This window comes from Triticum aestivum, chromosome 2B (genome assembly GCF_018294505.1).
Source record: "Triticum aestivum cultivar Chinese Spring chromosome 2B, IWGSC CS RefSeq v2.1, whole genome shotgun sequence".
Lineage (NCBI taxonomy): Eukaryota > Viridiplantae > Streptophyta > Magnoliopsida > Poales > Poaceae > Triticum > Triticum aestivum.
Window position 1 is genome coordinate 734,069,881 of NC_057798.1, and position 72,089 is coordinate 734,141,969.

The 72,089-nt window shown below is 42.9% G+C and overlaps 1 long non-coding RNA gene across 5 annotated transcripts; it reads right to left on the minus strand.

Moving 5' to 3' along the window:
• Positions 1-26,457: 26,457 nt before the first annotated feature.
• Positions 26,458-33,336, minus strand: LOC123047026 (uncharacterized). Of its 5 annotated transcripts, none has more exons than XR_006422724.1 (9): positions 33,038-33,335; positions 32,450-32,574; positions 32,190-32,324; positions 31,909-32,033; positions 30,090-30,494; positions 29,739-30,002; positions 29,576-29,657; positions 29,381-29,492; positions 26,458-29,283 (listed from the first exon to the last, which is right to left on the minus strand). It is a non-coding gene; the product is annotated as an uncharacterized lncRNA (long non-coding RNA). The 5 variants fall into 5 exon arrangements; XR_006422726.1 differs by having other exon boundaries at positions 26,458-28,659; positions 29,009-29,283; positions 29,739-30,494; XR_006422723.1 differs by having other exon boundaries at positions 29,739-29,866; positions 33,038-33,331.
• Positions 33,337-72,089: the final 38,753 nt, after the last annotated feature.

Sequence of the window (72,089 nt, forward strand, 5' to 3'; positions counted from 1 at the left end):
ACCCCAATCGGAGTTAAGGATATCCAGATATAAAGGAAACGGTGAACGGGCAGAAACAGGGAACGCAGAAACAGAGAACGCAGTAACAGAGAGATAGATCCAATCTCAGAGGGGCTCTCTCCCCTCCCAAGCCATGGGAGCCAAGGACCAGAGGGGAAACCCTTCTCCCATCTAGGGAGGAGGTCAAGGAAGAAGAAGAAGAAGAAGGGGCCCTCTCTCCCCCTTGCTTCCGGTGGCGCCGGAGCGCTGCCGGAGGCCATCATCATCACCTCGATTTTTACGAACACCGCCGTCATCTTCACCAACATCCCCATCACCTTCCCCCTCTATATCCAGTGGTCCACTCTCCCGCAACCTGCTGTACCCTCTACTTGAACATGGTGCTTTATGCTTCATATTATTATCCAATGATGTGTTGCCATCATATGATGTCTGAGTAGATTTTCGTTGTCCTATTGGTGGTTGATGAATTGCTATGATTGATTTAATTTGCTTGTGCTTATGTTGCTGTCCTATTGTGCCCTCCGTGTCGCGCAAGCGTGAGGGATTCCCGCTATAGGGTGTTGCAATAAGTTCATGATTCTTTTATGGTGGGTTGCTTGAGTGACAGCAGCATAAACCCGAGTATGGGGATTGTTGCGTATGGGATAAAAGGGGACTTGATACTTTAATGCTATGGTTGGGTTTTACCTTAATGAATCTTTAGTAGTTGCGGATGCTTGCTAGAGTTCCAATCATAAGTGCATATGATCCAAGAAGAGAAAGTATGTTAGCTTATGCCTCTCCCACATAAAACTTGCTATCGGTCTAGTAACGTAGTCAATTGCTTAGGGACACTTTCATAACTCCTACCACCACTTTTCCACACTCGCTTTATTTACTTTTTTGCATCTTTATCTAAACAGCCCCTAGCTTTTATTTACGTGCTCTTTATTTTCTTGCAAAGCTATCCAACAACACCTACAAAGTACTTCTAGTTTCATACTTGTTCTAGGTAAATCGAACACTAAGCATGCGTAGAGTTGTATCGGTGGTCGATAGAACTTGAGGGAATATTTATTCTAACTTTAGCTCCTTGTTGGATTCGACACTCTTACTTATCAAAAACTGTTGCGATCCCCTAGACTTGTGGGTTATCAGCCCCCGAGCCTTAATGTGGGCACGGGTGGCCGAATTAAGGATCGACATCCAGTGTAAAATCACAAAGTATGTGTAATGATTCTATGTATCCAAGTACTCTACATCATTAATGCTCGGATCCGCATTGTACAAAACTTTGTTGACCGACCATCGGCTTAAACCTCCTTGTCTAGCAGCCGAGGAGTGTTTGTCCTACTTTATAAAGCCTTTATGAGGGCAAAGATTTACAACAAACAAGGCAATCCGGCCATACGGTTTTATAAACAAAGGTACGCAGAGAGATATGTTATATTACTTTTTAACATAAGAAACATCTTCCAAAGAAAATAGTCCCACTATCGGTTCCTTTCTTTGGGTTGTCATGCTAAGCATGATCATGAAACCTCAGCTCCGATCAATGTGGAAGCAAAATATTTCTATGGTATTAATGAACCAAAAATTTTACTTCCGTCGTTGCCGACCAATGTGATCCTTTAAGATTGCTACCTTTCGGCTTCACCCAGTCTGAGGTACTAACTCGGATAACCCGGTAGTAACAATCACAGAGGTGCTCCCTTTGCCGCCTAGTTGAACAATCGGGAACGTAGGGGTAAGCACAGGAGCCAGGCAACCCAGCTTGGCCAAAATCTTAAGTCAAATTGATGCATATTTATGGCTTTATATAACGATAATTACAGAAGGCAACACTTGTGTAATGAATACAAATGCTGATGATATATACTTATTTTGACTCCATTGCGACCATTTATCAGTTGAAAGTGGCCCATCGTCGGCTTCTACCCCTTTGTAGATACTACGCAGGGTGTTTCCGTAATAACAAGACAACGCTTAGCCGACGTCTCGGTGCCCGGAGGCGGTTGTGTTAGCGGAAATGAGGCAATTAGATATCTTGGCTTTATAACTTTCACTTAGTCATAGGAGCTTTGAACTGGGGAAGCTAGCTACGAGCTCCCGGTTAGTGTTCGGCGACAGCTGAGGTCAAGCCATAAACACTTCAGCCAATGTTATGAATGACCCATCATTTAACGCGGTCATCGGATCGCTGACCGGGTTGTGCTTATTGTGACAGTCCGTTTTTGGCTTTGTCCACTGAGGTGCTTAACCATACGAGCTGGAAGCACAATCGCAGTGGTTCTCCCGTTGCACACATGGCCGAACAAAGCGGAACATAGGAGTCAAGCACAGGAGCCGGGCAACCCAGCTATTGACCGAAGACACAATTCGAAACCGATGCATATATAGCAACATCCGAGAATGTTTTTGCCGAATCTCTAAAGATGTTCGGCGTTGTACTGCGAGACTTATGCTAAAAACACAACAAATAGTTTAAAAGTGCCAAAAGCTTGGAAAACCAAAAACATCAGTAAAAACATGACGTCCGAACAAGATCAAGTGTTCGGTGCCAATCTGAGAATTGGAAAAAAATTGTGCTTCTGTCGTGCTTTAACATGACACATCCGATCTCAAGACTTCTAGTCAAAAAAGGAGCGGTAGAGAAAGACTTTGCAGCGACCAAGAATAAAACACATTTACTATAAAACAACTCATATAAATTTAAGAGCCCCCAAGTGACTTGGGTAAAAGAATTTTATGTATAATGATTGTATGTACTGAAGTACTTATATCATATATGTGTTCACCCGAACCTTATACGCGTCTTAACCGACCGTCGGCTTCTCCCTCTTTGGTTAAGGACCGAAAAGTGTTATGTACTCCACCTGTCGAGAATATCGACGGTGTTTCCGATAACCAGGCAATCAGGCCATAAGGCTGTAACAGACAAAGCGCGCTCAGGGAACTTATGCTATATTACTGACAAAGTGTAAGAAGCATCTTCGAAGAAAATAGTACCCCCACCGATACCTTTCTTCGGTTGCTCATTATTACTATGAGACTTGTGCAATAGATTTTTTGTACTCATGAGTTCCATTGTGTGCCGACCATTATTGAAAATAGTAAGAGCGCTAGCTTTCGGCTTCACCCAGTCTGAGGTCCGGCTCGGATGACCCGATCATGAAAATCGTAGAGGTGCTCCCTTTACACCCTAGCCGAACAATCGGGAACGTAGGGGTAACCACGGGAGCGAGGCAACCCAGCTTGCAGAACACTTAGGTCAATATGGTGCATATTGTGCCGTAATACACGAACAAGGAACGAAGCCGTACAAGTGTAATCATATGCAAGAGGAAAAGCTCCATGAAGGGAGCCCCCAAATAAAAAGGGTATTTGAGTATGTGTGTCACAAACAAAGTTATGACAAGGAATTTTTTCACAAACAACTTTTTTCAAAAAAGTATAATGCTTGGTTGAACCGAACGCAGGTTAAAAATTTAAAGCTTTGAGCATGAAAGTGACTTAGCTGGTTAATGCGTTTGGCATTGATGACGTGGTCCGAGCTTGATGCGGTACAAGGTTCCATCCCCCAAGCCGGTCCTGAGGTGGCGGAGTGAAGAGCTCGGTGCTATGAAGTGGTGACATAGCACGGCCAATGTAGGCCGGCAGAGTGACGCCGAAGAGACCACGTGACGCAGTCAAAGTCCACTACCCGCACATGAAAAATAGTGCAGGCCAAGAATAAAAATATAAATATATAAAAATCCTTGCATAATTATTTTACGCAAAATAAAATGGATGTGGCCTGGCGCCGAAGCCAATGGAGATGCAGGGCGTCAGCGTGACACAGTGAAGGCGTGAAGAAGCCTGGATTTGTAGGGTGATCCGGGTTCCGGATGCGGCGTTCGCCGAACTATGTTGGGAGACCGACCGAACCACCACGCGACCGTCTTTAATGTGCCCGCCATTTAATAGACCTGTGTACAGATGATAGAACAAACCAGAGTAATAATTCCTTAAGAAAAATAAACCCAACAAGCAAAATTTGTTAGGATTAATAGCACCTGGTTTATTTGTTGTAGAAGTCCGAAGAAAAGCGACTCCCAAAATTGGGAATCGATCCGCACACCCATTACCTGATGGGAGATAAAGCGACGGCATGGCGACGCTGGCAAAGGTTGGCTTGCCGAGGCAAAGCCCTAGGTCCAGCTAACGTGACGAAGCTGGTCGGCTGGTGATGCCGAAGTCACCAGGGTATGTTGATGAACAAATAACCAAGTCCCCGGTCTAGCCGAGGTGACGGAGTAGGTCGGTAAGGAGTCGTTGTAGCTGCCATGTCAGCCGAAGTGTTTGAGTAGTTCGGCGTGATGGACATCGGCTCGAAGAAGCAACAATGCAGTTTGTAACTTGTGAAGCGGCAAATGCTGGTTTGATGAAGTGACCATGCGGCGATGCCGGTGTGCCCGCTCCGTGTAATCCGTGGGGCGGCGATGTCGGTGATGATTTATCCTTGGAGATTACGAATTCTTGTTTGGCTCGCTGAGGTGAGGATCCGAAGAAGTTGAGCTCGGCTCAAAAAGCGACGACATGTCTAGCGCAGGTCGGCAGCCGTGGAGCTATATTGCCGGACTGGTTTGACACCGGCGTGATGGCGAACATTACCTCAGAGGAGGCTTAAAATTTTATGGGCATGTGTTAAGAACAACGCACGATACCTTAGAATAAAATTCCTTTAAAATGGTTGTCCAATATCACGTTCATAAAGAAACATGAATTTTGGTCGGATCCGTATTCGCGCAGAAAAATCTGAAAAGTGATGCACTAATCGGAAGGTTCCCGGAGTTTGGGTGGTCGGATCGAGCTAAAATTTTGAGGCGTGGTAGATATGGGAATTCCGCAGCAAATGAACGGTTGGATCTTCCAAAGGACCTCCGATCTTGGCTCTAGAGACCACGCCCTAAACTCGTCCAGATTCCCGTCCGAATTTGACAGGGCTCCGGTATATCGTAGATTGCCAGAGATTCCTCCATCGGAACTCAACGAAACTTTCCAGGGTTGTTGTACACTCAATTCCACACAATTCCACCAATCGTTAAAACAACACTCGAGGAGGCGGTGGCGGTGGATACAAGTTTGATGTCTAGAAAAACAGCACGGTCGCCCAAGGGCAATGTTGACGTTGAGCCCCCGAGTGCCATGGATGATTCCTCCATGATCTTGATAAAGATCGCAGTTGATGTTGATGAAGGCCCTCGTCCGAACATGACGACCGGAGGCAGGGCATAGTCCTCGGCCAAGCCAAGGTGACCAGTCGAGCCAGTGACGAAGATGTCGATGTCGCAGTTAATCTGCCGACGAGCCAGTGATCCTTTTGCCGATCACACAGCGGAACTCTCAATGAAAGCACCAATGTTGGTGTTAAAACTGGCTGATCTCGGGTAGGGGGTCCCGAACTGTGTGTCTAAGGCTAATGGTAACAGGAGGTGGGGGACATAATGTTTACCCAGGTTCGGGCCCTCTCGATGGAGGTAATACCCTACTTCCTGCTCGATTGATCTTGATGATATGAGTATTACAAGAGTTGATCTACCACGAGATTGTAGAGGCTAAACCCTAGAAGCTAGCCTATGATTATGATTGTTGTATATGATCAATTGACTAGCCTGGCCTCGGTTTATATAATGCACCAGAGGCCTAGGATAACAAGAGTCCTAGCCGAATACGCCAGTGGGGAGGAGTCATTGTCTTGATCAACAAGTCTTGTGGAATCTTCCTTGTATGCGGTAACTGTTCGAACTGGCCCATGAGTATACGACCATGGGGGTCCTCGGCCCAATCTAACTGATCGAGAGATGACGTGGTGAGTACCCCATAGTCCAGGACACCGTCACCGAGTGCCCATACTTATTCCCGCATGGTGGTTATTGCACAAAAGGCCAGAGCCCTACTTAGATCACATATCCAAACCATTAGTGTATTGGGAGCTTGCGGAAATGATCAGTGATCCACATCCGATTGGATACACTACAGAGAAATCATCAGGAGTGAGATGTGAGGTATCACCCTCGTCACTAGATAGTAGCTCCGCAGAGTCGTACAACTAAGGGGGTGCCGGTGATGTGTCGGCCTCTGCACATCGATCTCATTGATTGAGACATCGGGAAGCAAAACATGGCAACACGGAACAGGGTGCGGGGCCACTGATGGATCACTAACCAACCTATACTAAGCATACATGATAACATGTAAAGTAACAATAGTAGGTTACAAAAGTAGGCTATGCATCAGAATAGGAGCTATCGAACAACAGTAGCAAAATCTAATGCAAGCATGATAGAGGAAGAATGGGTGATATAGGAATGATCAAGGGGTGTTTTGCTTGCCTAGAAGCTCTGTGGCAAGTGGTTGGACATCTATAGCATAGTCGTACTCAGTGGCGTCAGCTTCGGTCTTGGGGTCTACTAGAGAAGGAGAGGGGTAAGAAACAGTAAATATAAAGGAATCATATGCAGCACCAAGCATGCCATGGTGATATGCTATGTTAGGGGTGACCTAATGCAGTGCTAGGTGTTATAGACAGTGAGGGAAAATACCCGGGAATATTTTCCCGGCTCCAGGCATTTATCGGTCAGACGATCCGGAGGGGAAGGTTCCATGTTTGCAGTGTTAGAGACATGTGATAGGTATGTGGGTGGCACACTCGGATTCGTCTTATTTTTAAGATCAACTTGTCGGGGAACGTAGCAGAAATTCAAAAAATTTCCTACGTAACACCAAGATCTATCTATGGAGAGACCAGCAACGAGTAGAAAGGAGAGTGCATCTACATACCCTTGTAGATCGCTAAGCGGAAGCGTTCAAGTGAACAGGGTTGATGGAGTCGTACTTGTCGTGATTCAGATCACCGATGATCTAGTGCCGAACGGACGGCACCTCCGCGTTCAACACACGTACAGCTCGACGATGTCTCCCATGCCTTGATCCAGCAAGGAGAGAGGGAGAGGTTGAGGAAGACTCCATCCAGCAGCAGCACAACGGCGTGGTGATGATGGAGGAGCGTGGCAATCCTGCAGGGCTTCGCCAAGCACCTACGGGAGAGGAGGAGGTGTCACGGGAGGGAGGGAGGCGCCAAGGGCTCAGGTATGGATGCCCTCCCTCCCCTCCACTATATATAGGGGCAGGGGAGAGGGGGGAGGCGCAGCCTTGCCCCTTCCTCCAAGGAAGGGGTGCGGCTAAGAGAGGGGGGAGGAGTCCATCCTCCCCAAGGCACCTCGGAGGTGCCTTCCCCCTTTAGGACTCTCCCCTTTTTCCTATATCTTGGCACATGGGCCTCTAGGGGCTGGTGCCCTTGGCCCATGTAGGCCAAGGCGCACCCCCTACAGCCCATGTGGCCCCCCGGGGCAGGTGGCCCCACCCGGTGGGCCCCCGGGACCCTTCCGGTGGTCCCGGTACAATACCGATGACCCCGAAACTTGTCCCGATGGCCGAAACAGGACTTCCTATATATAAATCTTTACCTCTGGACCATTCCGGAACTCCTCGTGACGTCCGGGATCTCATCCGGGACTCCGAACAACATTCGGTAACCACATACAAACTTCCTTTATAACCCTAGCGTCATCGAACCTTAAGTGTGTAGACCCTACGGGTTCGGGAGACATGTAGTCATGACCGAGATGTTCTCCGGTCAATAACCAACAGCGGGATCTGGATACCCATGTTGGCTCTCACATGTTCCACGATGATCTCATCGGATGAACCACGATGTCAAGGACTCAATCAATCCCGTATACAATTCCCTTTGTCTAGCGGTATGGTACTTGCCCGAGATTCGATCGTCGGTATACCGATACCTTGTTCAATCTCGTTACCGGCAAGTCTCTTTACTCGTTCCGTAACACATCATCCCGTGATCAACCCCTTGGTCACATTGTGCACATTATGATGATGTCCTACCGAGTGGGCCCAGAGATACCTCTCCGTTTACACGGAGTGACAAAATCCCAATCTCGATTCGTGCCAACCCAACAGACACTTTCAGAGATACCCGTAGTGTACCTTTATAGCCACCCAGTTACGTTGTGACGTTTGGCACACCCAAAGCACTCCTATGGTATCCGGGAGTTGCACAATCTCATGGTCTAAGGAAATGATACTTGACATTAGAAAAGCTTTAGCATACGAACTACATGATCTTGTGCTAGGCTTAGGATTGGGTCTTGTCCATCACATCATTCTCCTAATGATGTGATCCCATTATCAATGACATCCAATGTCCATGGTCAGGAAACCGTAACCATCTATTGATCAACGAGCTAGTCAACTAGAGGCTTACTAGGGACATGGTGTTGTCTATGTATCCACACATGTATCTGAGTTTCCTATCAATACAATTATAGCATGGATAATAAACGATTATCATGAACAAGGAAATATAATAATAATCAATTTATTATTGCCTCTAGGGCATATTTCCAACAGTCTCCCACTTGCACTAGAGTCAATAATCTAGTTCACATCGATATGTGATTAACACTCAAGGTCACATCCCCATGTGACTAACACCCAAAGAGTTTACTAGAGTCAATAATCTAGTTCACATTTACCATGTGATTAACACTCGATGAGTTCTGGGTTTGATCATGTTATGCTTGTGAGAGAGGTTATAGTCAACGGGCCTGAACCTTTCAGATCCGTGTGTGCTTTACAAATCTCTATGTCATCTCCTAGATGCAGCTACCACGTTCTATTTGGAGCTATTCCAAATAACTGTTCTACTTGGAGCTATTCTAAATTGTTGCTCCATTATACGTATCCGGTATCTCTACTCAGAGCTATCCGGATAGGTGTTAAGCTTGCATCGACGTAACCCTTTACGACGAACTCTTTTACCACCTCCATAATTGAGAAAATTCCTTAGTCCACTAGTTACTAAGGATAACTTTGACCGTTGTCCTGTGATCCATTCTTGGATCACTCTTGTACCCCTTGACTGACTCATGGCAAGGCACACTTCAGGCGCGGTACACAGCATAGCATACTGAAGTGCCTACGTCTTAAGCATAGGGGACGACCTTCGTCCTTTCTCTCTATTCTGCCGTGGTCGAGCTTTAAGTCTTAACTTCGTACCTTACAACTCAGGCAAGAACTCCTTCTTTGACTGGTCCATCTTGAACACCTTCAAGATCACGTCAAGGCATGTGCTCATTTGAAAGTACTATTAAGCGTTTTGATCTATCCTTATAGATCTTGATGCTCAATGTTCAAGTAGCTTAATCCAGGTTTTTCATTGAAAAACACTTTTCAAATAATCCTATATGCTTTCCAGAAATTCTACATCATTCCTGATCAACAATATGTCAATAACATATTCTCATCAGAAATTCTATAGTGCTCCCACTCACTTCTTTGGAAATACAAGTTTCTCATAAACTTTGTATACACCCAAAATCTTTGATCATCATCAAAGCATACATTCCAACTCCGAGATGCTCACTCCAGTCCTCAGAAGGATTGCTGGAGCTTTGCATACTTATTAGCATATTTCAGGATAGACAAAACCTTCCGGTTGTATCACATACAACCTTCTCCTCAAGAATCGTCGAGGAAACAATGTTTTGACATCCTATCTGCAAGATTTCATAAATAATGCAGTAATTGCTAATATAATTCCAACAGACTCTTAGCATCACTACGAGTGAGAAAGTCTCATCGTAGTCAACTCCTTGAACTTGTCGAAAAACATCTTAACGACAAGTCGAGCTTTCTCAATGGTGACACTTACCATCATTGTCTGTCTTCCTTTCAAAATCCATATGTACCTAACAGCCTTACGACCATCAAGTAGTTCTTCCAAAGTCTACACTTTGTTTTCATACATGGATCCTCTCTCGGGTTTTATGGCCTTGAGCCATTTATCGGAATCCGGGCCCACCATCACTTCTCCATAGCTCGTAGGTTCATTGTTGTCTAGCAACATGACTTCCAAGACAGGATTACGTACCACTCTGAAGTAGTACGCATCCTTGTCATCCCACGAGGTTTGGTAGTGACTCGATCCGAAGTTTCATGATCACTATCATAAGCTTCCACTTCAGTTGGTGTACGTGCCACAGGAACAACTTCCTGTGCCCTGCTACACACTTGTTGAAGTGACGGTTCAATAACCTCATCAAGTCTCCACCATCCTCCCACTCAATTCTTTCGAGAGAAACTTTTTTCTCGAGAAAGGACCCGATTCTAGAAACAATCCCTTATTGCTTTCGGATCTGAGACAGGAGGTATACCCAACTGCTTTGGGTGTCCTATGAAGATGCATTTATCTGCTTTGGGTTCGAGCTTATCAGCCTGAAACCTTTCCACATAAGCATCGCAGCCCCAAACTTCTAAGAAATGACAGCTTAGGTTTCTCTAAACCATAATTCATACGGTGTCATCTCAACGGAATTACGTGGTGCCCTATTTAAAGTGAATGTGGTTGTCTCTAATGCCTAACCCATAAACTATAGTGGTACTTCGATAAGAGACATCATGGTATGCACCATATCCAATAGGGTGCAACTATGACGTTTGGACATACCATCACACTATGGTGTTCCAGGCTGTATCAGTTGTGAAACAATTTCCACAATGTCTTAATTCTGTGCCAAACTCGTAATTCAGACATTCATCTCTATGATCATATCATAGATATTTTATCCTCTTGTCACGACGATCTTTCAACTTCACCCTGAAATTACTTGAACCTTTCAATAATTCAGACTCGTGATTCATCAAGTAAATATACTCAACATCTACTCGAATCATCTGTGAAGTAAGAACATAACGATATTCACTGCATGCCTCAGCACTCATTGGACTGCACACATCAAAATGTGTTACTTCCAACAAGTTGCTATCTTGTTCCATCTTACTGAAAACGAGGCTTTTCAGTCATCTTGCCCATGTGGTATGATTTGCATGTCCCAAGTGATTCAAAAACAAGTGAGTCAAAACGGTCCATTTGCGTGGAGTTTCTTCATGCGTACACACCAATAGACATGGTTCGCATGTCTCAAACTTTTCAAAAAACGAGTGAGTCCAAAGATCCATCAACATGGAGCTTCTTCATGCGTTTTATACCATTATGACTTACATGGCAGTGCCACAAGTAAGTGGTACTATCATTACTATCTTATATCTTTTGGCATGAACATGTGTATCACTACGATCGAGATTCAATAAACCATTCATTTTAGGTGTAAGACCAATGAAGGTATTATTCAAATAAACAGAGTAACCATTATTCTCCTTAAATGAATAACCGTATTGCGATAGACATAACCCAATCATGTCTATGCTCAACGCAAACACCAATCTCGATGGTAGAGGGAGCGTGCGATGCTTGATCATATCAACATTGGAAACACTTCCAACACATATCGTCAGCTCACCTTTAGCTAGTCTCCGTTTATGCCGTAGCTTTTATTTCGAGTTACTAACACTTAGCAACCGAACCGGTATCTAATACCCTGGTGCTACTAGGAGTACTATCAAAGTACACATTAACACAATGTATATCCAATATACTTCTATCGACCTTGCCAGCCTTCTTATCTACCAAGTGTCTAGGGTAATTCTGCTCTAGTGGTTGTTCCCCTTATTACAGAAGCACTTAGTCTCGGGTTTGGGTTTTACCTTGGGTTTCTTCACTAGAGCAGCAGCTGATTTGCCGTTTCATGAAGTATCCCTTCTTGCCCTTGCCCTTCTTGAAACTAGTGGTTTCACCAACCATCAACAATTGATGCTCCTTCTTGATTTCTACTTTCGCGGTGTCAAACATCGCGAATACCTCAAGGATCATCATATCTATCCCTGATATGTTATAGTTCATCACGAAGCTCTAACAGCTTGGTGGCAATGACTTTGGAGAACCATCACTGTCTTATCTGGAAGATCAACTCCCACTCGATTCAAATGATTGTTGTACTCAGACAATCTGAGCACAAGCTCAACAATTGAGCTTTTTTCCTTAGTTTGCAGGTTAAGAAAGTCATCGGAGGTCTTATACCTCTTGACATGGGCACGAGCCTGAAATCCCAATTTCAGCCCTCAAAACATCTCATATGTTTCGCGACGTTTCAAAAATGTCTTTGGTGCCTCAACTCTAAACCGTTTAACTGAACTATCACGTAGTTATCAAAACGTGTATGTTAGATGTTCGCAACAACCACAGACAACGTTCGAGGTTCAGCACACTGAGCGGTGCATTAAGGACATAAGCTTTCTATGAAGCAATGAGGACAATCCTCAGTTTACGGACCTAGTCCGCATAATTGCTACTATCAACTTTCAACTAATTTTTCTCTAGGAACATATCTAAACAGTAGAACTATAGCGTGAGCTACGACATAATTTGCAAAAACCTTTTGACTATGTTCAGGATAATTAAGTTCATCTTATGAACTCCCACTCAGATAGACATCCCTCTAGTCATCTAAGTGATTACATGATCCGAGTCAAACTAGGCCGTGTCCGATCATCACGTGAGACGGACTAGTCATCATCGGTGAACATCTTCATGTTGATCGTATCTTCTATACGACTCATGTTCGACCTTTCGGTCTCCGTGTTCCGAGGCCATGTCTGTACATGCTAGGCTCGTCAAGTTAACCCTAAGTGTTTCGCGTGTGTAAATCTGTCTTACACCCGTTGTATTTGAACGTCTGAATAAAACACCCGATCATCACGTGATGTTTTGAAACAGCGAACTGTCGCAACGGTGCACAGTTAGGGGAGAACACTTCTTGAAATTGTTGTAAGGGATCATCTTATTTACTACCGTCGTTCTAAGCAAATAAGATGTATAAACATGATAAACATCACATGCAATCAAATAGTGACATGATATGGCCATCATCACTTTGCTCCTTTTGATCTCCATCTTCGGGGCTCCATGATCATCATCGTCACCGGCATGACACCATGATCTCCATCATCATGATCTCCATCATCGTGTCTTCATGAAGTTGCCTCGCCAACTATTACTTCTACTACTATGGCTAACGGTTAGCAATAAAGTAAAGTAATTACATGACGTTTAAGTTGACACGCAGGTCACAAATAAATTAAGACAACTCCTATGGCTCCTGCCCGTTGTCATACTCATCGACATGCAAGTCGTGATTCCTATTACAAGAACATGATCAATCTCATACATCACATATATCATTCATCACATCCTTTGGCCATATCACATCACATAGCATACCCTGCAAAAACAAGTTAGACGTCCTCTAATTGTTGTTTGCATGTTTTACGTGGCTGCTATGGGTTTCTAGCAAGAACGTTTCTTACCTACGCATGAACCACAACGTGATATGCCAATTGCTATTTACCCTTCATAAGGACCCTTTTCATCGAATCCGATCCGACTAAAGTGGGAGAGACAGACACCCGCTAGCCACCTTATGCAACTAGTGCATGTCAGTCGGTGGAACCAGTCTCACGTAAGAGTACGTGTAAGGTCGGTCCGGGCCGCTTCATCCCACGGTGCCGCCGAATCAAGATAGGACTAGTAACGGCAAGCATATTGAACAATATCGACGCCCACAACTACTTTGTGTTCTACTCGTGCAAAGAATCTACGCAATAGACCTAGCTCATGATGCCACTGTTGGGGAACGTAGCAGAAATTCAAAAAATTTCCTACGTAACACCAAGATCTATCTATGGAGAGACCAGCAACGAGTAGAAAGGAGAGTGCATCTACATACCCTTGTAGATCGCTAAGCGGAAGCCTTCAAGTGAACGGGGTTGATGGAGTCGTACTCGTCGTGATTCAGATCACCGATGATCTAGTGCCGAACGGACGGCACCTCCGCGTTCAACACACGTACAGCTCGACGATGTCTCCCACGCCTTGATCCAGCAAGGAGAGAGGGAGAGGTTGAGGAAGACTCCATCCAGCAGCAGCACAACGGCGTGGTGATGATGGAGGAGCGTGGCAATCCTGCAGGGCTTCGCCAAGCACCTACGGGAGAGGAGGAGGTGTCACGGGAGGGAGGGAGGCGCCAAGGGCTCAGGTATGGATGCCCTCCCTCCCCTCCACTATATATAGGGGCAGGGGAGAGGGGGAGGCGCAGCCTTGCCCCTTCCTCCAAGGAAGGGGTGCGGCTAAGAGAGGGGGGAGGAGTCCATCCTCCCCAAGGCACCTCGGAGGTGCCTTCCCCCTTTAGGACTCTCCCCTTTTTCCTATATCTTGGCGCATGGGCCTCTAGGGGCTGGTGCCCTTGGCCCATGTAGGCCAAGGCGCACCCCCTACAGCCCATGTGGCCCCCCGGGGCAGGTGGCCCCACCCGGTGGGCCCCCGGGACCCTTCCGGTGGTCCCGGTACAATACCGATGACCCCGAAACTTGTCCCGATGGCCGAAACAGGACTTCCTATATATAAATCTTTACCTCCGGACCATTTCGGAACTCCTCGTGACGTCCGGGATCTCATCCGGGACTCCGAACAACATTCGGTAACCACATACAAACTTCCTTTATAACCCTAGCGTCATCGAACCTTAAGTGTGTAGACCCTACGGGTTCGGGAGACATGTAGTCATGACCGAGATGTTCTCCGGTCAATAACCAACAGCGGGATCTGGATACCCATGTTGGCTCTCACATGTTCCACGATGATCTCATCGGATGAACCACGATGTCAAGGACTCAATCAATCCCGTATACAATTCCCTTTGTCTAGCGGTATGGTACTTGCCCGAGATTCGATCGTCGGTATACCGATACCTTGTTCAATCTCGTTACCGGCAAGTCTCTTTACTCGTTCCGTAACACATCATCCCGTGATAAACCCCTTGGTCACATTGTGCACATTATGATGATGTCCTACCGAGTGGGCCCAGAGATACCTCTCCGTTTACACGGAGTGACAAAATCCCAATCTCGATTCGTGCCAACCCAACAGACACTTTCAGAGATACCCGTAGTGTACCTTTATAGCCACCCAGTTACGTTGTGATGTTTGGCACACCCAAAGCACTCCTACGGTATCCGGGAGTTGCACAATCTCATGGTCTAAGGAAATGATACTTGACATTAGAAAATCTTTAGCATACGAACTACATGATCTTGTGCTAGGCTTAGGATTGGGTCTTGTCCATCACATCATTCTCCTAATGATGTGATCCCGTTATCAACGACATCCAATGTCCATGGTCAGGAAACCGTAACCATCTATTGATTAACGAGCTAGTCAACTAGAGGCTTACTAGGGACATGGTGTTGTCTATGTATCCACACATGTATCTGAGTTTCCTATCAATACAATTACAGCATGGATAATAAACGATTATCATGAACAAGGAAATATAATAATAATCAATTTATTATTGCCTCTAGGGCATATTTCCAACACAACTTTCATATATATAATTTTTTTTATCTGACTAGTGGATTATTTTAAATGATTTTCCAAAGTTTTAACAATTTTCTGAAAGTATTATTAATTCGAATTAAAATGGTAATTACATTTTGTAGACAACAACACCTAGCTACTATGTATGACTGGTGGGGCTAGAGGGCTGGGTTGACCGAGTCAAAGGTTTATTTGTCAACATATAAATAGTGTATATGGGTCCCGCGTGTCGTTGCCTCAGGATTAATCTAGAAGTTAATTAGGTTAAATAATAAGGAGGGGGTATGTAGGAACGAAGCATGTCTACTAGAGGGGGGGTGAATGGGAGTTTTAAAATTTCTTTGGAAATCTCAAAACTCTCGGAACCCAGCAACGGAGCGAATGGAAAACAAACTACAATGAGCTATAACTAAGTACCGAATGGAAACTAAAACATGCATCGAGACAAATCACATGAAGGAAAACATATCGAATGTAAACATGGGTAGCGGAGGTAACCAGTGTTGCTCAATGGTGACAGGGTATATGTTCGACCAATTCGTCCTTCTGCACAAGGACTACGTCTGGTTGAGGGGTTGTGACTTAACACGGAAGATAAACTCTCTTCACCCTATTCTCCTCGACAATTGGTTCATCAACCAATGCCGATCACTCGTGGTAGATACTGGAGGCGGTGTCCGAACCTTTACAGACTTCTTCTTTGAGAACCACAATCACTCTTGGTCTTTGAAGAAATTAACACCTAACCGTCTAAAGAGTTTGCAGCTCTCAACAGTAATAGGTGGAGCATACTAGACTTAGATTCAAGTGATACTGAACCACTATCTAATTCTTTGGATCTAGCAGTTTTCTCTTGGTGGATTTTAAACTCAGATCACTAACAGAGGGTGTTTCTCAACAATCTTCTCAGAATCAAACGGAGCAGCCACCGGACAAAGCCGGTGCGGGGTGGTTATTTATAGCCGCAACCTTCCCTGGTGGGAAATGACCATTTTGGACACACGGTCCTGCCAATGGCCAACCAACACATTCACAACGGTTGGATTTTCGAGCAACGGTAACAAGTAATGCTAATTGGGTAAGAATACAGTACGTGTCTTGCAATCCTTTTTGTCACTGGGTAAGAATACCGGAAGATTGAACCCAAAGCTAAGCACTTCTCCCATGGCAAGAAAGATCAATCTAGTAGGCCAAACCAAACTGATAATTCGAAGAGACTTGCAAAGATAACTCAATCTTACATAAAAGAATTCAGAGAAGATTCAAATTTTATTCATAGATAAACTTGATCATAAACCCACAATTCATCGGATCTCGACAAACACACCGCAAAAAGAGATTACATCGAATAGATCTCCACAAGAGAGGGGGAGAACATTGTATTGAGATCCAAAAAGAGAGAAGAAGCCATCTAGCTAATAACTATGGACACGAAGGTCTGTGGTAAACTACTCACAACTCATCGGAAGGGCTATGGTGTTGATGTAGAAGCCCTCCGTGGTGGATTCCCCCTCCGGCAAAACGTTGGCGACGTCTCCAAGATGGGATCTCGCGGATACAGAAGGTTACGGTGGCGGAAATATTTCTTCGGTTGCTCCCTGGATGTTTTCGGGGTATGTAGGCTTATATAGGAGGAAGAAGTACGTCGGTGGCCGCCCGAGGGGCCCACGAGATAGGGGGGCACGCCCTATAGGGGGGGCCCTACCCTCTCGTGGCCGCCTCGGCTGCTTCTTGACTTGCACTCCAAGTCCTCTGGATCACGTTCGTTCCAAATATCACGCTCGTGAAGGTTTCATTCCGTTTGGACTCCGTTTGATATTCCTTTTTTCGAAATACTGAAATAGGCAAAAAGACAGCAATACAGGCTGGGCCTCCGGTTAGTAGGTTAGTCCCAAAAATGATATAAATGTGTAAAATAAAGCCCATGGACATCCAAAATAGGTAATATAATAGCATGGAACAATCAAAAATTATAGATACGTTGGAGAAGTATCAGCCATAAATGTACAAAGTTGCATACAATTGAAGAATTATTTCTCTGTTCCACAGATGTTCGAATGCAAAGACATTTGAGAGGCAAAAATCTTCCAGATCTTGTAGTAGCTTCAAAACATCCAATACTCTCCATAGTTGAGATGTCCGGGAACTCATGAGGAAATATCTTTCGGCTGTCATATAGCATCCGAGAGTAATAGATGACCTGTTCTTTAGTCCAGAACCAAGGTAATTCAGAAGTGTGTGGCCCTTTATACGAACTATCCTAAACGAATTGAGGGTGCGGATCTCGATTGAAAAGAGGACCTCTAGCGCCAGCACCACTCGAGAACAAAGGCAGTTGTTCACGAGGATATGGATATTTGATTTCATCCTCGACTAAAATCACTTCATCACCATATACTACGGGGTCTATATGACAAGAAGAAATAGATATATTTGTAGACAGACCAACATCTGATATTCTTTTCACTGTGTTGATTGACAATTGCAGTTGAGATGGAGCAGATGGCGCATTGGTTGGAGCTGCAGAAGTCATAGGCAACAGAGCAGATTCCTTTTCAGTATGCACTGGAGGTGGTTGCATTTGTTCTTCAAGAATCTGGTATTGCTAATCAGTTGGAGGAGCTGAAACGTTCGGTGATGCACGAGTGAGAGAATCTTGGGGTTCGGAGTGAGGGATTTCATCTTCCTCAGAAACAATGTGCTGAGATGGAATATCATCTCTAAGAGGGGAGGCCACAGGCACTGGTTCAGTTGGACTTGGCGAGGGAGGTGCATCAGTGACTTGAACAGTGGGTTGCAAAGGAATTGTTGGCTTAGGAGATTGTTCCTTCTGAGGCTGAGCGGCAGCATGATCAAGTGACATTCCTGTTGTAGCAGAAGGAGCATTTTTATTCGCATTTTTCTTTCACCTCTTTTATGTCTGCTGAGAAGTCTGATCAATGTGTCCCTTGACAAGATCATTATAGCCAGTGGCTTGTGCTTGATGCTCAAGGTAGATCTTGCAAACAATATGATCTAGATCTGAGTGAAAACCCAATGTCCTGTTATAGGGTATAGTCAAAGCTTGATTGACATCCATGTAAGATTGTTTGAGTTGTATGATGACAAACTTTGAGGATGTAGTTTTCATACGACAATCCAGGTCATTGAGTTCGGCAGTGAGGGTGTTGATTTCAACGGAATCTTCTCTCATGTCTCGAACAACATCAGATGCCTGGGAAATGACTTTAGGAGGGATTGGCAAAGATGCCACTTGACCATCGAATGGATCGTTCACAAACTTATCAAGCTGCTCCATGATGAACATATGATTGTAATAATGAGGAGCATCGAATCTGACATTAGACTATGGAACCAGAGATGATTGCACCGGAACTTGCTCGGATGGAGGCATAGAAGCCATTGGTTGAGTCAAAGTAGGAGCAAACTTAACAGCCTTTTCCTTCGGTGCATCATCTTGAGGTGTGGGTTGCTCCGTGGTTGGTGCCTTGATTTTCTTCACCTTTGGTTTTGGAATTGGTTTGCCTGGCTTGGCAGTGCCGACTGGTGCATCAAATACCAAATCCTTTAAGTTTATTGCCTCGGGATGAGGAGTTGCACTCAAAGAATCCTTCATGGTGAGAGTCGTAGGTGGAGTCTTTCTTTTCAAAATGATCTTCTTCGGGAGAATTGCTTTCAGCATTTCTGTCGGTTGGTTCAGCCGATCTGTTCTTTGTTGCGCTCTTTTTCTTCAATGCAAATTGCTGGGATCATGTTTGCGCTTAGAACGTCTTGCTGGTTTTCCATTGCCCTTTTTCTTCTCAACTTCATCTTTGATAAGGCGACGATTTTCTTCTTCATGAGCTCTTTCTTTTTTTGCATGCTTATCTCTTTTGAGGGCATCCTTCTGACGCTTAGCCAGTTCATCAGGATAGGAGTCGGGAGTGCGAAGGGAGGACTTATCAGCATTTGGTGGTGGCGGCGGTCTCTCCTGGGGATCACTTGCTCGAATGAGACCAATTTCACGGCAGTCACCCCATGGAGGATGAAAGGCAAAGTTCTTCACAAACTGAGGATGAATCATTTCATAGTTGAACCACTTGCGTACCCAGTGGCATCGAATCCTTTGCAAACGCTTGTCTCTTTCTCGTTTTGACTCTCCTGGAACAGTGTTATAATTATCATGAAAGAGATATGCAGCTGAATTTGCGTATGGTTGTCTGCCACCCATCCTTTTCTTTGGAGCATCTTCTTCTTGCTCGTCAGCACTTGGCTCATTTCTTTTTCTCTTGCTAGTTGTTGGGCCTACCGTTGGGCCCTTTGCATTTGGTGCTTTTGACTCATCTGTTGAACCCAAAAGAATATCATCTCCATCAGCCATGCTCATTGGTCGAGCAAAATCTTCAACAGACTGCATACACCTGTGAATGAGAATAGATCCGAGGGAGAATGAGGATAGGGTTACAAATGCTTACAGCGAAGATTTTTTTGAACGATTTTTTTATGAAGGATTAGATGCAGACTTTGAGAAATCTTTCAAATGAAAGAAATGTATAGAACAAACTAGTAGGTCCGAAGAGTATACTAGTAAGCATGCTATGCATTCCATTCGTACGAGACATAACACAAACCCTAGATCTGAAATATTTCGGGTGTGAGGGACAACTACAAACCACATTCGCACAAGATAGCTAAGCAGTAAAGATCGAATATATGCGGTAAAACGGAAAATTTTAACCGTGGATGAACTCAAACGAGAAGAGCGAAAGATTGACTTCGTACTGCACATACCCTAGCTTGGTGATGTGCGATGGCTACGGCGGCGCGGGGAAGAATATGTCCCGCGGTGGCAAGGAAGGACTCTCGTAACCTCTTTCCGGCAGCAAAACAGTGAAAGGATCGTCAACATCAAGCTCAAGGAGGAGCACTGTGGTAGGACTTCGGAGGAGATGGTGGCGAGGAGGAAGAGAAGTGAATGTGGGAGTGATGGTACTACGGTATTTATATGCGAGGAAAAATATCCGCGGCGAGTGAATCTGATCGAACGGCCACAATCAAGGGACTATTGATATTCAAAGGAAAGGATGGGGTGGTGGTTGATGGATTGCGTGTGGCAACCGTCATAAAATATCGTCGTCCTGACTTGGGCGGTAAACCCCAAATTTTGGATAGCTTTCGCCAAAACAAGTTAAAGTTCGGACATAATCTTTATCGTGGTCAAGGAACCAGATAAAGTTTTGGTACCAGATGAAATTAAGCATTCATAACAGAATAGCATAGACTAGAAGAGATAGAATAGAGGGAAAACAGGGTCCTAGGCATTTCACTCAGACAACGAAACACAAACACCCGAAAGAGTAGCTATGAGAGAAATGCATTCGGATAGACACAAAATCTTTCGATCGAACAGAAACTCAACGAGAGAAAATTGTGGTGGCATGACCCACCGTATAAGAACTGTATGACCCCGAGCATTGCACACTTATCGTGGCACCCAGTTAGTCTAGTTGTTCGTTAATGTATTCACTTCTCAGAAAGGGAATTTCTCTTTATCAAAATTTTCAAACTCTTCGAGTGTTGTGCACCCATTCCTTGTAAGATGTGGAAGTGTTGGCACGGGTGCCAAGTCTAGCTTACTGCACGTTTGCGAAGTCCAGGATATTTAGCTCAGACCATAACGCACATAATCTTTTCTCATCGAGAGGCTTGGTGAAAATATCAGTGAGATTGTCTTCTGTCTTGACGTGATTGATGACAATATCCTCTCAAGCAACATGACCGTGAATGAAATGATGTCTGATGGCAATATGCTTCGTGCAAGAATGTTGCACTAGATTATGTGCAATTTTGATAGCACTCCCGTTGTCACAATATAAACGAATCTTCTTGACCTTGATACCATAATCCTTTGGAGTTTGCTTCATCCACAATAACTGAGTGCAACAAGCGCCAACAGGAATATATTTGGCCTCAGCCATAGAGAGACACACAATTTTGCTTCCTTGATGACCAACATACCAATGATCTACCAAGGAAATGGCATGTCCCCGAAGTAGATTTCCTGTCAACCAAGTTACCTGCGTAATCCGAGTCTGGATAGCTAAAGAGATCAAACTGTGCTCCCTTAGGATACCATAAGCCTAAGGTGGGGGTGTGAGCCAAATATCTCAGAATACGCTTGACCGCTTGGTGATGTGATTCTTTTGGTGAAGCTTGATAGCGGGAACACATGGAAACACTCAACATAATATCAGGTCTCGATGCACATAGGTAAAGAAGAGAACCAATCATCAAATGATAAGCCTTCTGATCATAATCCTTACCATACACATCTGCGTCCAGCTTACCATTCGTGGGCATTGGAGTTTTGTAGCCCTTCATTTTGGAATCTTGCATTTTGAACTTCTTCATGAAATCAGATATTTCTCCTAAGATTTGAAAATTCCATTTGCATGTTGACATATTTGTTGTCCGAGAAAGAACTTAAGTTCACCCATCATAGACATTTGATATTTCTCGGACATCATTTTCCCGAGCTCTAACCTGCAAGCATTGTTAGTACAGCCGAAGATAATATCATCCACATAAATTTGACATACGAATAGATCATTATCATCAGCACGAGTGAAAAGTGTGGGATCAGTGGATCCTGGCTTGATCCCTTTATCGAGCAAAAAACTTCTTCAAGGTGTCATACCATGCTCGAGGGGCTTGCTTCAGCCCATATAGAGCCTTTTTCAACCTGAAAACTTTTTTAGGAAACCCAGGGCGTTCAAAGCCAGGTGGTTGTCTCATATATACTTCCTCATCAATTTCACCATTGAGGAAAGCACTTTTTACATCCATTTGATAAAGCAAGATGTCATTGTAATTTGCATAACTGAGAAGAATACGAATTGCAACAAGGCGAGCAATAGGAGCATATGTTTCACCGAAATCAATACCTTATACATGTGTATACCCTTGAGAGACAAGATGTGCTTTGTTTCTCACAACAATGCCATTTTCATCTTGCTTATTGCAGAAGTCCATTTAGTGCTAATGGTATTGTGCTTTTAAGGATCCGGTTTATCAACCAATTCCCACACATCATTCAGTTCGAATTGCACCAACTCCTCTTGCATATCATTCATCCAATCTGGATCATTCATGGCTTCTTCATACTTGGTAGGTTTTGCGAATGAAACAAAGGATAAACTACCACAATAGTTAGCTAAACGAATGCATGAACGAGTTGCGGGTCGATAAACTGGATTCTCGAGTTCATCGAGAGTTAATGAAGGATCATCTCGATTAGCCACTCGAGGGTGAGGATTTTCATCTTGATGATTATTATCATTTTCATTAGCATCAAGATTTCTATCGCCATTCCCTTCAGGATTGCCATTTTGCTCGACATTTGGATTTGTGTTGCCATTAGTATTTGGAGTGGCATTTTCTTCGGTAGTGGCTTGGCGAGTTCTGCTTCGAGTCATAGGAACATCATCATCGGAAGACTTAGGTGCATTTTCTTCAACTGGCTTGACGCTCCCAATAGCCATTTGACGAATAGAATCCGAGATCAGAGGTTCATCTATAACATTTGGCAGGTGCTCCTTTTGGGAGCCATTAGATTCATCAAACCACACATTTACCGTTTTCGTAACTTTCCCGTGGTGAGAGATATATACACGATAAGTATGCGAGTTTGAGCCATAACCAAGAAGAAAACCTTCATGTGCCTTAGGCGCAAATCTTGAAGAATAATTCATATCACGAATGTAACAAGGTGCACCAAAAACACACAAATAAGAAACATTTGGTTTCTTGCCAGTGATAAGCTCATATGAAGTTTTCTAAAGGAACTTGTGAAGATAAACACGATTGATAACATGACATGCAATATTAATAGCATCAGCCCATAAGAAAATAGGAGTTTTATACTCACTAAGCATTGTTCTCGCCATTTCAATGAGATTTCTATTTTTTTGTTCAACAACTCCATTATGTTGGGGAGTGTATGCGGCAGAGAACTCATAAGTAATACCATTTTCATCGAGAAATTCATCGATATGAGTAGTTTTTAACTCAGTCCCATTGTCACTTCTAACATGCTTAATTCGCACATCATATTCATTACGGGCCTTCTTGGTGAAGCTTTTGAAGATATCTTGAGTGCAGGTATTTTCTTCGAGAAAGAAAACCCAAGTGTAACGAGAGAAATCATCAACAATGACCAGGCCATAATGACTACCACCAAAACTTGCATAGTTTTGAGGACCGAATAAATCCATATGATGAATTTCCAGAGGTCTTGTCATGGTCATAACAGTCTTTGATTAATGATGCTTCTTGGCCAATTTACCAGCATCACATGCAGCACAAAGATGATCCTTGTCGAATTTTACATAAGGAATGCCACGGAGATGATTTTTCTTCACCAAAGTCTACAAGTTTCTCATACCTGCATGACCAAGCCTTCGGTGCCATAGCCAACCTTCAGTTGCTTTTGCAAGAAAAAAAGTTTGGACTGAGGGACCCTTAGAGAAATCTACAATATAATCACCTTTTCTAATTCCCTCGAAGACGAAGGAATTGTCAGAGGCCATAAAGACAATGCATTTGGATATGGAAAATAGAACTAGCATACCTAGATCACATAGCTTGCCAACTGACATAAGATTGAATCCAAGAGACTGAACAAGTAAGACATCATCAATGGACTTGTCTTTGGATATGGCAATTTTACATAGCCCAATTATCTTTTCTTTGTTGTTGTCGCCAAAAGTGATATACTTCAGAGGAGAAGCAGTTAAGTTGGGATCGACAAACAATGACGTGTCTCCGGTCATATGACTAGTGCATCCACAATACATTATCCATTATGTACACCCGGAGACATAGTCCTGCAGAAGAATTAGGCTTTCTTAACCGCCCACATCTTTGTAGGTGGCTTCGAAATAGTATAGCTAGTAGGATATGATTTCTTTCGGTAAGCATAATTGTTTCTCGTGGAGGTGCGAGCATAATCGAAAGAGTAAGCATTGAACTTCCTTCCAGACGAATGAGTATAGTGATTGAATGAGGCATGCATGTACTCATTCTGTCGAACTTTTTTAAGGAAGTAACGCGCATTTTGAGCCTGCATGGTTAATCATGTGGTAACTGGTAATGCTTCAATAGTTTTCTTAGGCACCCATATAGCTTTCTTTGGGGGGCCATTCCCGCTGTTTGGTCCAACATAGCGAGCAACAGCCTCACCATATTGGTTTCTGAACAACGTATAGTTTTCCAGAGAATCATCATAAGGATATTCAGGAATGGGAGAGTTATATCCCGAAAGCAAAGCTGGATCAAGCATTTTGCTCTTGGCAGGCAACCATATAGTGCGAGTATATTGATCAGGTTCCCAGTATGAGCCATTTTCATTCAGTTTCCTTTCGAAACCAATGCCTTCTTTCCTGGGATTTTTTTGTGAAGAATGGATTTCTTTAAAACATCACAAACGGTTTGATGCCCTTTGAGAGATTTGAACATTCCTGTCCGAAGAAGATCCTTCAACCTAGCATTTTCATCAGAAACGGAACCATTTTCCTCGATAGAGGGGTTAGCATTCACAAATGATTCAACATTTGATTTAGCACTGGTTCGTTCAAGGCATTTTAAGTAAGGTGGCCCAAACACTTCAGGTTTTTTTAAGTTGTTGTAGGAGAAGAGAATTTTCTCTGATCAAATCGTCATGAGCCTCTCTCAGCACCTCGAGTCCCAATTTCCTTTTTAGGTAATCATATGTCAATCTTTCGTGGTCGGCCGAGAGAAAATCATGACGATTTGACAGTTCTTCCGTTCGTGACTTGAGTGGAATACTCTTCGGTCAGTGATACATCTCCCTTGTAGCTACTTTTCCTCATGCTTTTCCTCTTGTTTTGGACTCTAATTTGGATGATTTGAACGAAACTAACCTAGACTGACGCTGTTTTCAGCAGAACTACCATGGTGTTGTTTTGTGCAGAAATAAAAGTTCTCGGAATGGAACGAAACTTTGCGAGGATTTTTTATACAATAAAAGAGAATTTCTGGAGCCAAGAACCACCGGAGGGGAACCTGGATGGCACAACCCACCAAGGTGCGCCACCCCCTCCAGGCGCGCCCAAGTGGGTTGTCCCCACCTGGTGGCCCTGCAGACCCTGAAACCGACGCTATAAAATCCTATTTTTCTAGAAAAAATCAGAGAGAAAGAATTATCGCATTTCACGAGACGGAGCCGCCGCTGTCTCCTATTCTTCATCGGGAGGCCAGATCTGGAGTCCGTTCGGGGCTCCGGAGAGGGGGATCTTCGATCTTCGTCATCACCAACACTTCTCCATCGCCAATTCCATGATGCTCCCCACCGGGAGTGAGTAATTCCATCGTAGGCTCGCTGGTCGGTGAGGAGTTGGATGAGATTCATCATGTAATCGAGTTCGTTTTGTTAGGGCATAATCCCTAGTATCCATTATGTTCTGATTTTGATGTTGCTATGACTTTGCAATGCTTAATGCTTGTCACTTTGGACTCGGGTGTCATGATTTTAGATCTGAACCGTTTATGTTATCGCCATTATATCTATGTTCTAGATGCAATGTTGCAAGTTATAGTCACCTACTACAAAAGATTTCATGCAAGTTCTTTCCATCAGCATGTATGACTATTTATGGAATACATGCCTACATTATATTTATGAACTTGAGCTAGTGCCGTATCGCCCTAGGTTATGACTGTCTCATGATGAATATCATCCAACGAATCGCCGATCCAATGCCTACGAATTTACCTTATATTGTTCTTGTGAAGTTACTATTGCTGCTACTGCTATCGTTACTGCTACAAAACCATTGCTATCACTGTTACCTTTAATGTTTACTAATACAATGCCCGTGCGTTGCTACGGGCCTTTGAGGCCTCCTTTGGTTTGGAGAAATTTTATAGGAATTCTATAGGATAGGATTTTTATAGAAAAAATATATTTAAAGTCCTTTGGTTTGTAGGAATAGAATCATATTCCTATGGACAAAATCTTCCTATCCTTCACATTTTATATGAAAATAATATTAACCTAGACTCAATGGGAAAATCCAATGATATGAATGAAAGGACATCTCTTTTCATATTACTATTCATATGATTTGAGATACATGACATCTCATTTACTATAATTTTTATATTCCTATTATTATTCCAACCCTATGAACCAAAAGGGGCCTTAGCCTTTTTTTTCTGCTTGCATATCCAATATTGTTGTATAAAGCTCAGAAAATTTTCAACCCCTTCCAACGACATTGCCTTGGGACCCTTGTCTATGGATTCTTTTTGAACATCGACATAATCCCTCTCCATCTCTTTGATATATACTCTGCAAAAATAAACATACATAGAAATAAACCTTTTGTATTATTATGTGCAACATATGTACAAGGAAGAACAATTATTTCTATGCATCTCTCATTGTGTAAAACTTGATGAGATTTGAGTCCCGTCCATCATAGTATGTCATAGTATGTCCGTGACTTTGTCGACGGACATTTTCAAAGCATCATCCGAAGCCATCCGTTTTATCTCAGACCTACAAAAGTCAACATATAAACATATATTAAAAAATATGCATGCATGTTGAATGCTGCTAGCTAAGTGCTCGTGCTTTGGCAAGGCATAACCAAAAACATATGCGCTCGTAATTCAGAAAATATATGTCAAACACAAGCCTGTAATATCTATTCATATAGCTACAAATATCAATTCTCTCTCCCGCTTATTTCCTTGAGAGTCCACATGCCTACTTAACCAACCACTCTTGAAAAAGACAAAGCAGCATGTAGCATTGTCGTCTCTTCAAAGGTATGTCATCTCACCATACCATTGCTTGACATCTTTTCTAGACTTTAGCAAAACTATGAAAATGTACTCACATACTCCAAGAGATGATGGCGTATTATATATCTGATTGGAAAATGAGAAGGTTACCACTACCTCAGAGAGATGACGGAGAATTGAATTTCTTATTTACAGTTAATGAAAGATGCATATTTTGATATGGCAACTTTATCTCCCCATTTCTTCAACCTCAACAAAGATGTTGGCTTTTTGTCTAGAAGAAATATAAAGGTCTCAGTAATAAAAATTCTCCCAAATAATTGTGGTATTCTCACTTGTTTCTACCAAGTAATAACACCCGTGTACAAATTCTAATAAGATAATTGTGTGCTGCTATGGAGTAGAAAATGACTTGAAACTATGGTAGTTAAACAAACATTCTCTCAAGACCTCGATGCCACACTAAGATAACATTTCTCTCTACCAGATGCCTCCCCTCCTCTTAACCTAGCGCATGACTTTGACTTCCCAACAAACTTGCGTTTGGAAATGGTGGTGAAGTTGTGACTCCGAGTTACTCATCTCTGGCCATGCTATATAATTTGATCCTTCCTTGAGTGATTTTTTCTCATGAAAAGAAAAGAGAAATGGCATGAACATAGAATTTCATTACTTTCTAATAACTTCAAATAGACATAATTATCTCCATGACCATTTACACTAAGAGTTTTCAGGAGCAGCAAAGGTACACCATAGCACAAAACTATTTACATACAAATAATTTCAAGGAGACATGATTATCTACATGAGCGTTTACCCCAAATGGTATTGTAGATTGATCAAGATACATCATAGCATAGATTTGTTTTAGTGCAATGATAACATATTCACCATCATGCAAAATTTATCCACTCATGTACCATTGAAATTTTGGCAGTTCATACTGTACTTACCAAGAGCAGGTTGACATAAGAAGACATCCATGGTGGGGAAAACATCCTGCGGTTTACCTAGGTGACCGTGCAATTTTTATTCATCGCAAATCTTCAGTAACCTATTAAATCATATTTACCTAGCTGACTCTTGTATGCGCAATTTATTTTTTTGGCAAATCATATTTATTAGAAGCTTACTAATAATCTACATCAGTAAACTATGCACTATTTAGCTGACTAAAGGATTACCTCAGTCCTCAGTATACAACAATCTCATTCTACACATCAGTATGTATTGTTCAAGTGTTCACAATAACACTGAATTTATATATTGCAAAAAATTCAGCAGTGATATGCACATCTTAGAGAAAAATTTAAAATAATGTCAAGATAAATTATTGGACCCAAGTACATGGGAGTACAGAACTCAGAACATGTATGATTGTAACTTATCCCAGTCCCAAGTAAGAGGGTCAGGATACCATATATCCGACAATGCTTTCCTCCAATGTCTTGAGCTTCCTTGCACACAGCTCAGACCTGCACAACAAATATTTGTAAGATGGTGATAATGCAACCTGGCTACCTGAGACTCGAAGTAATTTTTTGTATGCACCGAGGATAATAAACAATGAAAAACATTACACTGTTCTCTAAAATTGGTTAGGACCAGAAAAGGAAGTCAAGGCCAACTACACTATCATCTCGCAAGTATTGGCAACATCTTGCTTGCTCTTGGTCATTTCACCAAAGGATAGAAAATACTCCCTCCATCTCAAAATAAGTGACTCAATTTTGTACTAACTTTGTACTAAAGCTAGTACAAAGTTGAGTCACTTATTTTGAGACGGAGGGATTAGTAATCAATTTGCAGACTAATAATTCTCACATAATAGTAAAGTAAGATTGGTTCTTTCCATCTCCAGCTCTGCGACAAGCACTGTAACAATAAGCATATTTATGCAACGATAAAAATCAGCAAGCAGTTTCGTCTTGCCGCCCTTCTCGTCAGGGTGGGTGAGGGGGCTTGTAATGTGTCCTAGCCTCCGCCGAGCCAGCTGCATCATCCTACCGAGGAGCCGCCGCGCCTGGCAGAGAAAGGCCGCCCAACGCCATGGAAGGGGACACTTCAGTTCTCTTTATTTCCAGTTTATAGTACTGGTCCTGCAAGTCACATCAGGTCAATCTATTTTATCAAGAAACCAAATATTGTTACTCGGAGAAAGACATTAGTGTAGCTTTGATAGCAATGACAACATACCATGATTCCACCAGGGTCAACGGCTGATAATTATGTGATTGTTGTATTTGTTGCCTAGCGATGACCCTGTGAGCCGGTGCTTATCTCAATTTGATGGGATCTTGCAGTAGATCTGAGATATTGTGAAATTTGTCAACACAGATGCTGGATTATTGAAAATTAGTTGCACAGATGGATCATTTGTGCTGTGTGTACCTTCCTAGAATAGCTGCCGCTTCAGAAATAGTTGGATTTATGTACCATCGAGTTGCCAGACAGGACTTGAAGGCCAAGTTTCCTGTACAAAAAATTTAACAGGTAATTTTAATTTCTTATCTAAATTGTGCAGGATGGATATAAGAAGACGATAAGTACATACATTAAATTCATGTACTGGCATGCCAACAAATAGAACTATAATGGGTTCTTGAGCAGACCACCGTTGTAGCTTTGTCTGCATCAAGGGCATCTGCTAATTTTCCCCAAAACGTCACAACGGCAGGCATTCTGGAAAGATATATCATTGTTTCAGTGAAGAGATAAGAACACAGAATGAAAAATGATAAAAGTGGCGCAATGTGATTTTCTCATATCTGGTCAACCGATCCGCCGCTCGGCGCAAATATTCTTGTGATGCTGGTAACTAATCCAACATTCACAAGTTCAGTAAATTGTAAGTTGTAAGAAGTGGAAAATTATACAATAAAAACAATTCTTAAGAGTTGCTGACCTGACAACAAAACAATTTGTTTAATGCGGCTTTGATACTGTGTACATTGTAGGTCGTATATCCATACTTGGGAAAGTTTGGTGGCTGAGGCACAATTGGTTCCACGGTAGTTTTTTGGGCAAACACTACTCTCCATGGACGATCTACAGTTTTGTATCTTTCCCTAGCATATTGAACCTGGTAAGCGCCAAGCTTGTAAATTGTTGTTCCTTCAGAGATCCTGTTCTTGAAGAGCTGTACTTGGAATTGTGCCTTCCATTGTTCCGCCCTAGAAAGGAAGTAAATATGTGTATGGTAAACAGGTCACTGCCTTCAGGACCCCAATGTTCTCATATCCTTGTAATGCGGACGGTAAGGATGCCTCTGCTGGAATATCTTGTAACGTCTCAGCAGCATTTCATCCATCTATGAATTTTCAAAATAAATATATGTATAAGAAAACCTGCTCAGCAGAGCAACAAAATTACTGTGATTTAACAGAGACTATTGAACTCATGGCAAAAAAGAAAATATAAATCTAAACGCATGCATCTCCAATATATATGTTTCTTTCTTTCCAAAGAAAGTGACCACCCCAGCCGGCACAATCCAGTGCAATTTTTTTGCTGAAACTGAAAAAATGGAGATGTATTACTTGTCAACTTACATACACAACGAATCTACAATTTAATTACTTGGTCCATGAAAAAAGCCACATCTTGGTAAGCCATTGGAGCTTGGCAAATAAAAGAGGCATTCAGCAGAACAGACTGATTCAAACACAAAATCAGCATATCTACATTGTAGCTATTCTATCATTCCAAGTAACAAAGTAGCTTCCTTGATAAATGCATGAAAACTAAAAAAGGGACTGGTGATAGTCATCTTGGTTTAAATTAAATTAGAAATAGCTGCATGAAAGTATCTTTTGGTTGGCTCAGACAGGGAAAATATTAATAGTCCAAAAAATTGTAAGAAAGATGCGGTTACCTTTAACTGGTCCAAGACAACTGACATAAAGAAGGGCCATCATGATGCAGGCTCGGTAATCTACTGCCTCAATCCGTTGTAAGGGTAAATTAATTTGTAAGAGATAGTACCATTATTAGTTTTAGTGGTCTTATTATTACGTTGCTAGATATCTGAAATGGCAAAAATTGGGTTCGCTACTCAGCACTCACTCGTTCATGCAATTGTGGCTGAATTTAATATGTCAGTGATTCCAATTCTTTTACATAATGGTTCAGAAACTTGTTAAATCTCCCAAAAAAGATCAAAGAACAATGAAGAAAAAATGGGCCGCAGTCATTAGAAAGTCACAACAATATTGTAAAAATAGTTGATCCAGCGGGGGCATCAAGCCTTACCTCTGTTTGGAGCTCGTCAAGCAGGTCGCTTTGTTTCAAGCCTTTCCAATAAAGCCAGGTGATTTTTCAGCAAAAAGAATGGCATGTGATCCCATGATACAGTTATTTTTTAATTTATTTATTTTTTGCGAAAACCATGATACAGTTATTAGATATATCTAGTGTCGATCGGTCCTACTGTGGCCTTAAGAGAATAAGTAGACATGCGGCCAGAAACATATATATAGGTAGATATCATAAGGTCCAGGTTCTGTCCAGAACAATCGTCTCTAGCAAGTCACCAAATCAAAATATATCCATTTGTACAATTGTACTGAGTTTGAACATGCTTAAATACATAGAAATTAGAAAGTAAATAGCAGATTATATTGTCTGAAACTGATCTTCCTGGAGAGGATTATATTAGCAGCAACTGGTTAGTTCTAACAAAATATGATTCGTCTATTTACTTAAATAGTGGTTCACTTATTCACCTTCAATGTTTTGGAGTGATGGTGTTGATTCCCTTTCTGCCCTGCTTGTAATCTCATCAGAGCTTGAATTTTCCAATTTGTTGATGCTTGAAGGGCAACCATCTGCTACGTTCAACACGGACACCCTGCCATTACATATAAGTTAATTGACAGATTCTTGCTAATGGTCAACGACTAACAATCAAACTATGAAATGCATCGTGGTTAATTCTCACTAAAACTAATAATTCATATATTTCAGTGAATTTTACGTTAATCAAATAATCAAACTAATTAATTACCAGCATATGGCTGAAGAGGCAGTTGGTTGTGGTGCCTTGGACCTCTGGACCCGAGGCATGCAAGGTTGCAGTTGCCCTCCGGCCGCTAATCATCGGGTACGGACTCAAGCACACCCTAATGGCCGCCTCCGCCTCCTGGAATGTAACAGCATCAAACAGGGCATAGCATCAACTAACGGGACTGATTTAAGCAAGAAAATTAACTACTGAAGATCAGTCGATGACGAGGGGAAGAGAGATTTGTTTGGGTGGGTACTCACGAATCCGCTGCCATTGGATCTGCCAGTGCCCTTGTCTGTGATGATGACGACCTCGAGGATCTCGCCGCGCTCGAAGTGACGATGACCTCGAGGTTGCCCACTATGAACATGTGCAAAACGAACACCTGAATCACAAAAAGAACATGGAGCAACATCATCGCAAAAAATCTCGCACGGCTGAATCCCGATTCGCTCGCCTGTTTTTGGCGTGCAAAATAAACGCAAAAGTAAACAGAGGTGAAAATAATCCCCGCACACGGAGCAACTGGATGTCGCCTCGGGAGCCCCTGTAACAGTGTGATGTGGTCCATGTTTCCACCGGAGCCACCTCAAATCGACCCCAACCGCAAGGGGCCTGAGGTTGCCGCTGGGACTTCACGCCATCCGGGAGGTCGACGTCGTGCAGTCGCCATTGGATCAGACTGGGAGGAGGAGTGGAGAGGGCCGGATCCAGCAGCAAGGACCGGATCAGCACCATGGCGGCTGCAGCCACCTCTCATGGACGCCATAGAGCGAATCCCCGTCGTGGAGGCAGAGCTATGCGGGGCTGGCAGTGAGGAGTGGCGAGGAGAGGAGTGGTCAACGGACCTGAGGCAGTGCGTGACGGCGGCGACCTGGAGGCGGCGGTGTGGCACAACGACGACCTGGAGGCGGCGACTCCTCTCGTTCCTCAGCGGAGGCGGCTCATCTCCGATCTCGGATCTCGGTGGCTGCCTGTCTCGGGGCTGGGGCGGTCTTGAGAGATCTTAGGAAACAGATCGAGGGAGGCTCGTTGGCCAGGGCGGCGGCGAAGGGACGAAGGGAGGCGGCAGGCGAAGGAGGGCAAAGAGTCGGGCGACTGTTTCTTGCCCAAGGGCACGAAACCTCGCTCGAGGGCGCAGAGTGGGGCGATTTTTTTTCACTGGTTAATTTTCGCCGGCTTGCTTTCGCTGGTTTATTTTTGTTGGGTCAGTTGGATGCGACGGGAGATTAGGCATGTGGCGGCGGGTGGGGTACTCGGCTGGAGGTTTTTTTTGGTTTTCCGCGGTTGGGAGGGAGGTGGGAAGTAGTACCAAAGAAGTACCAAAATAGGTCGGGTTAGGTGGGACGAAAATAAAACCCGAAACGCGACCTACCAACTGAGACATTAGGAGTAGAGATGCTACCATTACTATCAAAACTATCATATTACTGTGCTACTGATCACTTTGCTGCTGATAATTAATCTCCAGGTGTGGTTGAATTGACAACTCAGCTGCTAATACTTGCAAATATTCTTTGGCTCCCCTTGTGTCGAATCTATAAATTTGGGTTGAATACTCTACCCTCGAAAATTGTTGTGATTCCATATAGTTGTGGGTTATCAAGACCTTTTTCTGGCGCCGTTACCGGGGAGCATAGCTATATTGGTTGAGTCACTTGGGATTATTATCAAATTATCATGAACAATCTGAAGGATGCTAAGGCTAAGATTTTTCCCTCTAAGACGAGGGGAGGTAAGGAACTGCCATCCGGCTCCGCTTTAGATTGACCTTCAGTTATAAGTAAACTTGCGACACCACCACATGCTATTAATTTTGATATGTCGCAAGTTGTTGATGATGCTACTTCTGCTATGAATACTACTCATGATGATGCTACCTTGCTTGATGATGATGTGTCACTAGGTGAATTTTTTGATGAACAAATTGCCAGAGTAAGACAACATGATATTGTTGGAAATGATGATGAGCTTGAAACTAAAAATCTTGAAACACCTACTAGAACTAGCCCTCCTAGATATGAATTGCCAAAGTTACCGGAAGGTTATGTTATGGGTGAGGAGGCAACTGGAGAAATTCTTGCTTGCAAGGATAGAGATGATCTAGAAAAAATATTATGCAAGTATAAAGAAAGATCTCTGGACGCTAAAATGAAATGTGATCCTAAGTTTGCTACTTCACCTATCTATATTGATGATAAGGATTATGACTTCTCTGTCAACCTAGAGTTAACTACTTTGGTTGAATCTAATCCTTTCTATGGTTATGAAACTGAAACTGTTGTGGCACATCTTACTAAGGTGAATGACATAGCCACCCTTTTTACTCATGATGAGAAGATTCACTATTACTATATCCTAAAATTATTTTCGTTCTCATTAAAGGGTGATGCTAAAGCTTGATACAATACTCTTGCTCCTGGTTGTGTGCGTAGTCCCCAGGATATGATTTATTAATTCTCTGAAAAATATTTTCCTGCTCATAAGAAACAACCGGCCTTGTAGGAAATATTTAGCTTTGCGCAAATTGAAGAAGAGAGTCTCCCACAAGCTTGGGGGAGGCTTCTCCAATTTCTTAATGCTTTGCATGATCATCCTCTTAATAAAAATGAAATACCTGATATCTTCTATAGTGGATTAACCGATGCTTCTTGGGATTTCCTAGATAATTGTGTTGGTTGTGTTTTCAGGGAAGAACTATTACGCAAGCTGAAGAAGTATTGAATAACATATTGAAATTATGATGATTGGACTCCTCCTGAAATACCGCTTAAACCCACTCCGAAGAAGAGGGGTATCTTATATCTCAGTCCTGAAGATATGCAAGAGGCAAATAAATCTTTGAAGGAAAAAGGTAGTAAAGCAAAGGATGTTAAAAATTTACCACCTATTGAAGAAATACATGGGCTTGATACACCACCACCACATAAGGTGGTAGAGGTAAATTCTTTAATTAAATTCAATGATAGTGATAATCCTCATAATAAACATCCTAGTCAATACCTTTATGAGTTTGATAATTACATTAGAAAGCAAGACCACTTCTATGCAAATGTTATGAAACAGTTGAAATACAACTCTGATATGATTGCTTGCTTAAGTGACTTGTTATTTAGAATCTCAAATGATGTTAGAGGTGTAGGAAAGCATGCCTCTATGGTTCAAACTCAATTAGAAAAAGTTAATAAATCTCAAAGAGAGTTACTTGATGAAATGAACAATAATATAAGTGACTTTGCTGTTAGAGTAGAAACTAGGGGAGGTAAAATGACTCAGGAACCACTTTATCCTGAGGGGCACCTAAAGAGAATTGAACAAGACTCTCAAAGAATTAACACGGATACACCTAGTCCTTCTAAAAAGAAAAAGAGAAAGAAAAATGATAGGACTTTGCATGCCTCTAGTGAAACTGAAATAGAAAAACCTCCTGATAATGATAATGAAGTTTCTATCTCTGATGTTAAAACTCCATCTGGTAATGAACACTCACCTTCTGATAATGAAAAATATAATGATGAGGTTCATGAAGACACTCAACCAAATAATAAAGAACCAGACAATGATGTTGGGATAGAACGAGCTGTTGATCTTGATAACCCACAACCCAAGAATAAAAGATATGAAAAAGAGACTTTGTTGCTATAAAACACAGTAAGGAAAGAGAACCATGGGTTCAAAAACCTATGCCGTTTCCACCTAAGTCAACTAAAAAGAAATATGATGAAGAATTTGAGTGCTTTGCTGAAATGATTAGGCCAGTCTTTTTACACACTCGCTTGACTGGTATCTTAAAAATGCCTCCTTATGCAAAGTACATGAAAGACATCATCACCAATAAGAGAAAAATAACGGAAGGTGAAATCTCCACTATGCTTGCTAATTATACTTTTAAAGATGGAGTACCTAAAAAACTTGGAGATCCGGGAATACCAACTATACCTTGCTCCCTTAAAAGAAACTATGTTAAAACTGCTTTATGTGATTTGGGAGCTGGTGTTAGTGTTATGCCTTTCTCTTTATATAAAAGACTTGATTTGTATAAACTCACGCCTACTGAAATATCTTTGCAAATGGCTGATAAAATCAACTGCCATACCCATTGGTATTTGTGAGGATGTGCCCGTTGTTGTTGCTAATGTTACTATTTTGACTCACTTTGTTATACTTGAGATGCCCGAGGACGACAACACGTCGATTATCCTAGGTAGACCCTTCTTGAATACTGTAGGGGCCTTTATTGATTGCAATAAAAGCAAGGTCACTTTTCATATCTGGTAATGAGCATACGATGCACTTTCCAAAGAAACAATTCCAATTGAATGGTATTAATGTTATTGAAAAATCTCCGAGAATCACTATTGGAAGTTTTCAACTACCTCTACCTACTGTTAAAAAGAAATATGAAATGCTTATTGTTGGGGACATTCATATCCCCGTTGAGGTAACTTAGTGACTTACAAAAGTTCTTCGGTTTCATGCTAATCGAAAGTGGTTGTTAGTAAGACTTGATCAACCTTATTAATGGATCATTTTTGAGAGGTATGAAGTTGATGAATTTAGTGAGCACTACCTTCTGTCCCTATCTTTTGTTTTCTGTTTTTCTTAGTTAAATAAAATAAAATGCCATGCTTTGTCTGTTTTCTAAGTTTTCCATGCAATAAAAAATGATCCAAAAATAAAAGTTCTCAGAATGCTCTGAAAATTTAATATGATTTTTTTGATTATTTAAGAATTTCTGGTGCAAATAATATCAGATGGAGGTGCACCAGGTGGGCACAACCCACCTGGGCTCGCCAGTGTTGGAGATATGCCCTAGAGGCAATCATTTATGATGATATTTCCTATGTGTTTATGAATAAAGATAGTCCTTGGACATTATCAATCATGTGTATCAGCAAGTACGTGACTTGTTTGTGGGACTATGCATTGTATGATGACTGTCCTAAAAGGTCCCTAGTCAAAAGGGCTGTGTGGACGCGCAGCCGACTAAACTAGCATATGACACGGTCGATGGCTTGGTCTCACTAGCCATGGAGCATTGGATGCTAACCGAATAGTATGGACATGGAAAGGTCTGGTCGGATTTGACGTAGTTGGTTCCGAGTCGAGATAAGGTCCGAGTCGGATATACCCAACTATGTGCACAGCGATATGTCATCTGTGAGTCTCTAGTACAACATATGTTCTATGTCCTAAGACCTGAGCTGACGCATGTACTCGGGATGGTGATAGACTTGCTTTGGGCCGACCAAACGCTACTCCGTGACTGGGTAGTTACAAAGGTAGGTTTCGGGTTTGTCCAGTCCCATGCTGCGAGACATGGTCGAGCAAGATGAGATTTGCCCCTCCGATCAGGAGAGATATACTCTGGGCCCCTTGTGTAATCCGACCAGGATAAGCATGGCCATGCGACAGGGATTATGAGATAATCCAGTTTGTGGTCGGTATCACTGGAACGAGAAAGAGGTCGGACTAGCACAAGGATGACACTCTCGCCTTGAGCCCGACAACATATATCGTGAGGCAAAGGGAACAAAAGTGTGACATGTTGTACAGGTTCGCCTAATCAGCTTCATAGTCTGCTTGGTGGTCGGCACGCCTTGCTAGAGGCCGCTACCAACCATGCAGGTCGGAGGTGATCCGAACTGTGACCAAGCCGACTTGAACCTAAGGGGTCGCATGCTTAAGGGAAGGAGCCTACAAGAGGTCGGTTTGGATGACACTGGTCGGATGTGATCTGAACTGGACTTGGAACGTGACCGAGTAGACTTTGGGCTTGAGGGTCCGTGCGAGGCACAAGTGTTGAGCCCGCGATCGACGCCTATATAAAGTGGAGGTGCGGCACACTCATGCGGTTGATCGCTTCGATGCGGTCATTAGGGTTTGCATGTGTTGCGAATAGCCACCTCCACTCGCCGCCGACTATGTGATCGGACCTAGCAGTCCGCCGCACAGTGTTCCTCCTGCACGCGCGCATACCGTTAGAGGCGGTGCACTTGCGCCACTCCGGTGAACTTGTATGTGGGATCGGACGACCGACTATTCGAGGGAGATCGGACGAGGAGGAGACCATCCACGCGGACGCGCTGGCCCAACTCTTATTCCGTTGCACGGCACTGCACGTCAAGTGGTAACAAAATGTGATCCATCTCCCGTAGCATGTTCCTGTTGTTCTGCGCGTAGGAAAATTTTAATTTGCAGTCGACGCACCCAACCGTAGATCCCAATAGTGGTATCAGAGCCTCTGCTATAGGATTTGGATTCAAATCATATGCATATTAGATATGTGGAGGCAGCAGATGAGATCTGTTGTCCTTGATGAGATCGGCTGTGTGCATAGTTGATGAGATCGACTGCAGATGGGGATCGATGAGGCTATATTTTCTGATGATCGGAGTCGATGAGGTCGTGGCACAACCTACCCCTACCGGTCGGTATCCACCATCGGGGTTAGCAGTGAAACGTAAACCCAAATCGGACTCGCGATGATCAATAAGATCGGTCAGATTAGAAAATTCGGTGTGATCGGAGATCAGATGTGATCTGTGATTTCCGAAAACGTGTGTGTAGCACCTTGTAGTTCGTACACGATCACTCAAACCGGTAGAATGAGTGTAACTCTGTTTTGCTGGTTAGATGTGAATAGTATGGCTCATGTGTATGTGATGCATGTGTGTAATTTATACGTGGCCTGCGTGTCATGTTTGTTAGCTGGCAGGAGCCAAAGTGCTGTCATTATATTGTATTACGACCTGCGTGTCGACTTGTGACTCTATGTAAAATTCATTACTAGTTGTAGTAGTTGGATAACAGAGATCAGGTTGGTGGCTTGGCGTCCTGACGTGACAAACAAGATGGAGTTCGTAGATGGTCATCGGAGTCGGAGCCGACCTGGAAGAACGTCCATGAAGGAGCCATACTATTTCACAATATGTGTTTATTTATGATTGTTATGCTTCTTTGTTTCTATGCATGTTAGAATGGTAGAAAGATCCTTCATGAATATCAAGCGAATTGCCATCCCCGATGTTGCACCTTCGCACGTCAACTACGTCTAGTAGTGGGCTCATAAAATTGGGGTGCTGCTGGGTGTCCTTGAACTGACGGGTTCGTGTCGGACACAGACATGCACTGCATCAGGTTAACTTGACAAGGCTATCAAAACGGTTTTGGGCCTTGTGGCAAAGAAGGTCTGGAGCCGGGGTATAAAATACCTTCCCGACCGCCAGGAGTCGTATAGAGATGCGATTAGCAAGGAGTTTCTTACCGGATAGGTATGTTGGCTAGCAGTGATGCAAGTCACAGGCGCTAGTCGGATCCTGAATCATTGAGAGTCTACGGAGGGATGCTGACTTCAGTAGGAGTATTTCTGTTTAGGCTTGAATTACTCTACATAAACACATTGCTTAGTGATTGCATATTTTCTGTTGTAGATCAGTGGCACCACCTGCTCATCCTAACTTTGCACTGAAATCAATTCCGAAAAAGGATAAACTGAATGGAACAAACTTTACCACCTGGTATAGAAATCTGAGAATTGTTCTCAAGCATGATAAAAAGGGAACATGTTCCAGAGGATCCACTTCTAGAGGAACCTACCGATAATGCTAATGCCACAACTAAGAATGCCTACCAGAAACTCGTTGATGAATCAACGGAGATCAGCTGTCTGATACTGGCTTGTATGGAGCTCGATTTGCAACAGCGTTTTGAAAATGTTGAGGCTTACGATATGATCGAGAGTCTCAAGAGCATGTTTCAGGCACATGCTAGGACCGAAAGGTTCAACGTCTGGAGATCCTTGATGGATTGCAAGATGAAGGAAGGTGATCCACTGAGCCCACATGTGATCAAGATGATCGGATATGTGCAAGCTTTGGATCGGTTGGGCTTCCCGCTCTTGGATGAGCTTGCTACAGATGCAGTTCTGGGTTCTCTTCCGCCCATCTATGGGATGTTCATCTCGAACTAACATATGCATGGCATGGATAAGAAGCTCACTGAATTGCATGGGATGCTCAAAGTGGCAGAGAAGGATATTAAGAAAGGCACGCATCAAGTGTTGACGGTGCAGAAATCGGCTATGTTCGAGAAGAGTTGGTCCAAGAAAAAGGCTAAGGCAAAGGTCACGGAGACGGTAACCTCCGCCGTTGCGCCGAAGTCTGGACCGGACTCGAAGACCGTTTGTTATCACTGCAAGGAGACCGGTCACTGGAAGAGGAACTGTAGCAAGCGGCTTGCAGAGCATGGCAAGAAGGCTGGAAATGCTTCTTCGGGCAAAGGTACACTTGTTGCATATGTTATAGACATTTACCTTGCTGACATACCTAGTAGCTCTTTGGTATTTGATACCGGATCGATTGTTCATATTTTCAACTCGATGCAGGGGCTGGTAAGAACTAGGCATGTGGCACAAGGGGAGATTGACATCAGGGTCGGCAACAAAGCAAGAGTTGCTGCATTGGAGGTCGGCACGATGCAGCTCCAGCTTCCTTCCGGATTCATTATGGAATTGAATAATTGTTATTACATTCCTGCACTTAGTCGGAACATTACCTCATGTTTGATGAGTTAAGGTTATGAATCTATTATATATAAAAAATAGTTTATGGGTTAACCAGAAAAAAAAATCTAGAAATTCTCACAAAATCAGAAAAATCTAACCATTCATTTAATATGCTTAAAATTAATAGCCGTGATTTAAGTAAATTAAAATTACCCACCTTTGCCATTACGTAGTCCACCAAAGGTTATTTTCTTTTTTCTAGCGTCTTTCTTCTAGAAATTCTCACAAAAATCAGAAAAATCTAACCATTCATTTAATATACTTAAAATTAATAGCCGTTCGATTTAAGTAAATTAAAATTACCCACCTTTGCCATTACATAACCCACCAAAGGTTATTTTCTTTTTTCTAGTGTCTTTCTTCTCTAAAATTTATATTCCAAAAAAGAAAATATTATACTTGCGTATCTTCCTCCTTCCCTACATATTTGGTTCTCATACCCTAGCCATCATGGGACATAAATTAGGGTATGAGGCCAGCGGCGCCCACCAGGAAAATACAACGAGATCTAGAAACGAAGTATCAAGCAGGACGAGCTTAGCGAGTCAGCGTCACTGTTTATATACCGGCCGCTCTTACCGTAGCAATCACGGGAGATAAATTAGGGTATGAGGCCAGCGGCGCCCAGCAGAAAAATACGACCAGGTCTACCAATGAAGCATCAATCAGGAGGATCTTAGCGTGTCATCATCGCTGTTTATAATGTTAAAAAAAAAGCACCGCTGTTTATATACCGGCTGGCACGGAAGTGGCGGAACTGTGTACCAAAGATTCCTGGCCTCGGACACCTCTCATCGACGCAAAATTACATCTAGCTAGCTGACTATCCTAACACAAACAACCCAGCTAGGTACGAACTACTGTATCTGTTGCACATGTACGACATACAGTCTCCTGAATCCTGATGCATGCACACGAGCATCTCACGTACCATTCTTGCTGCCCCATGCACACATGAGTGCATACGTATCTCTATTAATTATGCATGTGCATCGTACAATCTTTAGAATTTTTTTTCAGCAATAGGATCAGCGTAGGCAATGTAAAATAGATGTGCATATCTATCATGGCTATGTGTACGCTGATTCCACTAGAAACATGTCACACGCAAATTTAAAATTCCAGTGCAAATAACTCTAGCATAATATTACTTATTATTATTATTTTGTAAAAGTCAAGGTATAAGCTCTGTTTTTTTATGTAATACAAAATCCACAGGAACATATATTTTAATTTGTACATAAAATTGTTTGATTTGTCTTCAAAACTGAGATATATCATGTCACATCATTCAATCAGTTGTACTAAATCTGCACTAATCTTCTATTATATATTAAAAGTGCTAAAAATGCATAAACAAATTATTCTAGATAGATCCATTTGATTGACAACTAATATGGATCGAGTAATATTTTTCACCACCTTAATTACATAGGTTCAACAGTACAAACACAGGAAAAGAAGAAGAAAAATAGGGAAATATTGACATGAACAGAAAAGGGTGAAAAGTTGGACCTCCATTTGGAGGATGGCTACCACTATGTAGGACGAAGACGACATGTCGACCGTCGTCGATTTTCACTAATATGAATGCGTGTAAAGGAGGATGAACTCAACCGGGAATAAAGCTGGCAATTGCCCACGATGGATCGGCAACAGCACGAACGTTGCTCTTTGCGTAGCTGAACATCAGCCGGCGGTACAAATCCGAGAGTTAACGGAGAAAACAAGGAAAGGAGGGTGTTGTTCGATCCGGGAGTAATCAATTGATAAAAGAATGAAAAGAGAGAAAGGGGACAAACGGGATCGGGCAAGATCATCCTCTCTGTGAAGGTCTGGAGTGAGAGATTTTTTTAAACGGGGAGAGAGATGTGTGAACGATGTGTGCATAAGTGCATGTGCATCAGTCTGTTGGGTTAAAAGCTCAGGCACAGAAAAATAATTTCACTACCAACAACACAAATATAATAAAACATGCTCCCTCTTATCCAAATTAATTTATGCACACTTAGTATAGCTGTAGCACAAAGTTATACTAAATGTGCATAAATTAATATGGATTGGAGGGAAAACAAATAATCAGCTACAAATTTCCCCGAAAAATAATCAGCTACGAAATATTCAAAAATATATCTACGATTATGTCAGCGTGTACACCATATTGGAAAAAAGTTTAGTGCGTGTGCGTATAGGTGTTTTTAGAAAAACTACAATCCCTCGCCTCCATAATTTAGTGCATATGGAATTTTTGAAAAGCCAAACTTAACAAAGTTTGACCAAGGTTATTGAGAAAACTATTTATATGTACAATAACAAACCTTTACAACATGAAAATTTAACTCACAACATATCCAGTGACATGAATTTGGTATTATAAATGTAAGTATTTTTATCTCTAATCAGGGCCCGAGTTTGCAAAGTTTGAGATTTGAAAAAATCTATATGCACTATATTATAAAATAGAGGGAGTACAGTTTTTGGTGCTAGAAATTTAAAAACATCAATGCTGAGTATAGTACAAGGGAATATGAACAGAAAAATATCTTACCGTTACTAATACCGATGCTTAGACTTAACTATGATGCATATTAAACTTATATGGTAAATTATATATATACTAAAACTAAAACCTTTAATATGGCAAAATGGGTCAATCAAGCCGGCCCCAAACCACAAACACAACAATGCGCGGCATCATGCAAACCCACGGATTCAAGAATGTGTACCACTAAAAAAGATCAACACCAACATAGCTTTCTGATATTACCCCGAAACATGTATGGGACGCCTCTTATATCCTAAAAATAACAAGTTCACGACTAGCCCAAAGGACCAGCAAATATTTACTTCTTTTAAACTGACTTTATTAAATAATAGCCCGCGCGAAGAGCGGGCCACTTTGCTAGTTCAATTTAAAGGACAATGGTTGTTCGATATTTTTGAATGGTATGTTCCACGGCTATGCACCCATTGTTGATGGGCTATTTATATTGAATCTAGAATAGGAACCGGTCTATAACGTGAATGTCAAGAGGCATAAGCCTAATGAGATAAATCCGACATACTTCTGGCATTGCCGGCTTGGACACATTAGTCTGAAACGCATGAAGAAGCTCCATGATGATGGGCTCCTAACTTCATCCGACTTTGAGTCGTTCGAGACATGTGAATCATGCTTGCTCGGCAAGATGACTAAGTCTCCTTTCGCAAAGAGTTGCGAGAGGGCGTCCGAGCTGTTGAAATTTATACATAGTGATGTGTGTGGTTCAATGAGCACAATTGCCAGAGGTGGCTATCAGTACTTCGTGACTTTTACCGACGATTTGAGTAGACATGGATATATCTATTTGATGAGGCACAAGTCGGAGACTTTTGAAAAGTTCAGAGAGTTTCAAAACAAGGTTGAGAATCAGCTCGGCAAGACTATAAAACTTCTACGATCTGATCATGGAGGTGAGTACATGAGCCAGGAGTTTGATGATCATCTGAAAAGCCGAGGTATAGTACCTCAGCTCACACCTCCTGGTACGCCACAGAGAAACGGCGTGTCGGAATGGAGGAATAGGACCTTGTTGGGCATGGTCCGGTCTATGATGAGCAAATCGGATTTACCCTTGTCATTCTGGGGATACGCTCTAGAAACTGCAGCTTTCACACTTAGCAGGGTACCATCAAAATCCGTAGACAAGACACCACATGAGATGTGGACCGGGAAGAGTCCCCGTTTGTCTTCTCTAAATATTCGGGGTTGTGAAGCATTTGTCAAGCGACTTATGTCAGACAAGCTTACACCTAAATCGGATAAATGCATATTCGTGGGATATCCGAGGGAAACCTTGGGATATAGCTTCTACAACCGGGAAGAGAACAAAGTGTTTGTTGCTCGGAACGGGGTTTTCCTTGAGAAAGAGTTTCTCAGTCAAGAGGCCAGTGGGAGGACGGTCCGACTCAAAGAAATTCGAGGACCACTCGGGGATGGCTCGGCAGGTGATGAGATCATACCGGAGTCAGTCAGGGAACCCGTAGTGGAAGCGGCACCAAAACCACAGAGGTCGGAAAGATTGCGCAGAGTGCGTGATGTATTGTTGCTAAAAAGCGACGAGCCGGCCACGTATGTGGAAGCTATGGTGAACCCATATAGAGGCATGGCTAGAGGCCATGAGATCCGAGTTAAAGTCCATGGATGAGAATCAAGTCTGGGACTTGGTTGATCCGCCGCCTGGCGTAACAACCATTGGTTGCAAATGGGTCTTTAAGAAGAAAACCGATGTGGATGGAAATGTTCAGATCCACAAAGCTCGGCTTGTCGCTAAGGGTTATGGACAAGTTCAAGGAATTAACTACGACGAGACTTACTCGCCGGTAGCGATGCTGAAGTCGGTAAGGATCATACTAGCTATAGCTGCATATTTCGATTACGAGATATGGCAGATGGATGTCAAGACGGCTTTCCTTCACAGAAATTTAACCGAGGACGTGCATATGATACAGCCCGAGGGTTTTGTCGATTCGACTAGCACTAGTAAGGTATGCAAGCTCAAAAGACCCATTTATGGGTTGAGGCAAGCATCTCGGAGCTGGAACATTCGTTTTGATGAGGTCTTCACTGGTCTCGGTTTCGTCAAAAGCAAAGAGAACGCTTGTTTATACAAGAAGTTAAGTGGGAGCTCGATAGTACTTTTGATCTTGTGTGTGGATGACATACTACTGATCGGAAATGATGTTTCGATGCTAAACTCGGTCAAGGAGTCATTGAATGGCAAGTTTTTGATGAAGGACCTTGGTGAGGCTGTCTATATTTTAGGCATGAAGATCTATAGAGATAGATCGAGAAAGCTGCTCGGCTTGAGCTAGAGCACGTACATAGATAAAGTGTTGAAGCGGTTCAACATGAGTGAGGTGAAGAAAGTGTTCTTGCCACTCTCACATGGTATAAGGCTAAGCGAGACTCAGAGTCCTTCAACATCTGATGAGCGAAGCAGGATGAGTAGGATTCTGTATGCCTCGGCAATCGGATCCATCATGTATGCCATGATATGTACACGGCCTGATGTTGCTTTTGCAATAAGCCTAACAAGTAGATACCAGGCCAACCCAGGTGAGAGTCACTAGGCAGCGGTAAAGACTATTTTGAAGTACCTGAAAAGGACTAAAGAGATGTTCCTAGTTTATGGAGGCGAGGAAGAGCTCGTCATAAAGGGTTACGCCAATGCTAGTTTCCAAACCGACAGAGATGATTATAGATCATAGTCTGGATTCGTGTACATCATGAATGGAGGGGCAGTGAGCTGGATGAGTTCCAAGCAAGATACGGTGGCCGATTCTACCACAGAAACCGAATACATTGCGGCTTATGAAGCTGCAAAGGAAGGTGTTTGGATCCGACATTTCCTAGATGATCTTGGTATTTTCCCAGCCTCGGTAAAACCATTGGACCTTTATTGTGATAATTCTGGTGCCATCGCACAAGCCAAGGAGCTGAGGAATCACCACAAGGTCATACACATAGATCGGAAATATCACCTGATACGAAAGATCGTAAAGAATGATGATGTAAACTTATGCAAAATTCACACAGATGCAAATGTTGCGGATCCGTTGACTAAGCCACTTCCACAACCCAAGCATGAGGGGCACGTTAGAGCTATGGATATTTCATGTCTATTTGATTGACTCTAGTGCAAGTGGGAGACTGTTGGAGATATGCCCTAGAGGCAATCATGTATGATGATATTTCCTATGTGTTTATGAAAAAAGATAGTCCTTGGACATTATCAATCATGTGTATCAACAAGTACGTGACTTGTTTGTGGGACTATGCATTGTATGATGACTGTCCTAAAAGGTCCCTAGTCGGAAGGGCTGTGTGGACGCGCAGCCGACTAGACTAGCATATGACACGGTCATGGCTCGGTCTCACTAGCCATGGAGCATTGGATGCTAACCGGATAATATAGACTTGGAAAGGTCTGGCCGGATTCGAGGTAGTTGGTTCCGAGTCGAGATAAGGTCCGACTCAGACAGACCCAACTATGATACACAGCGATATGTCGTCTATGAGTCTCTAGTACAACATACGTTCTATGTCCTAAGACCTGAGCTGACGCATGTACTCGGGATGGTGACAGACTTGCTTTGGGCTGACCAAACTCTACTCCGTGACTGGGTAGTTACAAAGGTAGGTTTCGGGTTTGTCCAGTCCCATGCTGCGATACATGGTCGAGCAAGATGGGATTTGCCCCTCCGATCAGGAGAGATATACTCTGGGCCCCTCGTGTGATCCGACCAGGATAAGCATGGCCATGCGATAGGGATTATGAGATAATCCGGTTTATGGTCGGTATCACTGGAACGAGAAAGAGGTCGGGCTAGCACAAGGATGACAGTCTTGCCTTGAGCCCGACAACATATATCGTGAGGCAAAGGGAACAGAAGTGTGACACGTTGTACAGGTTCGCCTAATCAGCTTCATAGTCTGCTTGGTGGTTGGCATGCCTTGCTAGAGGCCGCTACCAACCGTGCAGGTCGGAGGTGATCCGAACTGTGACCAAGACGACTTGAACCTAAGGGGTCGCCCGCTTAAGGGAAGGAACCTACGAGGTTGGTTCGGAGGACATTGGTCGGATGTGATCCGAACTGGACTTGGAACGCGACCGAGTAGACTTTGGCTTTAGGGTCCATGCGAGGCCCAAGTGTTGAGACCGCGATGGACACCTATATAAAGTGGAGGTGTGGCACACTCATGCGGTTGATCGCTTCGGCGCTGTCACTAGGGATTGCATGTGTTGCGAATAGCCATCTTCACTCGCCGCCGACTGTTTGATCGGAGGTAGCAGTCCGCCGCATGGTGTTCCTCCTGCACGTGCGGATACCGTTAGAGGCGGTGCACTTGCGCCGCTCTGGCGAACTTGTACGTGGGATTGATACGTCTCCAATGTATCTATAATTTTTGATTATTCCATTCTATTATATTACCCCTTTTGGATGTTTATGGGCTTTATTTTACATATTTATATCATTTTTGGGACTAACCTACTAACCAGAGGCCCAGCCCGTATTGCTGTTTTTTTGCCTATTTCAGTATTTCGAAGCAAAGGAATATCAAACGGAGTCCAAACGGAATGAAACCTTCGGGAGCATGATTTTTGGAATGAACGTGATCCAGAGGACTTGGAGTGCAAGTCAAGAAGCAATCAAGGCGGCCAGGAGATAGGAGGGCGCGCCCACCCCTCCTGGGCGCGCCCACTGTCTCCTGGGCCCCACGAGTGGCCACCGACGTACTTCTTCCTCCTATATATACCTACGTACCCCGAAAACATCCAGGGAGCCAACGACAAACAATTTCCACCGCCGTAACCTTCTGTGTCCATGAGATCCCATCTTGGAGCCTTCGTCGGCGCTCCGTCGGAGGGGGAATCGACCATGGAGGGCTTCTACATCAACACCATAGCCCCTCCGATGAGTTGTGAGTAGTTTACCACAGACCTTCGGGTCCATAGTTATTAACTAGATGGCTTCTTCTCTCTTTTTGGATCTCAATACAATGTTCTCCCCCTCTCTTGTGGAGATCTATTTTATGTAACTCTTTTTGCGGTGTGTTTGTCGAGATCCGATGAATTGTGGGCTTATGATCAAGTTTATCTATGAGAAATATTTGAATCTTCTCTGAATTCTTTTATGTATGATTGAGTTATCTTTGCAAGTCTCTTCGAATTATCAGTTTGGTTTAGCCTACTAGATTGACCTTTCTTGCCATGGGAGAAGAGCTTAGCTTTGGGTTCAATCTTGCGGTGTCCTTACCCAGTGACAGAAAGGGTTGCAAGGAACGTATTGTATTGTTGCCATCGAGGATAAAAAGATGGGGTTTATATCATGTTGCTTGAGTTTATCCCTCTACATCATGTCATCTTTCTTAATGCGTTACTCTGTTCTTATGAATTTAATACTCTAGATGCATGCTGGATAGCGGTCGATGTGTGGAGTAATAGTAGTAGATGCAGGCAGGAGTCGGTCTACTTGTTATGGACGTGATGCCTATATACATGATCATGCCTAGATAATCTCATAATTATTCGCTTTTCTATCAATTGCTCGACAGTAATTTGTTCACCCACCGTAATACTTATGCTATCTTGAGAGAAGCCACTAGTGAAACCTATGGCCCCCCGGGTCTATCTTTTATCATATAAGCTTTCAATTTACCTTTATTTGCATCTTTACTTTTTGCATCTATATTATAGAATACCAAAAATATATTCATCTTATTATACTATCTCTATCAGATCTCACTTTCGCAAGTGGCCTTGAAGGGATTGACAATCCCTTTATTGTGTTGGTTGCGAGTTCTTTGTTTGTTTGTGTAGGTGTGTGGGATTTTTGAGGAGCCTCCTACTGGATTGATACCTTGGTTCTCAAAAACTGAGGGAAATACTTACGCTACTTTGCTGCATCACCCTTTCCTCTTCAAGGAAAACCAACACAAGCTCAAGACGTAGCAAGAAGGATTTCTGGCACCGTTGCCGGGGAGGTCTTCGCTCAAGTCAAGACATACCAAGTACCCATCACAAACTCATCTCCCTCGCATTTACATTACTTGCCATTTGCCTCTCGTTTTCCTCTCCCTCACCTCACCCTTGCCGTTTTATTTGCCCTCTTTTTCCCAATCTCTCTCTCTCTGTCTTTTTCGCTTGCCTTTTTGTTTTCTTGTGTGTTGGATTACTTGTTGCCATGGCGCAATATAATACCATATTGTGTGATTTCTCCAATACCAATAATAATGATTTCCTTAGTACTCTGATTGCTCCTCTTAATGATGTTGAGTCTTGTGAAATCAATACTACTTTGTTGAATCTTGTTATGAAAGATCAATTCGCCGACCTTCCTAGTGAAGATGCCACTACCCATCTAAACAACTTTGTTGATTTGTGTGATATGCAAAGGAAGAAAGATATGGATAATGATATTGTTAAATTGAAGTTATTTCCGTTTTCACTTAGAGATCGTGCTAAAGTTTGGTTTTCGTCTTTGCCTAAAAATAGTATTGATTCTTGGAACAAGTGCAAAGATGCTTTTATGTCTAAGTATTTTCCTCCCGCTAAGGTTATCACTCTTAGGAACGATATTATGAATTTTAAACAACTTGATCATGAGCATGTTGCCCAATCTTGGGAAAGAATGAAATTGATGATTCGCAATTGCCCTACTCATGGTTTGAATTTATGGATGATCATACAAAAAAATTTATGCCGGTTTGAACTTTGCTTCTAGAAATCTTTTAGATTCGGCCGCGGGAGGCACATTTATGGAAATCACGTTAGGAGATGCTACAAAATTTCTTGATAATATTATGGATAATTATTCTCAATGGCAAACCGAAAGATCTTCTAGTAAAAAAATGCATGCTATAGAAGAAATCAATGTTTTGAGTGGAAAGATGGATGAACTTATGAAGTTGTTTGCTACTAAAAATACTCCTCTTGATCCCAATGATATGCCTTTGTCTACTTTGATTGAGAATAATAATGGATCTATGGATGTGAATTTTGTTGGTAGGAATAGTTTTGGAAACAATGCTTATAGAGGAAACTTTAATTCTAGACCATTCCCTAGTAATTCCTCTAATAATTATGGAAATTCCTACAATAATTCTTATGGTCATTTTAATAAGATGCCCTCTGATTTTGAGAATAGTGTGAAAGAATTTATGATTTCTCAAAAGAATTTTAATGCTGCTTGAAGAAAAATTGCTCAAAGTTGATGACGTGGCTAGGAACGTTGATAGACTTTCGCTTGATGTTGATTCTCTTAAACTTAGATCTACTCCTCCTAAGCATGATATCAATGAGTCTCTCAAAGCCATGAGAATTTCCATTGATGAGTGCAAGGAAAGAACCGCTAGATTGCGTGCTAAGAAAGATTGCTTTGTAAAGGCGTGTTCTTCTAGTTTCCATGAAAATAATGATGAAGATCTTAAAGTTATTATGTGTCCCCTATTAGATCTTTGTTTTGCAATATGAATCTTGATAATAATGGGACTGGAGATGAGTCAACTTTAGCTAGAAGGCTTCCCAAGAATTCGGAGTTTTTACATCTTGATGCTAAATTTGGTAAAAGTGGGATTTGAGAGGTCATGACTTTAAATAGTATTGAACCCACTATCTCGGATTTCAAGGAATTTGATTATGATAATTGTTCTTTAGAAGGTTGTATTTCCTTGTTGCAATCCGTTGTTAATTGTCCTCATGCTTATAGTCAAAATAAAGCTTTTACCAAATATATCGTTGATGCCTTGATGCAATCTTATGATGAAAAACTTAATTTGGAACTTTCTATACCTAGGAAACTTAATGATTAGTGGGAACCTACTATAAAGAGTAAAATTAAAGATCATGAGTGTTTTGCTTTGTGTGATTTGGGTGCTAGTGTTTCCACGATTCCGAAAACTTTATTTGATATTCTAGGTTTCCATGATCTTGATGATTGCTCTTTAAATTTGCACCTTACGGATTCCACCATTAAAAAGCCAATGGGAAGGATCAATGATGTTCTCATTGTTGCAAATATAAATTTGGTGCCCGTAGATTTTGTCGTTCTTGATATAGATTGCAATATTTCTTGCCCTATTATTCTTGGTAGACCTTTCCTTAGAACGATTGGTTCAATTATTGATATGAAGGAAGAGAATATTAGATTCCAATTTCCATCAAGGAAAGGCATGGAGCACTTTCCAAGAAAGAAAGTCAAATTACCTTATGAATCTATCATGCGAGCTACTTATGAATTGAGTGCCAAAGATGGCACTACTTAGATCTATCTTTGCTTTTATGCCTAGCTAGGGGCGTTAAACGACAGCGCTAGTTGGGAGGCAACCCAATTTTATTTGTGTTTTTTGTTTTTGTTTCTTTTTAGTAATAAAATTTTACATCTACCTTCTGTTTAGATGTGTTTTTATGTTTCAATTAGTGTTTGTGCCAAGTAGAACCTATAGGATAACCTATGGTGATAGTTGATTTGATTCTGCTGAAAAATAGAAACTTTGCACGCACGAAATTAGTTTTTTTAAATCACATAAACGTGATTTTGCGTTGATTCTTTTTGCTACTGATCAATAGACAAAATTTCCAGGACTTCCTATTTTGGTAGGATTTATAGAGTTCCATAAGTTCGCGTTAGTTACAGATTGCTACAGACTGTTCTGTTTTTGACAGATTCTGTTTTTCGTGTGTTGTTTGCTTATTTTGATGCATCTATGGCTAGTATTAACTGATATGAACCATAGAGAACTTGGAATACAGTAGGTTTAACACCAAAAAAATAAAGAACGGAAATGTTAACGCCCACAGTGTGGGCGTTTGCACATCGCCCACACGCCTCCATCACCACTCATTTTGCCACGTATGAATAGATGACATCAGCAGAATTTTTTTTGGTTTTCGGCTTAGAAATGTTGTATCTCCTAAATAAAAAAGCGAACTAAAAATCCATTTTCACCATTAAATCCGTCTCGACGAGATCTTCAAAACTAGACCCCATATTGATATGTTTCGACAAATTTTTTTTTGCCGGAAGTTGCCACGATGTTTACACTACAATTGCCATAGGGCTTAAACTAAAGTTGCCATGTGGCAATTTTAGTTTGTAGATCATGGCAATTTTAGTATTTTGATGATGGCAACTCCAGTACTTTGACCATGAAAATTATTTTTTGTATGAACCATGGCAATTTTACGTGCATGTATCATGGCAATTTTAGTTTATGATTCATGACAAGTCTAGTTTCTTAATTCCCCGTTTTATAAATGTCAAAATTTACTTTTAAATGTAGAAGAAAATAGCTGAAACATATCATGGCAACTTCAGTGTAAACATCATGGCAATTCATATGCAATAGACATGGCAACTTTTAATAAAAAAAAAGTTCATCAAAACATATCAACATGGGATCTAGTTTCGAAGATCTCATCGCGAGGGATTTAATGGTGAAAACGGATTTTCAATCGGATTTTTCGTTTAAGAGATAAAACATTTTAAAAACTGAAAATCCAAAAAGATTCCTGCATGCATGCATGCGATGACGTGGCAATCTGTTTACATTAGAGACGTGTGGTGCGTCTCCCTTCCTCCCACATGTGTGGCAATTAGCGCGACCCATAAAGAATGAGTTCATTACAGTACCTTATGTGGTGGTTTTTGTTTTCTTTCACTAACGGAGCTTATGAGATTTCCTATTGAATTTTGTGTTGTGAAGTTTTCAAGTTTTGGGTAAAGATTTTGTGGACTATGGAATAAGGAGTGGCAAGAGCCTAAGATTGGGGATGCCCATGGCACCCCAAGATATTCATGGATAGCCAAAAGCCTAAGCTTGGGGATGCCCCGGGAAGGCATCCCCTCTTTCCTCTTCGTTCATTGGTAACTTTACTTGGAGCTATATTTTTATTCGCCACATGATATGTGTTTTGCTTGGAGCATCGTGTATTATATTAGTCTTTGCTTTTTAGTTTACCACAATCATCCTTGCTGTACACACCTTTTGGGAGAAGCCTACTTGATTGAATTTATTATAATATGCTATGTGCTTCACTTATATCTTTTGAGATTGATAGTTTTTGCTCTAGTGCTTCACTTATATCTTTTAGAGCATGGCGGTGGCTTAATTTTGTAGAAATTGATAGTCTCTCATGCTTCACTTATATTATTTTGAGAGTCTTTTAGAATAGCATGGTATTTGCTATGGTTATAAAATTGGTCCTAGAATGATAGGAATCCAAGTTGGGTATAATAAAAACTATCATAGGAAGTGAATTGGATGCAGGAATTGGATGCTATAATAAAAACTTCAACCAACGACATCAATAGAACGAGGTACCGGGCTTGCTTTCAATTCCTGGGGGGTGCCGTGTCTCACTCTGGCTCTACGCAATGTACGATTGCCCAAGGATTTCAAAGGCCCGCGGAAAGTGCATAATTACACCGCCGATTTACCCCCTAAGTCATGGGTTGAGAGCTACGAGATGGCTATGGAGATGCTAGAAGTGGATGAAGCGTCATTTGCAAAATACTTGACCATGATGTTGGAACGAACATCTCGCACTTGGTTGAAGAGCCTGCCTGCTAACTCCATCGGTTCATGGGACAAATTGAAGGCCTGGTTTATAGCGAACTTCAAGGATACGTGCAAACAACCCATGTCCATTGTGGATCTGGTTGCTTGTGTTCAAGGATAGAACGAATCAACAACTCATTGGGTGCGCTGAGTTTCAGAAATCCTGCATTCGTCGGACCGCATCAATGCAGATACAACAATTGTAAGATTGGAGGGTAATTGCCGGTTTAAATCGCTGAGATGAAGTTGGGACGGCTCAAGCGCCACTGCAATGATATGGGGACACTCATGGCAGCTCTGGTTAAATACGCTGATTCTGATAATACCAAAGATCCCGATTCTGACGAAGAGAAACCGGAGAAGGGAAAGAAGAATGCCGGTACAAAAGGACAGCATAGCCAGACGAGCCACGGGAACAATGGTAAGCCTAAAGCGGATAATTCAGATTTTGTGGCTAACACCAATGTGCAGGGCGATGCGCAATGTCGTAAGGGTAAACTGCTCCAGCACGATGGAGGCATGAATCTGGAGCGACTGTTAAACCAGCCCTGCCCAAAGCACGGGACGAAGGAGGTTCTGGCAACGCACCTCTGGAAGGATTGCTTCATTATGAAGGAGTTCAAAAATTCTGATCTTTTCTTCTGATCTTTTCCGGTATGATCAAGGTCCATCTGGCGGTTCAGGTCCAGGTTTTCATGGGCCGGGCTACGGTGGCGGCGGTTCAAACTCTGGATTTCAGAATAATCAGGGCAACCAGAACAATCAAGGTGGCCACAACCAGCAGAATAATCAGGGGAATCAGCAGCAATCATATTTTCAGACTCACCCAAAGCAGTTGAATGACGGGCAGTATCATGTTTTCACTACTAGCTTGTGTAAGCGCGATCAGAAGCTTCACAAGAGGGAAGTTAACGTTGTTGAACCGGCAGTACCCTGTTACTTGCATTGGTCCGAGCAACCCATTATGTGGAGCAGGGAGGATCATCCGCCCCGGGTTGATAATCCGGGTCATCTGACTTTAGTGGTGGCACCTCAAGTGGGGGTTAAAAGTTCACCAAGGTACTAATGGATGGAGGGAGCAACATCAACATCTTGTATTATGAAACCTTCCGTCGCATGGTGTTGACGAATAAGAATCTTAAACCGTCGAACACTGTTTTTCATGGTGTAGTACCAGGTAAATTGGCATACCTGGTTGGCAAGATAGCTTTGGAGGTTGTGTTTGGTGATGAGCATGATTCCAGGTTAGAAACTTTGACCTTTGAAGTGGTGAAAATCCAGAGACCATATCACGCCCTGTTTGGACGGCCTGCTTACGCAAAGTTCATGGCAAGGCCCTATTATATTTATTTACAGCTCAAAATGTTGGGTCATAAGGGGACCATCACGGTACACGGGAGTCGTAAAATAGCTTTGGACTGTGAAGAGGGTGATGCGGCCTATGCTGAGTCGGTTTGTGCCACAGAAGAGTTGAAGTTCTACAAGGACAATGTTGATCCGGCAGATATGACCCCTCTGAAGAAGCCCACCACAGAGCATGACCCGACCCTGAAGTTCAAACCGGTTGATGATACTAAACTTGTTGATTTTATTCTTGGCGATTCATCTAAACAGTTTAGTATCAGCACTAATCTGGATCCGAAATAGGAAAGCGCGCTCATCGAGTTCATCCCTGAGAACCGGGACATCTTTGCATGGAAACCTTCTGACATGCCAGGAGTGCCGAGGGAACTCGCTGAGCACACTCTCAATATTGATCCCAAGTTTAAACCGGTCAAGCAGTTTCTTCGCCGCTTCAACGAGGAAAGACGCAAGGCCATTGGAGAAGAGGTAGCCTGGCTGTTGGCTGCTGGGTTTATCGTCGAAGTTTTTCATCCGGAGTGGCTGGCCAATCCGGTGCTAGTGCTTAAGAAGAATGGCACTTGGCGCATGTGTGTGGATTACACGGACTTGAACAAAGCTTGTCTGGTAGATCCTTTTGCTCTCCCGCGTATTGATCAAATCATTGATGCTACGGCGGGTTGTGAGCGTTTGAGTTTTTTGGATGCTTATTCTGGTTATCATCAGATCAAGATGGCAGTTAAGGACCAGGAGAAGACAACCTTCATCACTCCCTTTGGAGCCTTCTTCTATGTATCTGTGCCCTTTGGACTCAAGAGTGCACAAGCAACTTATCAGCGATGTGTACAGAATTGTCTTCATACTCAGATTGGGCGCAATGTTCATGCTTATGTGGACGACATTGTGGTGAAATCCAGGAAGAAGGAGACATTGATAAATGACCTAAAGGAGACCTTTGACAATCTTCGGGTTTACAAGATGATGCTCAATCCGGACAAGTGTGTCTTCGGTGTTCCGGCAGGCAAGCTTTTAGGTTTTCTGGTGTCTAACAGGGGCATTGAGGCTAATCCGGAAAAGATTAAGGCGATTACGTCTTTGGCTAAACGGTGTGTATCAATGATGTTTAGCGTTTAGCGGGTCGAATTGCAGCCCTAAGCCGGTTTATCAGCCGCTTGGGAGAGAAGGCGATCCCTCTATATCAGATGTTGAAGAAAACAGACACTTTTGTCTGGAGTGACGCAGCTGATGCGGCATTTGAGGACTTGAAGAGGCAGTTGGTTGAACCGCTGGTCCTTGCTGCTCCGGTTGATAATGAGCCGCTGTTATTGTACGTGGCTGCTAATGCCCGGGCTGTCAGCATGGCTATTGTGGTTGAGCGCAAGGAGGCTGGGAAGGAGTATCCGGTTCAAAGACCGGTTTACTACATCAACGAAGTGCTCATCGAGTCAAAGCAAAGATATCCGCATTGGCAGACGCTGGTATATGGGGTTTTCATGGCGAGTCGGAAGCTTAAGCAATACTTTCAGGGCCATCCCATAACAGTGGTCAGTTTTGCTCCTTTGGGCGACATAATTCAGAACATGGAGGCAACTGGCCGGGTTGCAAAGTGGGCTATTGAGCTTGGACCACACGGGTTGAAGTATATGCCTCGGACAGCTATCAAGTCTCAGGCACTTGTTGACTTCATCAATGATTGGACAGAGTTGCAGGCACCGGAAGACAAACCGGATAACACATACTGGACTATCCACTTTGACGGGTCCAGACAATTGGAGGGCTCGGGGGCTGGAGTTGTCCTTACTTCCCCTCGAGGTGATAAAATTTGTTATGTTCTCCTCTTAATGTTTCCTTATACTAACAATGCAGCTTAGTACGAGGCCTTACTCCACGGTCTCCGTGTGGCTAAGGAAATGAATTTAAGCCGGGTACGATGCTTCGGAGACTCTGATCTGGTGGCTTAGCAAGTTTCTGGCACTTGGGACTCTAAGGATCCACTCATGGCGGCTTACAGATGAGAGGTGGATGTTGTGGCTGGTCACTTCAAGGGTTATCAGGTTGAGCATATTGATCAGCGCAAAAATGAAGCAGCAGATGCTTTAAGCCGGTTGGGATCTCAGCGTAAACTGGTACCACCCAATACCTTTCTAGATATCCTGCATAACCCGTCTGTTAAGTTGCCTACAGAGGAGGATTTAGTTGTTCCTGATTCGGAGGCCCAATTGGTGGCCGATTTACATGTAATTCCGGATTGGACGGTTCCATATTTGGCGTGGCGAGTTATCAGACGATGAAGTTCTGGCCAGACAGATAGTCCGGCGATCAAAGTCCATGGTTATTCACAATGGCGAGTTACACCACTGCAGTGTCTCAGGCATGTTCCGGCGTTGTGTTTCTCTTGAAGAGGGCCAAGAGATTTTGCGTGAGATCCATGAAGGAGATTGTGGTCACCACGCCGGTTCAAAATCCCTGGTTGCTAAATCTTTTCGTCATGGTTTCTACTGGTTGACAGCTCATGCTGATGTTGATGACCTGGTAAAGCGGTGTGACGCTTGTCAGAAGTTTTCACGCCGAGCTCATGTTCCAGCTCAAGAACTACGGATGATTCCTATCACTTGGTCGTTTGCTACTTGGGGGCTTGATATGGTGGGACCTTTTAAGCGGTCTAAAGATAATAAGACCCACCTGTTGGTGGCGGTTGATAAGTTCACTAAATGGGTTGAAGCGGAGCCCGTAAGCAAGTGTGACGCAGCCACGGCGGTTCAATTCATCAAGAAGGTGATCTTCCGCTTCGGCTTTCCACACAACATCATACAGATAATGGCACGAACCTCCCCAAAGGTGAGATGGAGGATTTCTGTCAAAGAGAGCATATCCGGCTTGATGTGTCATTAGTGGCACACCCCCAGTCTAACGGACAAGCTGAGAGAGCAAATCAGGAAATCTTAAAGGGCATCAAGCCCCGGCTTATGGTTCCTTTGAAAAGGACGCCGGGTTGTTGGGTGGAAGAATTACCTTCTGTGTTATGGAGCATAAACACCACCCCCAATCGATCAACGGGTTATACACCTTTCTTCATGGTTTAGGGGGCAGAGGCGGTACTCCCAAGTGATATTTGTCATGACTCGCCCCGGGTTGCCAATTATGTTGAAGCGGACAACGAGCAAGCACGTCAGGAAGCACTGGACCTGTTAGATGAAAAATGGGACATGGCTTTGGATCGTTCGGCGGTTTATCAACAAGACCTGAGGCGTTATCACAGTCGTCGGGTCAAGACAAGAACCTTTCAAGAAGGCGACTTGGTGCTTCGGCTCATCCAGGATCAGACCGATATGCACAAGTTATCCCCACCTTGGGAAGGACTCTTTGTGGTCAGCAAGAATCTGCACAACGAATCATACTACCTCATTGATGTTTGAGAGCACGCAGACTCACGCAAATCTGAGGAGGAGACCCGGCGGCCGTGGAACATAGCTCTCCTTCGGCCTTACTACGCCTGAGCCATAGGCTCCTCTTATGTACATATTTTGACAATGTATATATTATGATCAATATAATAAACCGGCATCCTTGCTATAAGCGGGGTCTCTACCGTTTTTTCCAATATCTTTTGATTACATGGGGGCTTCAGCTGACAAAGCGGTGTTCTGCCTATTAAACCGGCTATCACGCCACAATATAGCTTGGGAGCTTCACACCCAAGGGGCCAAAGAGAGTCTGGTTGCTATGCACAGCTCAAACATAGGCACCCATTGAGCACAACTCACAAAGTTACTTGGGGGCTCTTTGTGCAATGCAACAAAGAGTTTGAAAGGACCCTTGTAATATGCTATCAAGCACGGCTTGGAAGCCTGGTGTATTCACCTAAAACCCCGGGTTAACCTGCCTTTATCAAGTAAGCCACTCCTATCCAGGTAATCCTAGCATGACCCGCCGAACGTTTGAAAAGTCAACCTTATACATACCCTGAACTTGTCAAAGTTAAAACGACGTTTGGTTAGTTGGAGGCCCATCTTAAAAGGCTTTGCAAAATGGTTTAACTCAGCGGCCTGGCAGCCCATGAAAAGCCTCGAATTTGGGCCTGGCAGCCCTTGAAAAGCCTCGACTACATGGTTTTTATTTTGCCTTTGTCAAATGAGTTTTTCTTTTGTTGAAATTTTATGTTGAACCGGCGTCTATTGACCCGGCATGGTTATCAATCATCATAGTAACCCGGTGTTTGTTAACTCGGCTTGGCTTTCAGCTACAAGTTGTCAGACCACACTCATTATTAAACCGGTGTTTCATAACCCGGTCTGGCTTTGACTACATGTCGCCAGGATGATCATCCGGTGTTCATCATAACCCGGCATGACTTACTATACACCAGCACAACATGGTGGGAGTTATAATGCTCAAGATTTGGGTTCTCACCCTTACTACAATCAAGTTGGTAAGCCAACAATATGATTTAAATATCACAGGTATGATCTATTTCATATTTTGATATTTTTATAGCCTTGGTTATCAACCAGGCTTTGTATTGGGCATTATGACCCGTCCGACGGTAAACCGCCAGGACAACTCTTTTGCAGACACAAAGAATGGATTGCATGCAAATTATCAAAGTATATATAAGCAAGCATAGCAATAATCATGGCGGATCAAACAGCGTCATGAAGCAGTGCACGATGGCAGCAGATCAAAGTATTTCACCTAGCCTATTACAAGGCGCTTTGAGGCCCAAAATAATGATTGTTTGTAGCACAGAATGCAGTCTGTGGAAATCAAGCCGGTTGCCGGATTAAGACTCGTCACCAGGTTGACGTGAAGTTGATGGATCTCCTTGCGTCGGTTCAACCTGCTCCTCCCCACCCAGTGGCTGGAAGTCAATGGTGGCCCAGTCAATCCAGGTTAAAGCTTGGAAGACAGCTTCTTCACTTACAAGATTGGACAGTTCAACGTCAGGGGCATAGGTGTGCATACGGATTGGCGGGATAAGATTCTGCACTTTTTTCACAGCGGCATCAACCCGTTTGTTGTCTGCATCATAGCTGGACCGATGAACAGACAAGTCAACCTCTTCAGCCAATTGGCTTGCCAGCGGGCGCATCTCCTTTGTCAGGGCTTGAGGGCTTCATTATCAAATGCTGACCCATATTGTTGTTCACCAAGATAGCCCTTTGCGATATCTACCGGATCAAGATCAGCTATCCAAGCTTTGGCCCGAGTCAGTGCTGATAAAGCGCCAGCCCTGGCAGCAGATCGCTTTACCTCCTCTATCTAGGCAGGTGTCATCGATAACTTGGCCAATGTATCCTTGATCAAAGTTGGTGACGGTTTATTGTATGAGGCCGCGCAGATGACTCGTTGAGCGCCGGTATACAATTGTTCTATCAACGTATATGCTGCTTTCAAGTCCAGCCGCATATCCGACCCTAGATGAGCAACACGACTACCTGCAACAGTTTAAGAATTTGCGGTTAAACCGGCAATATCAAAGATGTTTAAAGAAAGATTCTTACAAAGAGTACTTACCAAATATTGCGGAAGTCATAGCATTGACTTGATGTTTTAGCCCAGTTAGCTCTTCCGCCACCGGTTTAAGAGCTGCTTCGGCATCTTCAGCCCGCTTTAATAGAGTGGCCTTCTCGGTTTCCCAGTCCGTCCATTCGTTCTTGAAGCCATCTTTCAATTGCTCCATGGCTTTCAAAGCGCCTTTCAGTTCATCCTTGGCCTTGGAGGTTTCTGCTTGCTGGGACTTAATATTTTCTTGAAGATCGGCAATTTGGGAATCTTTATTGCTCAAGTCAGCCTGCAACAGACAAATGATCAGTTGTTCATATCTTCTTCAAAGTCCCAAGCACACAACAAGTTATACACTTGGCACTTGGGGGCTAATGTGGATTGCTTCTTAACTGATATTTGAAAGTCCCAAGGCTCAATACAAGTATTAAACTTGGCACTTGGGGGCTAATGCCTAATTGATCAGAAAAAACAAAGGTGAAGGAAGTCAACAAGGACAAGTTTTTGAACAGAAATCCTGGTTCATCTTGAAGAGGTAAACCGGCCCTTGGGGGCTACACAGTTGAAGTCTTTTTTATCCAAAGTTCTGGTTCATCTAGAAGAGAAAAACCGGCCCTTGGGGTCTATAGTGGAGTTGATATACAGTATAAAGAAAGCTATAAAGGGTTTGGAATGGAAGTTACCTCATAGCGTTCCTTCATCAAGTTGACTAAACCAGCCTCATAGTCACGGCTTGTGTATAGGCGGTTTAGGTATCCAGAGTGAAGTTCTTGAGTGTTGAGATGAGCATAGCTTGACAGATTAGTCTTCCAGTTGCCTTTCTCCACAGCAGCAAATTCCTCTTTGGCACTGTGCTTTGACAAAGTGACAGGGTTGCCAGGAGAAGTATGGCCAAACCCGGTAATAACAACATCATTAGTTGCTTTATTTGAGCTAGCCGATTTATCCAAGGCTTTGGCTGGGCTTGGCGGATCAGTGGCAGGACTTGGAGGATTAACAATTGGGCTTGGTGGATCAACATGAGGACTGGCCGGATTAACTTCTGGTGAATTAACATAAGTGTCCTGACCTTGTGGCACATGATCATCCATAGCAATATCAGTATCTCCACCAGTGCCTTTTGAGGTCCTCTCCGGATCAAATTCCTCAGTGGGAATATTCAGTTTAGCCTTTTTGCTGGGTCAGGCTTTGGCGCTGTAAATGGCAAACAGAGGTTAATATGGTAAACTGGTGCAAGAAAGTAAAGCTTAAATATCATACTCACCCAGGGACGGTCTTGAGAGGAGGCATTTGTGTGGTTGATGAGTCGCCAGAAGATGAGTTGGAAGTTACCTGATAATTCGAATCAAACGGATTAAGTGGGTATCAGAAGCAACCAGCCAAGGGATAAGATTTATTAGAAGAACAAGAGACTTCTGGACGACGCTTCCGGATTGGGGTGTCTGGTAAACCGGAGGAAGTGACTTGCTGGCCGCTGTGCCGGGTTGTGCGACGACTTTCATGTTGATGTGTCTTCAAAGAAAAGTGTGGATCCAAATGAGCAAGAGGATGTGAGTGTTTTACTTTCGGGACTGCGCGACGAAGTTTTTGTATTGGCACATGATCTGAATCAGAGGAAAGGGAGATTACCTCTACATGGTCAGCACGGCTGGCTTCTGCATCATCCTGATAAAGATCATTGTCAATAAGATGCATGGAAAATGAACCAATGGAGTCAAGTTCTACCTATGGCTCCGAATCCTCAACATCTTCGGGCGGATCAGAGGACTCAGCGGTTTTCTTCTTTGCTGGCCTCTTTGTGACCTTGGTCTTGTTACGAGCCACTCTAGCCGATTTGTCTTGCGGTTTTGACGGTTTATCCTGAGATTTCTTTTTCCAGAATGGATCTTTATCTTGCAAAGATAAAAAGAAGGCTATCAGAAAGTGTTAAAACAAGGACAGATTAAAAGTAGAAAGACAAAATCTTACTGCTAGCGGTTTGTTGGAAGCATAAAAGGGACGCAACCCGGTCTTGCTGCACTCAGTTACCGGTTCATCTAACATCTTTTTAATAGCCTCAGTGACCTCATCTTCAGTCAACTGTATTTCAGTGTGCCCTTGAGGATCTTTTACATCCCCAGTATATTCATGCATCAATCTGATACGGCGGCTTAAGGGCAAGATACCCCATGAAACCCAGCAATAGACAAAGTCAATGCCGGTTAAACCGTTGGCCATAAAAGCCCGGAGCTTAGCAAGCTATGGTGCATATGTTTTTCATTCTCTGGCGGTAAGCCGTTGAGGCAGCGGATGCTCGTTGCTGAGCCGGTGAGCCCGATAACCCAGCAGAGGATTTTCATCCGTAGGGGCAGTGTTTCGGCAGTAGAACCACGTCTGATTCCAATCCTTGGGGTGGCTGTGATGTTTGACATGAGGAAAATTAACTTCTTTCCTTTTCTGAATCGACACCCCGCCAAGTTCAGTGTTGGGGCCGTCGGTGAATTAAGTTCGGCGGTTCAAGTGGAAGAAGTCTCTGAAAAGTTCAACAGATGGTTCTTCTTGCAGATAAACTTCACAAAATACTTGAAAGTTGCAAATATTGGACACAGAGTTTGGTCCAATATCTTGAGGGTGGAGCTGGAAACTAGCAAGCACATCATGGAATTTTTTTGATCCGGGAGGGCCGAATCCTCGGTCCAGATGCTGCATAAACATGACAACTTCTCCTTCTTGAGGTTTAGGAGGATTCTCAGGCCCAGGGACTCGCCAATGAATGATTTCCTTCTTGGCTAAAGCGCCAGTCAGAACATATCCAGTAAGCTGCTCTTCTTTAATCCGGGAGGGGATCCAATTACAAGAAGAGAATTGTTTGGCATTTTTTGCTGACAAGCTGTAAAGGAACTTAAGTACCGGTTCACGGTTCAAGGTTGATATGAGTAAACCGGTGTCAAAACGGAGGATTTGATCAAAGCATATGTATATGTTAATCCTGATATTTATGTTAAGGTAAAGGTGGCGGTTTAAGTGAGGGCTAATGGTACCTGGAGGATTATCATTTTCTAAAGGTTAAACTGCCTATGGTGGAAGAAACAGATCTGAAATTTGCTAAGTGCTACGCAAACAGGTTTCACAAGCTATGATTATTATTATGGATCTAGCACAGTTTAGGAAAAGGAACAATATCAAAGCCCTAAAATGGTGATAGCAGGACAGCAAAGGTTCAGATGGGATCTACTCGTAGCCAAAAGGATATTATGATAAGATAAGATAAACTACAGCTCCAACCGCAAAAGAAAAATGCCAAGCTTATCTAGATTTGAGGAGACTGTAGGGTTGAAACAACGAACACAGATGAACGGTGATGAACACAGATGAACATAGAAGCCCCAATGGAGATCTAGGGTTGAAGGAAGGAGACTTAACAGATTCACAGGAGGGAAGGAGAAGCATCATGGATCTCTGGTACGTTCAGGTCGATGCAGCGGCCAAGGATGGTGTAGGAGCTTGAAGGTCGAGGGCGGCGGCGGAGCTTGAGCTCTTCGGAGTCGCGAGGAGGAGGAAGAGACGAGAAGGCATGGAAGGGAAAAGAAAGAGACCATCTGGTCGTATTTATAAGGAAATGGATAAGTAAGCCGGCACGAAAATCGAGGAGCCTAAAAAGGGCGATTAGGGCACAGCTGTCACCTTGATCTTCAGAGGTCAAGTAAATAAAAGAAATCTTTATGAGTTTTTTACGCAGATGACGTCATGGCGGTTTAAGGTGATTCTAGAAGATGATGTCACGGCGGTTTACAAGGACAACATGAAGATGTTTAAATCAGAATTTCTCTAAGTTGAAGATTGACATGAGCAAGTTCAAATCAACCTGGGGCCTAATGTTGGGGATATGACTATTGAGTTAAACCGCCCAGGAGGGGCCGGGTTAACTCACAAGGAATCATGTACAAGAGCCCATGACGATGAAGGCTAAGGCTATGCCGTTTTAACTATGAAGACTTAGAGGCCTAGAAGCCCAATGGCGGATTAGGGCCCATAGTAGTAAACCGCTATAGATGTATAACTTGTATTGTAAGTCGGGGAAAGGAGAAACCGAGCCGGACACTTGTATGAGCCGGCCTCGGGATTCTGTAGACCGGCCGGGCGTCAACCTGTGTATATATAGGGACGACCCGGCGGCGGTTCAGGGACAAGAAACAAAAACTCGAGAACTAGGCAAAGCATATTTGCTCCCTGGTAATCGAGACCACATCAAGAACACCATAACTGGATTGTAGGCTTTTACCTTCACCGCAAGGGGCCAAACCAGTATAAACTCCCTGTGTCCTTTGTCCGGTTTAACTCCTCTAAGCTAACCTGATCGTGATGGCTCCACAACTAAGTCCTTTCACTAGGACATCTGACGTGATAATTCCACGACAGAACTAGTGTGTCGAATGAACAGTTAACTGATCGGAGAAGTTTCTTCACAACCTAGTGGTCAGTGATGTCTTTGGTGCTGAGGCCTTATAGCTCATTTACCATGTCACTTAGACGATTGAAGGTTTGCTGACAACTTTTATTTCTAATGCGCTTGAACAGATTGAACTTTGCTCGAAGAGTATCAATGCGAGCTTCTTTCTGAGTTGAAACACCCTCATTTATCTTCTCGAGAATGTCCCACAATTCCTTCGCAGTTTCACATTGTCGATAGTGAAGAAATTGAGCACGAGAGAGATGGCCACCAATTTCATCTTTAGCTTGTGCGTCCATCTGAATGAGTTTCTTCTCAGCACCAGTGGGGGCTTGAGGTATTTCCACCATGAATCCAAACTACACCATGTCCCACATGTCATCATCAATGGCTCAGAGATGGATCTTCATCTTCTCTTTCCAGAAGGGATAGTTCGTCCCATCGAATATGGGAATCTTGAGATGCGACTTGTAGCTCACTGAAGACATACTTATACTCCAAGGTTCTTAGACCAAAATGAGCAGAGTCAAGGAGTACCTCGTTCTGATACCAATTGTAGGAATGAAGTATGTCTACCATAGGGGGTAAATGGGTGTTTTAAAATTTCTTTGGAAATATCAAAACTCTCGGAACCCAGCAGCGGAGCGAATGGAAAACAAACTACAACGAGCTATAACTAAGTACTGAATGGAAACTAAAACATGCATCGAGACAAATCACATGAAGGAAAACATATCAAATGTAAACATGGGTAGTGGAGGTAACCAGTGATGCTCAATGGCAATAGGGTATTTGTTCGACCAGTTTGTCCTTCTGTGCAAGGATTATGTCTAGTTGGAGGGGTTGTGACTTAACACGGAAGATAAACTCTCTTCATTCTATTCTCCTCGACAATTGGTTCGTCAACCAATGTCGATCACTCGTGGTAGATACTTGAGGCAATCTCCGAACCTTTACAGACTTCTTCTTCGAGAACCACAATCACTCTTGGTCTCTAAAGAAATTGACACCTAACCATCTAGAGAGTTTGAAGCCCTCAAGAATTATAGGTGAGTGTACTAGACTTAGATTCTAGTGATGTTGAACCACTGTCTAATTCTTTGGCTCTAGGGGTTTTCTCTCAATGGATTTTAAACTTAGATCACTCAGAGAGGGGGTTGCTCAACAATCTTCTCAAAATCAAACGAAGCAGCCACCGAACAAAGCCGGCGCGGGGTGGCTATTTATAGCCGCAGCCTTCCCTGGTGGGAAATGACCATTTTGAACATGCAGTTCAGCCAATGGCCAACCGATACGTTCACAAATGGTCGGATTTTGGAGAAACGGTAACATTACTTGAGGAACAAGTAATGCTAACTCCTTGGTCCGAGAAAAATCTCTCGCAGTGAAGAAGATCACAGTCTCTTGATGGCAAGTATTTTCTTGGAGCACAAAGAGATTTCTCTTGCTACTTTCATAGGATTTGGGTTTAGCATCAGAGAATCAAAGTGTTGAACACTACACCCCTCTTAATAGCACGATGGTCCTATGACTCAAAAAAGATAAGAAGAATAACGAAATAAATGCTGCGTCTTCACTTCATCTTTAATCTCCTCGGACGCAGTCATTTTCTTCGAACATGCACTGAACCGATTTCTTCACTTTAGCAATTTTTGAGGGGCCACTCTTGTTATCATAATCTTCGGTGATAACCTACACTACAATGCAGGGACATTACCTTCCTCGTTTACATCAAACAGCTCGTGATCTCAGGGACATGTTGCTCTGTGTGCACTAGCAAACACATAAGTCCGAAACTGTTTATGTGAAAAAACTCCAAAATGTAATGGGCCTATCTTTGCACCAATAGGGTCCCACTTATCAATTGCGTTATATTAATTAACCCTAAACTAATCCTAACACTAATTAAAAATGGGACAGCCCCACTAGACAGAGGCTCAACTAGCCACGCAGTCACACACGCACACACAACACACACACATGCGCGCGCGCACACACACACACACTCGGCCATGTCATGGCCATGGACAGCAGTAGAGCGGCAACAGGAGAAGCAGCGACAGCAGATGTCGCGTAGCAAGGCAGCAATGGCAGTAGCACAGCAGCCACGCAATAGCAGCAATTAGTAGGAGCAGGGAGTGCGGCAGGGGCAGTTCGGCGCGGGCGCGGGTGGCTGTAGGCGGCCGCGGCAAGCGCAGCCCCAGAGCGAGGTAGAGCATGGCCCCGGGCAGGCGCACATGCAGGAGGGCGCCAGGCAGGGACTGGTGCGGGGGCTGTAGGTGTAGGCGGACATAGCTGTAGCAGCACGCGTGTGTGGCGCGGACGCGGACACAGAGCTCCGGCCATGCCGGAGGGCGGCGTGCACGGGTACAAATCAAAGCTGGGACATGGGGAAATCAAAGGGGATGCTCACCCCCGTGCTTGTTGTTGAGGTCGAGGAGCGCGGGGTGGCCGGGATGCGTTGAATTTGTTGACGATAGTCGGCAACTGTGGAAGAGGAAGACGGTTCGATGGCAATGATGTGGATCGCCCTTGCTTGATTTGAAGCACCCATGCGAAGGAGACATCGACGGCAAGGCTCTTGAACAAGTTGGCGCGGTGTGGGATAGCTTCGGAGCACGAGATCGACAACATCCGTGGTGGGTGGGGCTCGGTCATGGACCAATTCGAGAAAAGCGAGCTAGAGAGGGGAAATGAGCGATTTAGGGTTTGTCTAGGTCATCGAGGGGCTCTTATCCACCCAAAGGATCTGCGGGATGGCCGACATAGTGGCATACATGGCGTGGATGGCCAAGTCGTGCACCATGGCCCCCTGCCGGTGGGAGGTGGAGGAAAAGGTCGGCCGGCCTGGGCCATGCCACACTGTAGCCGCACATGGGCCAAGTGCATAGTGTCTATTTTCCATTTAATATTTTCTTTTTCTATTCTATACTTTTGTCTCTGTTTTGTACTCATTTAACATAGCAACTGGTTTTTGTTGTGAACAAAACTTGGCATATAAATACTTTGCAATATTGTGAAGCTGCACCAAAAGTTCCAAAGCATTTGGAACTGTTTAAACATTTTTAGAAATTGAAAATGTCAAGTATTTTGCTACTGGTCCACTTAATTAATTAATTCCAAGGGGCATTTTGGGAATTTTAGTGATGTTGTTTTCCTTAACCTTAATTACATATGGACTACTTACCAAATTATGAACTATTTTTCTTGCAAGTTTGAAGATGTAATTATTTGACTTGCATTTTATATTTGAATTTGACTTTGATTTTTTTCTCAAGTGGCAATTTGGCTTAGTCAGACTTGATGACATGGCACCATTAGTGTGAGGTCAGGGTAGCATGAATCTGGGGGTGTTACAGGTAGGTTGGCCACACGCATGAACTTGGCCATTCCCCAACAAGGGATACGTCGAGCATGATAAATGGAAACCAGAAATTAGACAATTGTGGGTGCAACTTTATATACATGACGAGACGCTAGCCCATAGCTTATTTTTGAATGAAATATACTGCCCACTCCATAAAGTTGTCATGAAGATCCACACATATTTCATTGCAAGTGAGGTGAACCTTGTGACATGCACCTATCCTTGTGTGGCCTGATATGTCTCCAACGTATCTATAATTTTTTATTGTTCGATGCTGTTATATTATCATTCTTGGATGTTTTACACTCGTTTTATAGCAACTTTATATAATTTTTTGGGACTAACCTATTGACATGGTGCCCAGTGTCAGTTGTTGTTTTTTGCTTGTTTTTTATTTCGTGGAATATTAGTACCAAACGAAGTCCAAATGCCACGAAACTTTTTTGAGTTTTTTTGACCAGAAGACAACTTGGGAGCCAAGTAGGTACCGAAGCTAAGGCCCATAGGGCCTCTGGCGCACCTTGATGGGTGTTGGGGCCCATGGAGGTCTCCTCCATCGCCTCTCGGCTCTATAAATACTCAAATATTTCAGAAATCCCTAGGGGAGTCGACAAAACACAATTCCATCCGCCACAAGTTCTAGAACCACGAGATCCAGTCTAGAGCCCTATTATGGCACTCTGCCGGAGGGGAGCACGATCACGGAGGGGTTCATCATCCTCATTGGTGCTCCTCTGATGATGCATGAGTAGTTCACCATAGACCTATGAGTCAGTAGGCAGTAGCTAGATGGCTTCTTCTCTCTTTTTGATTCGCAATACAATGTTCTCCTTGATGTTCTTGGAGATCTATTTGATGTAATGACTTTTTGTGGTGTGTTTGTTGGGATAAGATGAAGTGCGAGCTTATGATCAGATCTATCCATGAATATTATTTGAGTTTTTTTGATCTCTTATATGCATGATTGTTATAGCCTCGTATTTCTTCTCTGAATCTTTGGCTTAGTTAGGCCAACTAGATTGATTTTTCTTGCAATGGGAAGAGGCGATTTGTGATGGGTTCGATCTTGCGGTATCCTCACCTAGTGACAGAATGGTTAGCAAGGCACGCATGTATCATTGCTATTAAGGATAAAAAGATGGGGTCTATTCCTACATGAATAGATCTTGTCTACATCATGTCATCGTTCTTATTGCATTACTCCATTTTCCCATGAAGTTAATACACTAGATGCATGCTAGATAGCGGTCGATGTGTGGAGTAATAGTAGTAGATACAGGCAGGAGTCGGTCTACTAATCTTGGACGTGATGCCTATATACCCGATCATTGCCCTGGATATCATCATAATTATTTGTTCTTCTATCAATTGCACAACAGTAATTTGTTTACGCACCATATGCTATTTTCCCGAGAGAAGCCACTGCTGAAATCTACGGCCCCCGGGTCTATCTTTTATCATATTGTTTTCAGATCTATTATTCAAATAACCCAAAAATACCTTGCTGCACTTTTCTTTACGTATTTTATTTCATGTTTTATTCAAATTTATTTATCCAATCTCGTACAAACTAATCTATCTTTTTACCCTGGAGGGATTGACAACCCCTCTTACGCATTGGGTTGCAAGTATTTGTTCTTTGTGTGCAGACACCGTTTACATAGTGTTACTTGGTTCGCCTACTGGATTGCTAACCTTGGTTTCATAGATGAGGGAAATACTTATCGTAGTTGTGTTGCATCATCCCTTCCTATTTGGGGAAATACCAACACATATCTAAGCCACGCTATCGCCACACCACTGGCATGCTTGGTTCATTGCCTACAGTCATGTTATGGAATAATTTAATAAGTTCAATTATGAAATAAGCTGTGAAACATATGTAAGGATTGGAAAATTGGGCATGACTTGTGCTAAAAATGAAAACATTGAGTGTCTGAAATGTTGCAAAACAGAAATTAATCAACAATTCGCCATATTTTCAACACTCTTTGAAGCCATGTATGGTTTGAACAATCCAAATAAATATGTATGTGAATACTCCATATGGATAAGAGATGAAAAGAATAAAAGACTGCCAAGTATATAAATATATTAAACATGAACTAATACTAAAGAGTATGGATGGACGAAAAAAATTGGGCATGACTTGTGCTAAAAATTAAAAGCATTGAGTGTCCAAAATGTTGCGAAACGGAAATTAATCAACATTTTATCATATTTTCGACATTATTTTAAAGCCATGAATGGTTTGAGAAATCCAAATAAATATGCATAAGAATACTTCGTGCGGATAAGTTATGAATAGAATAAAAGACTACCAAGTATGTACATATATTAAACATGAACTAATACTAAAGTGTGGATGGACGGTAAAAAATATGGGCATGACTTGTGCTAAAAATTAAAGCATTGAGTGTCTGAAATGTCGGGAAACAAAAAATAATCAACATTTTGTCATATTTTTGACACTCTTTTGAAGCCCTGTATGGTTTGAGCAATCCATATGAATATGCATGTGAAACTCCATACAAATAAGAGATGAAAAGAATAGAAGACTGCCAAGTATATACATATATTAAACATTGACTAATATTAAAGAGCGTGGATGGACAAAAAAATTAGGCATGACTTATGCTGGAAATTAAAAGCATTGAGCGTTCGAAATGTTATGAAATAGAAATTAATCAATGTTTCACCATATTTTCAACACTCTTTTGAAGACATGTATAATTTGAGGAAATAAATATGCCTGTGAATACTCCGAACGAATAAGAGATGAAGAGAATAAAATATGAATGGAGTAAAAGGCTATCAATCAACAATCAAATCTAACATTCATCTACAATATAATCTAAATATGTGAATCTATAAACATCTGAATCCACTCTAAAGCCTATATCTAGAACTATAAACAAGTGCAAATTAAATCTAACATTTATCTATGATCTATAAATATGTCAATCTATAAACACTAACATTCATCTACAATCTATAAATATGTGAATCTAATACTAATATTCATCTACAATACATTTTGATACCTATACACTGCTTGAGCGTGAGGAAGAGTAGGGATCGGGAGTGGCCTCGGTGGAAGAGGAGTTGGGTGTTTGCGGCGGTGTCAGCCCCCCGCTATGGCGGAGGAGGTTGCAGCGACGAGGGGGGCGTGGTAGAGAAGGGCCCCGGGAATGAGGGGCCGCAGTGAAGAGAGCGGTCGCGGCGTAGAAAGATGTCCACGTCGGCAAGGGGGTGCGGTGGCGCGAGGAACGAGGGTTGGGGCGAGGGTGGCACGATTTGAGAGAGCATGGGGCAAAGTTTTGATTTTGAAGCTTCGGTTCGTCTTTCGCGAGAGAGGTAGTTTTGGGGGAACAGAAAAACTGTCCTAGACAGGATTAGTAGTGGCGGGTACAATAAAAAGCCCGCCACATCACTCTCAGTGGCGGGCTCAAGAAAAGGGCTGCCACTTCTATGGTCTTGTACTAAATTTGCTCATATACGTCATGTACTATATTTTTAAATAAGTTGAACTTAAACTCTTTTCATAGATTAAAAAACACCGTCGAAAGCCCCATGCTCAAATATGACCAATT